Here is a 72,089-nt window from a genome sequence, read left to right as displayed (position 1 = left end):
TTATTCCAGTGTAGAGTGCGTTGCCGTAGTCGAGTCTGCTGGTGACCAGGGTGTGAGTTACGGTCTTTCGGTGTAAGAGGGGGATACATTTGAAGGTCTTACGAAGGAGGAGGGGGGTGTGTAAGCAGGAAGACGAGACGGAGTTGATCTTGCAGTCCATTTTGAGTTCCCAGTCCAGGATTATTCCCAGGTTGCGTGCGTGGTCCATGGGGGTTGGTGGGTTTCCGAGGGCAGGGGGCCACCAGGTATTGCTCCAGGCATCGGGGTATGGGCCCAGGATGAGTATTTCAGTTTTTTTGGTGTTTAGTTGTAGGCAGCAGTTTTTTATCCATTTGGCGACAGCTTCCATGCCTTCTCGAAAGTTGTGTCTGGTAGTGTTGGGCTCGTTGGATAGGGAGAGGATGAGTTGGGTGTTGTCTGCTTATGACATAATGTTGAGTTTGTAGATTCTGACGATTGGGGCGAGTGGAGCCATGTACATGTTGAAGAGCGTAGGGCTGAGGGAGGAGCCCCGGGGGACTCCGCATGTAGTAGGTGTAGGGTCCGAGAGGAAAGGGGGGAGTCTGACCCATTGCGTTCTGCCGGAGAGGAAGGAGCGGATCCAGTTGAGGGCCTTGTCCTGGATTCCTGCGTTGTAGAGTCTGCGTATTAGGGTGCGGTGAGAGACTGTGTCGAACACCGCTGAGAGGTCGAAGAGGATGAGGGCTACTGTTTCTCTTTTGTCCAGTAGGGTGTGGATGTCGTCTGTTGCGGCGAGGAGGACGGCTTCCGTACTGTGTTTTTTTCTGAAGCCGGATTGGGAGGAGTGGAGGATGTTGTGTTTTTCAATGAATGTGACGAGTTGGCTGTTAATGGCTTTCTTGATGACTTTTGCTGGGAACGGGAGCAGGGAGATGGGTCAGTGGTTTTTGAGGTCAGTGGGGTCCGCTGAGGGTTTCTTTAGGAGGGGGTTGACCTCTGCATGTTTCCAGTCATCAGGGAACGAGGCGGTTGCCAGGGAGCGGTAGATGGTGTGGCGGAGCATGGGTGCGATGGTATCGGAGGCTCTGTTGAAGATGTGGTGGGAAAAGGGGTCAGTGGGGGCCCCTGAGTGGATTGACTTCATTGTCTTCAGTGTGTCTTCAGTGGTAAGGGCTGTCCAGTTGTCAATCGCTGGCTTCCGGGTGTCTGGGTGGTTGGTGAGGGTTCAATGTTTTGGTTGTCTTCGTCAAAATTGTCGTAGATGCTCTTGATTTTGTGGAGGAAAAACGTGCTGAGTTTGCCGCAAAGGTCTTGTGTCAGTAGGCTTGCTGGAGGGTTGGGCGAACTCCTTGATGATGCTGAAGAGTTCCTTGCTGTTGTGCGCGTGGATGGAGATTCTGTCTTCAATAGTTTTTTTCCTAATTTCTCTGATGAGTTGATGGTGGGCTTTGGTGGCAGCTCTGAATTTGTTGTGGGCTTCTGTGGATTTGGTGTTCCTCCAGGCCTTTTCGAGGTGGCGGTAAGTATGCCTGGACTCTCGAAGTTCAGTGGTAAACCATCTGGCTTTCTTGGTGCTGGTATTGTTGATTTTCTTGAGGGGGCTATGGTGTTGGCGCTGTCTGAGATTAGCAATGCAACGAGGGGAGCAAACTTTCAGATCAATACCCTAAGGAAGCTGAAGCCCTTCCTACCTCCCAATGACTTCAAGATAGCGGTTCAGGCCCTAGTTTTACCTCGACTGGACTATGGAAGCGTCTCTTTATGCGGTCTCCCCAAGACCACTACAGCTCTTCTAAGAGCCTCTACCAACGCTGCAGCAAGACTAATCACTGGCTCAAAAAAAAGGGCCCACATCTCCCCTGATCTAAAATCTTTAAATTGGCTGCCATTTGAAGCCAGAATCCACCTGAAAATAGCTTGCATGACGCACAGGGCTCTACATCACAATGCACCCAGCTATCTCACACAAAAACTCACAATATCTGGAGGTTCAAGATCAACAAGAAGTGCTGACAACCTCCTTCTGAAACCACAAAAATTAAAAAAAAAAAAAAACTATAGTCACTCCTTCTCTGGAATGGCACCTAGGATCTGGAATGCCCTAGCACCAGAAATAAGACTGAACCCCTCCTCCTCTTCCTTCAAACTGGAAGTAAAAAGCATCCTTATGGCTAAATTCACATAAATATTGCCTCACATGACTGTGGATCTTACTTGTACAGCCTTGCTCCACGTACTGTTGGTGTTTTTGCCATCAATTTACTATCATCTTCCATCCATTCTTCTTTCCCACCCATTTAAGGCCTGAATCCTTCATGTACAGCTTCGCGCCACTTATTTTTGTCGTTTTTACCTTCAATGTATTTTCATCATCCATCAAACCCAATCGGTACAGTGTCGCACCTCACTTGACTTTCTCTTCTAAACATTGATTGTTCTCTGCTGCCACCCTCTTGGTCCTTATTATCCTAAAATTTTGATTTGTCAATTGCTTTTGATGCCATCCTTATGTTACAGCTTATTTTATTGTTTGTATGCCTATACACTGCTTTACTGTGAAGCGCTTGGTCCTTATTATCCTTAAATGTTTGATTTGTCAATTGCTTTTGATGCCATCCTTATGTTACAGCTCTATAAAACTTTCAAATAAATAAATAAATAAATAAAATCTATGCAGGGTTCGGGCTGCGGTGTTCGGGTTGTCGTTTTCCACAATGGTTGGGGTGGAATTGTTCAGTGAGGAGGTGAGCTGGTCGTCTGTGATTTTGGTCCAATTTCTTCGTGGGAGCCGGTGCTGGTGTCTGTGGATGGTGGGCGTTCTGAAGGTGAAATGGATGCAACGATGGTCGGTCCATGGGAGTTCGGTGGTGTGGCTAAAGGTGATGGAGTTTCCTGTAGTAAAGAGGGGGTCGAGGGTGTGTCCTGCTGAGTGCGTTGGCTCGGTCATGATCTGGTGAAGTCCAATGTTGTGGAGGTTGTCTAGGTGGGATGTGGTGTTGGGGTCCAGTTGGTTGTTAAGGTGGAAGATGAGGTCTACAAGCAGGGTGTAGTTGGTGGATGCGATTGCGATGGCCTCCGGGGAGATGATGTCTGTGATGGAGTTGGCGAAGGGTCCATGGGCTCCACGGGGTCAGTAGATGAGGGTTCCTCAGAGGGTGGCGGTGGGGCGGGCCAGTATCTTGAAGTGAAGGTGTTCAATCAGTTCTGTTGGCTCATCTGGGAGTGTGCTCAGACGGAGGCTGGCTTTGTGGATGATGGCGATTCCTCCTCCTGGGTGGGTGGGGCGGTCCTTCCTGGATATCTTGTATCCTTGGGGGATGGCGATGGCGATGTCTGGTCCCGAGGTGGTGTTGGTCCAGGTTTCGGTGAAGAATGCCATGGTGGACCTGTTGAGGAGGTCCCAGATTTTGGTGGTGTGTTTGTGGAGGGATTGGACATTGAGGAGGATGCATTGCAGGGCCTTCGGTTCGGTTGTGTACTTGTGGGCAGGTTGTGCTGGATCCGTGTTCTTGGCGGTGCTGCACGTGTGCCGGCAGCGGTGACAGTTGAAGGGGCCGTGGGTGTCAGATGGTGATGCTAGCTTGCAGTTGTTGCTGTGGCCTGGGTTGAGTGCGTGGAATGCTACTGGGTTGTAGCATTGGCGGGGCGGAGGTCCAGGGTTTCTGGCGCTGGTCGCGGTCGGCTCGCAGATGGGTGCAGACGGGCTTGCCTTTGGCGTGCCAGCGGCGCGCCCGCTGCGCTCGTCCTCCATTAAGTTGGGGTCGGGGAGGGCTGTACAGCTGGGAGGAAGGAGTAGGGAGGGGAGCTGAATTGGACTGGTCACGCTGGAAGGAGGGGACACGGGGGCAGAGCGACAGGGAAATAAGGGATAAAGGAGATAAAGGAAAGGGGGAAAATGAGCAGAAATAAGGCACAAAGGAGCAGAGATGCAGAAATGTGCAGAAAGATGAAAAATAGAAGAGGGCAGAAAAACGAGTGAAAACGAGTGAAAGAGCAGATCAAGAGGAAGGAGACAGAGGTCCACTGGACCACCAGGGATGAGGCGCAGGGAAACCTGTTGGTGGAGGAGGGCCTCGATCCCCAACACTCGACAATGCAGGGGCAGGGGCATGCTTCACTTAATGGTGGAGCTGTGAGGGTGGGAGAGCAATTTCACTGACAATGAGTCAGTGGTCTTGCTCGTCTGTCCCCGAGGCAGCTGCATTAAGTAGGGTTCAGGGAGGGCTGGACAGCTGGGAGGCGGGAGCGGGGAGGGGAGCTAGAGTGGGCCGGTCACGCTGGGGGAGAGGGTGCCACGGGGGCAGCAGCAGCAGGGAAATAAGGGATAAAGGAGATAAAGGAAAGGGGGAAAATAAGCAACAATAAGGCACAAAAGTGCAGAGATGCAGAAAAGTGCAGAAAGGTTAAAAATAGAAGAGGGCAGAAAATGAGTGAAAGAGCAGTGCGAGAGGAAGGAGATAGAGGTCCACTGGACCACCAGGGATGAGGCACAAGGAAACTTGCGGGTGGAGGAGGGCCTCGATCACCAACACTCAAGAGTGCAGGGGCAGGTCTCACTTAATAGTGGAGCTGCGAGGGTGGGAGAGCAATTTCACTGACAATGAGTCAGTGCTCTGAGAACTCTCTCAGATGACTGGTGTGCTTAGTAGTAAATAGTGAGGGACCACCATTTCCTATCAGACCTCTCTCTGAGATGACAGGTGTGCATATTAGTGAGTGGAGAAGGACAGTCCTCTCCTTCCAGGCATCACTCTCAGATGACAAGTGTTTATAGTATGGTAAGGTGAATAATAGGCCTCCTCTGTCAGACTTCTCTCTGAGATGATGGATGTGTGTAGTAGGGTGTGGCGAGGAACAGGTCTCTCCTTTCATACCCATCTCTCAGATGATGAAGTATGCATGGTAGGGTGTGTGGAGAGAGCCTAGCCTTTCTGCTGAGACCACCCTCTGAATGACAGGTGTGGAGAATGACAAGCCTGCTCTTTCATACCTCTCTCTCAGATGATGGGGGTGTGTAGTAGTGAGTGGAGAGGGAATTTCCTCCCTGCTAACTCTCCTCTCTTTGATAAGAGGTGTGCAGAGTAGGGTGTGGCAAGAGACTGTACTCTACTCACAACACTTACCAAACTGCTGGGTGTAAATAGTACACTCTGATAAACACCATCTCCAGTAATACTCCTTCCTACAGTAGCAAGAGTGCTTGATACAGTTTATTCAAACATCCCCTACTCCTTTCCACTTTTCACAATCCTACGAGCTCTTGCAAGATCATACATTTTAAAAAACAATTACCTTCTAATCATCACAGTACTTATCTCTTACACACTTCTTCTCAAAAGCAAGGACCACAATATGCATGCAATGCATTCCTACTAATAGAGTGTACTGAGAACTCCTTTTTACTATACGATCCAGTGAGAATTCTGGGAGATCGTAAAAATGTGTTAAAAACAATATACATTTATTATCTTCACAGTAGTCATGCCTTGCATAGGTCCCCTTATATAGCTTTTTTACTTCATTTCCACAACAACTCCAACTTTTCACAGTAAACAGTAATGGTGAACATTTCATTTCTAACATTCTAACAGCCTGCCAATCAGAACACTCCCTCTCACGCGAGTGTGAGAACGCTCACAGGAAAAACATTCCTCTTGACCAATCACTAGGCTCCATTTTTAATTTTGCGCTCCTATGGGACATCCGCAATACTCTTGCAAGCCCAAATGCCAAAATATACAATTATTTTTGACCCTTAATATCTCAAATACTACAGAACGGCTTAACACCTAATCACAAAAATCTAGCTTCTTGGCGAATTCAATGTAATTCCGTTCAACAGTTTTTGCTGTGGCCTTGTCTTAGGAAGCCTATGGAAAATGCATGAGGATTTTATCTTTGGGACCTTCCTTTTTTCTCTACCCCCGCTTGATGGATCACCCTGAAACTTTCTAGAAGGAGCTGATGAAATTTTGTTTTGGAAAGTTTTGCAAAGATTTGTCAAACGGGTCAAAAGTGTTTAGCAAACTAAAAAACGCTCTGTCTATTTAAAAGTATACATCAATATAACTACCTGGTGGCGACCGTGTAATAGCACACCCCCTTGAAAAACAGGATAATAGATTAGATGAAATATGTTGGAAATAGTATCACTCAGTAGTAGTACAGAAAAAATAGTAATTTAACTTATGCACTAGCTTAGACTACATCTTTAAGTTGCAGACACTTTTACGAAACACACTCACTGGATGATGTCAACAGTGATGTCACTGAGCATGTCATGAGTGATGTAAAATGGAAGATCATAAGTAGTGTATTGCAGAGCGTAAGTTATAGCTAGCTTAGGTAACTATAACTGCTGAATTTCTATGGTTTTATGTTTGTAAAATCTGAACCCAACTATAACGTCCATGTAACCTTAGGTTTTTTCAGTGAATTTCTAAAGTTTTTTAAACTCTATTTCTTAACTATAACATCCCAGTAACCTTGTTTTTTTTTAGGTGAATTTCCTGTAAACTTCGTTTATTTCAGTGAATGTACATATATTTATCCGATGTGACGTTGGTTATTTTGCACTCGTTCTGATTGTTCGTAACATTGAGTGTATTTTAATGAACTTTACAATTGGGAAATGCTGCTATTTATTATGAAAAGTTTTACATTTGTTATACTTTTATGGCTGCATTTTTATCTAATGAAATTTTTTACACACTCTGGCAGGAATTTTAGAGCATTAGTAACATGGTATAAATATGTATTTATTTACCTATGATGCTGCTTAAATATCTGATATTTATCGCTTTGCTCAATCTTGCACATAACTTGTTTACAATTTATGTAGGGCTATACAGTTGTATGATCCTTGAGGTTAGTGTCTTTGAGGTATCTTTTCCATGTCTATGCAGTACCAGTGGTCATTACATCACGACTTTCACTTTAAAAACTGTAACCGCTCCCCTTAGAGCACCATGTGATCAAGGCCCCACGTGGGCTGAAACGCGATATGGCGATGGGGGTGCTGGGCACACAATAAACAGAACTACACCACTACTTTGGGTTTGCTTCGTCTTTCCAACTGAGTTTATTTTCAACATTGGTGACGATTGAAATCGCATTTATATATATATATATATATATATATATATATATATATATATATATATATATATATATATATATACAGACACACATATATATAAAAATATAAATATATGTGGCTGTGCCATGGGCATGTCCTTCTCCCCCAACTATGCCAATCTGACTATGGCATAGTTATAGCACAGCCTTGGATAAGATAATACTCTAGACCAGATACATAGCTGACTTGTTCCTAATCTGGAATTGGAACAAGGAGGAGTTCATGAAATATTTCGAATCACTCAATCAAAACGAAATCGGACTCTTTTCACATGCAATATCAGCCGCCACAAAATTGACTTTCTTGACATCTCAGTCTACATAGATCAAGGGCAAATACAAACAATATTGTATAGGAAGAAAACCGCAACGAACAGCATTCTTCATGCTGAAAGCTTCCATCCGCAGCCACTAATAAGGAGCATCCCCTATGGGGAATTTATGAGGATGAAAAGAAATTGCTCAAAAGATTACGATGCAGCAAAAGAAATAAGGAATAGTGCCAATAGACTAAGGAAAAGAGGATACCGAGAACGAGACCTAAACAAAAGCATGAAGAAAATCGAGAAGATGACACGGACTGAAATTTTTATCAAAAAACCAAAACAACTAAAAGACAAAAACAGTGAGTCAAAACAATCAGCTCCAAGACTATTACTATTATTCAGCAAAGAGGCTTACAAAATACGTCAGAGTGTGCAAAAATATTGGCCCTTGTTGCAACAAGAACAAGATCTGATCAAATGTATTGGCACTAAACCACAAATCACCTTCAGGAAGGCACCATCCATTAAAGACATAATAGTCCAAAGCCACTTTCACTCGAAAGGGAGAGCACAGAATTGGCTGGAAAACAACAGAACGGGTTTAACCCCTTCCATGCTGCCATCGGCCATTGGCCGACGGCAGCCCTACCTCCCCAGTGCTGCCGTCGGCCAATGGCCGATGCGGCCCCGCCAGTTTTGCGGAAGTGCTGCACTTCCGTAAAATCGCGGGCACGGTAAACGGGTTAAAAACTGTAACATCCGTAAAGCCTGCAAGATTGGTGTAAATAAGAAAAAATAAGAGATCCAGAGGGGAGATTGATCTAAATCAATCCAAAAATCACATGCTCGATGAAATATGTGATCTATGCCACACAATGCATTTGTGGCATGTTGTACATAGGCAGTACTATCTGCATATTGAAGAAGCGGATCTTGGAACATATTAGGGCTGTGAAAAACAAAGATCTAACATATGCAATTGCCAAACACCTACTAGCTCGTTAAGGTGGGGATTGGCAGAATATGAGCTACTTTGCCATAGACACAATTGAACACCATGAATGGATGGGAGACCGCAAGAAGAAATTGAGACAGTTGGAGTCCAAGTATATAATTAGACTGTGGACCAAAAATCTAAGAGGCATGAATTTTGATGAGGAACTTTATGTTCACTTAGAATAAACCAACATGGAATAAGATGAACTGGTTCTATGGTAGTGACAATCTCGGAACTATGATGAAATCATGAATTACCAAATGTTATCTTGAGCAAACATAATTGCATAACAATGGGAACAGTTTTGTTTAGTTTATGGGTACTAAACCTTTTATTGCTGAATTCATTTTTGTTATAAATCCCAATGCGCTGAGGATACTTACAATCATGTATTATACAAAGATATTGTGACATACATATACATATAATGGGCACCTCACATTCAGAATCGCCGTAAAATAACCAAACGAACTAATGCAATATTCTTGAAAGTTACTTAACTTTTATAATGAATTCCATGATGATTTTTTTTAAACCCAATTGGAAAAATACTGTGCATTTGGGGTTTAATGCTGGCAAAATTCAACCATTAACTGTGAAATTTAAATATAATTATATAGAATTGTATCTGTCACAAGGTGATCTGTTTTTAACATTGAAAACTACATGTCCCAGAATTCATGGGAGTGGCGTAATGACAGGAAATGCAATAAAACAGATGCAAAAAGTAGTGCCACCTACCGTGAGAAAGGCTGCCAGGCCTAAACACGTTGGTGTGACAGACTGGGCTCTGTGCAATAAAATCTAAAAAGACAAGTGCCAGAGTGCGGCGTCATTTGTTGTAAAAAAATATATACATATATCTATATCCATATCCATATCTATATATCTATATATCTATATCTATATCTATATCTATATCTATATCTATATCTATATATATATATATATATATATATATATATATATATATATATATACACACACATTAACCGCAAATCGACTCAAGAACCACAATCCTGGGTCAGAAATCACAGTGCCGACACCCTGAATAGTTAAAGATATATGTTTATTCACTCACGGCAGTAACAATGTCCCAACGCGTTTCAGAGTTACAAACACTCCTGGATCACGTGTTAGGCTTGAGTCTGCAAACCACCTCCTCTTAAAGAGACAGTAAGTGTATTATTCAACCAACATAGAAGAGATACTATGTTTCCTATTTACATTATTAAAGGAGTGTTATAGAGTGAGATTCAGAAACAATTTCATTCTTTAGATATTATAACAAATGTTAAGGTTTGAGCACAAATACATTCAATTAAAATATTAACACTATTCACGCGGTATTTCGCGGGTCCATGGACTCCTTTTGTCTTGCTATATAAACAATGAAATAAAATAAAACATTGCAGTGTACTTATTTTCAAGCCTCAGTGGGCATTTTTTAAGAGATAACGAGTTACTTATTTTAACACATTTGTATTAATGCACACTAAATATTGCATTTTCGCTGTGAACTTGAGTACGGTGAATAATAACACTTGTTAACCTACCATATGGAACATTCCAGTAACATTTTTCAAGTCCCGGTGGGCGTTTTTTATAGCGTGACCAGTTACTTAATGGCCACAAAATTATATTAAGGAGAACCAAAACATTTTACAATCTCATTGTGACCCTACATATCATCACTAGTGACTCAATTATGCCCAAGTGGGCTAAAAAATATAGGCTGCGATAACAATTCATGCCTATTGAACTAAACCAATCACAGTCTCTTATTACATGACAGGACATGACGGATAAAACTTATAAATAACATTCCATTGGTGCATTTTTATACTCTTGGTGTTGTTTACATATCATTATCAAAACTTCAAATGTAGTCACAAAGAAAATATCCATAATAAAAAAATTATCTAATTTCACAGTCATTAATTTATGTAGATGTGCTTCAGCCATACAATATCAGATCGCCTGTCCACTCATCTACTTATTCTCCTTCTAAAGAAAGAACAAAGTATACTCATTAAAACCAACTTGACAATGCACACATTAAAAAGGCACTAGCCTATGCAGAAGAAAAGATACTTGATATTAGAAACATGTTTAGCCTAAGTGTACTGCTATTTCTTCATCAAGGTTAAAACCATTAGTAAACACCGTATCGTATTTTATTATCATTTTGGATTTGAGTCTCCTTAACTCAGTGGTACGATCACCCTCTCTTTCTTTGATCGGTATAGTATCAAGAACCCCAAATTTCATTTGATTGCAGTTTTCAGAATGATGTCTTTTAAAATGATGATCGTTGTTTCGGATGGCTCGCATATCTTCCAAAACCCACTTCCTGGCCCTATGAATTGTGCTGCCTATATAGACTACTTTACAGGAACAGATAAGCGCATATATAACATACTCTGAATCACATGTAAGATGTTGATTGATGTTAAATGGTTTCTGATTAGAGGACAATTGAACCTTTTTGCAGCTGTTGCTGAATTTACAGGATTTACACCGATTACATGTGTAAAAGCCTTTGTTGGTGCTTCTGGTTGTTTCAAGTTTGACTAGAGATTGATACAGTGAATCTTGTAGAGATTTAGTCTTCCTGAATGTGTGGGTGTTCACCGATAAACAGTGCCAAATCTGGATCTGTGTGTAACACATTCCAGTAGTTTTTTAGGTTTTTCTTCAGATTCCAAAACTGATTATTATATGTACTTATGAATCTGATGCTTTCCTCTGGTTTATTTTTGAGCTTTGGGCAGAATAAGTTATTTCTCTCCACATTCTCTACTTTATGCACAGCTTTATCTATGGTTTTGTAACTGTATCCTCTTTCTTTAAATCTTTGTTTCATGATGACTACCTTGCTGCTAAATCCCTCTTTACTACTACAGTTGCGCATGGCTCTCATTAATTCGCCATATGGAATACTTTCAATTAGAGCCCCAGGGTGACAGCTGTTGGCTCTTAATTGGCTGTTCCCTGGTGTAGATTTCCTGTATAACCTACTCTGAAACGCGTTGAGACATTGTTACTGCCGTGTGTGAATAAACATATGTCTTTTACTATTCAGAGTGTCGGCCCTGTGATTTCTGGTCCAGGATTGTGATTCTTGAGTCAATTTGCGGTTAATGTGTGGATATTTGGGTTCGCTACCCTGTCGGACACTCCTCACGCTAAGTGGCTGCTGCAGAAGCGGGCGTGGTTGTTGGATATATATATATATATATATGCTTGGAGCTGTTTTGCATAAAGACTCTGCCAGAACTGCCGCAAGAGTGCAAGGAGGCACGGAGGTCTCCGTCGATGAAATTCGGAGATTATCCAAATCTCTGGTACAGGTAATGGGTCAATCCCTGTGGGTAGCTATTTGCTGAAACTCGTAATGGCGGCGGCAGGCTTGCTGGCAAGAATAAATCACCTCAATTAAGCACTCATCACATCATTGGGTCTGTTCTTTCGTCATTTCTTGACTCTGGGACTGAGGCGGCTGCTTCAGCTTGTGGTGACGAATTTGCGTATATATATATATATATATATATATATATATATATATATATATATATACACATATATATCTATATATCTATATATATATATATATATATATAGATATATATATATATATATACTTGGAGCTGTTTTGCATAAAGACTCTGCCAGAACTGCCGCAAGAGTGCAAGGAGGCACGGAGGTCTCCGTCGAGGAAATTCGGAGATTATCCAAATCTCTGGTACAGGTAATGGGTCAATCCCTGTGGGTAGATATTTGCTGATGAGAAGCTGCCTTGTGGTTTGGGCGAGGGGCAAAGGAGACTGATAATATGAACTAATGTGTGGAGCTGTAGATTGAAAGAGGAGATAGCCCATTCACGGCAGAGGCACATTAAAAAACTTTGATAATACATGCAAAATGACACCCGGAATAGCACAGTGAATCACTAATCCTCCTCTCCTCTCTCTAGGTGTTCTCAGTGGCAAGGTAGGTGTTTATGAGAATATTAAAAGGAAGTGGGAGGTATGACAATAGCGTTGTATTTACAAGGTGGCCCTGGATTTGAGGACCGATAGGAAAATTCTTGCTAATTGCGGTTTATGTCGGATCCTAACATCTGTTCTGAAGTAGACTTAAACATGTTTAATATGCGTGGTGGATTGATATGTTAAGTGCACAGTCTTATATTAACAAGGTTTTCACTTGCAAACATAAATTTCAGCTGTATTTCTCATGATATTGGGGGCATATTTACAAGAACAGCGTTAAAATTACCTCCACTTTAGTTTTAGGAAAGTTTTGTTAAATGTGTTGTGGTTTCCTGGAAGCGTAATCGAAGTGGGATGGACTGACATATTCCATTGCTGCACGAGGCTGTAAACCATGATTTTGGAGCTATGGGCGTGATTCCGTCGTGAGTTATATGAGAAATCAACTGATTCGGGTGCCCGTGTTGTAGTGCTGATGTCAACCGGGTCTTAAACGCAAATGTGTCATTTTATCTGTAAAGTACCACAGCATGGTCAACATGGAAGGTATGGGGTTTCACTGACCCTAGATTCATCCATAGTTGCACACATAAAAGATGGTAGACATGACGTATTTCTGAAAATATGAATGTTTGTTTTACATTCAGTGGAGTGTTGTAGTTGTAGTAATACAGGGTTATGAAAGCTTTAGGATGCAGTTTTTGGCACATGAAGGGCAGCTAATATATATATATATATACACGAATGTGGTCATCAGGTACACTTTCGAACTTGGTGCTGGATATCAGTGTTAAAGCCTCAGAGTTGCGTCCACATCTTGTTATTGAAGAGAAATGACGTAATCTACGCCTGCCTGAAAATGTACTGTAAATACGGTGCTCATGAAAATTGCTGATATAGTTTTGGGTCGACTACGCGCTATATAAATATGCACACACTCCCTTTTTTCTCAGAAAACACTATTTTCTATTCAAATCTTTTTTAAACAGTTGCCACAAATTCTTATTAATATAAGAGGGCATGATTTACTTTCAGATAAAGTAGAATAGAAGTGCTACTACAAACACTCTTCACTACTTCATCTTTCTTTTTTGTTTTTTGTACATTTCTTTTCAATTACTCTTTATGAAAACATTGTGACTGTTAAAAAGGATTATTTTATTATTTGTTAATTGACATTAATATTTTTTTCATGTTTACTGCTTGCAACGATAAACCACCAGTTCTTCATGAGTGAAAATACGTCACAGTACTACACAATATACATACCGATGTACCATTTTCACTCTAGAAGAAAAAGAGAATTACTTGATCATTTTTTTTTATTCGTACATATTTCAAACCTTCTTTTTTCTGCGTATTCCTAGTATTTTCAATTCGCGACGATAATACTTCAACTATTCTTACGTCATTTCATTTCTAAAGTACAATTATACTTTTACACACTACATTTAGTAATCATAATAAAATACTTGCATTAGAAAATATATAAAGCATAAACGTATACTATTAATTTACCTCTCTTTAAAATTCTTTCTTCCTTCTGTCGGTCTTTCCATCCGCCACTTTACCGCCTGGTCGCCTTGCGGCCGGGGTGGAGAAGGAATAATATGGTGGCAGTGTCTATCAGACACTGCCAGCCATATTATGATAGGCATTTTTCAATGTCTTTCTGTGCCACCACGGAAAGGCATGCAGACTTCACTCTGGGGGCCCCCTGTGGGCCCCCAGAGTGAAGGAGAGTAGGGGGGTGCACACAGGGGGTACCTGTGGTACCCCCCTGCATTTGCATAATCAAAGCGGCAGGCACCGCGCGGTGCCTGTCGCTTTGATTATACAAATGCAAAAGTGCTTTTTAAGCATTGTGGCGGGCGGTGCTGAGAACACCGCCCACCACAATGCTTAACATGCAGGATGTGCCCGCCGCTGTGGTGGGCACATCCTAATACCCCCCCAGACCCCTGCCCTTATGTCGGGCGGTCCCACATACCGACAGGATGGCGGGCGGACAAAGTCCGCCCGTCATCCTAATGACCCCCATAATGTTTTATATATTACAATATATACATTAACTTTATGTTCCCTCTGAGGAAATGGATGATAAACTGAAGATGAATCAGACGATCGTAAACTTTATCATGCTCGTAGTTTGGTCATCCGTAATTAAATCACAGAAACTAAAGTAATCATACTGTGGGTGTGGTTTATATACGTTTTGGTTATTGAAGTCACTGTGGAACCAATTTAGTGTTCCTCCCATTTTTTGTCACGTTTTTCAGTTGCCATGTGCTCACATTTCCACTGTTTAACTTGCGCACGTGTTTTTGTAAAAGTGAAACTTGTTAAACAGTTTTAGTTTCGTTTTATATCCACATACGTATTCGCTCTTTATTTTTCTTTTATATCTTTCTCTCTTTTGTTATACGAGTATTAAAATAAATACTTAACACAAAATGCGCCACAGGGTGTGTTTGCACAGTGGTGAAGGGAGGGGATGTTGTAGGAAAGTGGCTCTATATATACTGGACCGAAGTAAAATCAGCCGATCTTCGAATTCCGATTTACTCACCTGTTATCAAGAGAGATCAGTGATGTCATCAGTGATGTCACTGACCATGTCATGAATGATGTAATATGTGACCTCATCAGCAGTGGATTTTGGGGTCGGAGTTATAGTTAGCAGAACTAACTATAACGGAGGAATTTCAATGGTTTTGTACGAGTGAAATGTCCAGCTAACTATAACACCCCTAAAACCTATGTTTTTTTCAGTGAATATAGATATATATATATCTATATCTATCTATCTATCTATCTATCTATCTATCTATCTATCTATCTATCTATCTATAAATATATGTATATATATATATATATATATACATATACATATGTATCCCTGCTCCGTTTACACCTTTTACGGCGGATCACTCCAAGGGCGGGTGCTGAATGCCTGGTCGTCCCCCAGCTTTTTTTATTCCAGCTCCAAACTCCATCTTAATGTCATGCATTTCAAGAAGACCATTGTCATTAAAGATGGACTGAAATTACAATGCAGAATGTCGGCGCCATGTGGTAAATTTAAATTACCTATACTTAATTTATGCGGTAAAGTTCAATAAGAAGAACTCAGTCAAAAAGAAGAGGCAGAGTCCGTGGCATCTGAGTTTTGTATGGGTTTTATTCCTTAAAAAGGAATTGGTTCGAACCAGGTATCATGCTCCATCACCACGAGGGCTCAGGAAGGAAATTGCAATGGACATGTACAATGTTTTATTAACAGGATATCATATATATAGTCAATGCATACAGTAGTATTGAATGCAGAAGGCGTAACAGCTGAGAGAAACGAGATAAGAACACAAGTACGTAACAGAAGGCGTGCACGAGGGCGTACACGGAGGTGTGTGCTAGAAACGTCACTTGAAACGTATCACAAGTAGGTGGATCCCTAGAAGAATCCTGCAGAGTCAGCAGAAACATGTGGCAGAGATGCGCGCGCAGCAGCATGACGTGTGATTGACGTGTAACTGGAGGGTGAAGGGGACTTGACATTTAGCCCTACATGTGGAGACAGAAGTCTGGGGTGTCAGAACAACCTAATCCCAAATCATATCTAATATCTTGTGTTTGAGGAACTGTATTATCTAGAGGGAAAAGGTCTCTCGGGCAGAGGCTATTCTATACTGACTGCTAATGCGTGCATATGCGACTACGTGTCTACGTGTAAAGCAAGGGGCCATGGGCCTACCATGGTAACGGAAGCTATGAATTACTTGCATGGAGACAGAAAGGCCGGGCCCTTTGCTCTGCAGCTGGGAAGGATGTTTACCTAAACTACTAGACAGGAATGTATTTTCGAGGAGCGGAGCAGATAACTTGAAGGCTGAATACAGTCTTGGCAGGCAAGCAGGCCGAGCCAGGCACCGCTAGCCGCGCAGGGAGTGAGTAAAAGGTCATGGATACAGATGCAGGTCCAAGCTGCAGCTTCCAGAGGCGGAAGGCAGGAAAAAGGCTAGAATGGCAGAAAACAAGGCCTAACTCGCCAGAGCTAGAAAAACGTGAAAGTGCACCATGTAAAGACGTTAGCAAGGCACACTTAGGAACTGAATATCCGACCCATTCATGGTGGATCTGAAAGAGGACATGTTAACGTTGGACGCAAATGTATTTGCGTCTTCATAGCTGGTTGTGGAGGGAACTTACATGTACTAGAAGTACGTACATGGAGCCGTTGGGGTCTACGATAGGGGACACAATTGACCATAAAAATTCATATTGCCTCATTCCCTCCTTGTCCCCTACGGACCCTTCATGATATATCAATCCTCATTAATCTATCAATCTGTTCATGTAACATCATTTGCTCTTCTTTCTTCTTATGACGTTTTGAATGTGAACTTGAATGGGGAATACATGACGTGGCGCACAAGCCGCAAATCGCTGGCCCACATTGCAGACATAGGCAACAACTGAATACTATAAGAAGGGCTATACCTAGGAAGGATAGGACTTTCCATCCCCAGGCTGACAACGTGGTCCAGAACCAACCGGACCAAGTCCAGGTGCCTGGATTCTGGTGTATCAGACTTGCAATCTTGTGAAGACGGGTAATGGCTCTATATACTGATGGCACTTTTTCTGGAATGAAAACACAGCAGCTCGATCCGATGACTCTACAAGCTCCGCCCCTATCGGCCAGGATGACGTCAAGGACAAGACGATTTTGAAGAACGACAAGTCTCATAGCAGACTGTTCCTCTGTTAAGTTGCCTAGGGCGGAAGTAGTTTCATTCACTACAGCTTCAAGGGTTCTAGTTAATTTGCGTATCAGTTTACTATTAAAGACAGCACCTAAGTAGGGAAAGAAACCTTTATTGAAATCTGTGTATTGCTCCCATGCCGTTTCAGTGTAGTCGACAATCGGGAGGTCTCTCTGTGGTCTATTGTGTACTAGATGGGTGTCCCTATGATAATCAGGAGGGGCTAGAAAAACAGGTGGTAGAAGGAATGCAATGTAACAGGTGCCATCCCAATCTAGAGGTAAGCGTATATATGCGGTATGACCACAAATGAAATAGGAATGACGGGAAGCTTTGAATGTAGATTTGCCCATATCACTGAATTCGATCACAGTAGTACATTTACTATGACCCAGGTGTACTGAACCATTCTTTCTGATACATAATTCACCTTTGACTGGTAGTACGGACATAGCGGGCAAGACTGGTTCTTTTTCGGATTCAACACTCAGAATCATGAGGTTAAGTGTAAAATTACCTAATCCATATACTTCATTTTCTAGATCAGTTCCTGTCCTTTTGGGAAGACCCTCCTTGTCAGGGAAACATACTTTATGCAAAACAGTGTTCAGATTTCCCCATACCCAGTTGCCCTGGTAAACTACAGAATCTGAATTTAAGGAATTAATCAAACTAAACCATGCACCACAGGATCCATTGTGTGTGAACGGGTACGGAAAAAGGGGCAGAACTCCCTTGTATTTCTGATAGGGAGGGAGTCGGCCACATATCCAACAATTTGTAGCATTGCTGGTCTGATGGGAATGGTGTAACATACTAATGAATGTATTGTTGCGCAGCGCAAGTCTGTAAGATAACTCATGCGGAGGTAATTCACTGAAAGAGTGCTCGGCAGTGACATTGAAGGAAGAATGTGCACGCTTGAAAATAGGATAATATATATGTAACAGTACACTTGCAGCAATAATCATAAGACTCAGAAAAAACATAATCAGTAAAGTCACAATACAGTGACTGCGCAAGGATTTACAATATGCACGTTTCTTGAGCTGTTTCTGTCTATCTCTCTCTCTGTTGGGGTCTAGGGGATACATGTCAGAAACTCGTCTAACCGATTCACCTAGGGGAGGACTTAAACAATTAAACTGTCTGACTTGCTAGACCTCAATTTCAGTTTATAATTTTTAGAAGAAGTTTTCTCTACCAGGGGGAGTTTTGAGTCAGTCTGTGGAGGAGGGCCGGGCTGGGAGTCTGAAACTGGCGGCAGTTCATGAAACTTTTTAATATGACTCGAGTGGAGCCAGCCCTTGCGGCCCTCCACTTTAACAGCTGTCCTTGTGGTCAAAAGTACTAGCTTCGGTGCTTGCCAGCGGGGCTCCAGCGGACTTCTCCTGTCGAAATTTCTTACGAAGACGATATCCCCCGGAACAACTTCATGCGGTTTCACCTCGGTGTTGTCGGGAAAGGCTGCAGCGACCTGTGAACGACATGATTGTAGTGCAGACATCAAGGAGGCAAGGTAATCTGTCAGCATATTACAATCAACATCGGTAATTTTGCGAGGCAGAGGCGTCCCCCACATATTCGGTGGCCTACCAAAGACCACCTCGTACGGGGATAGCCCTGTTCTGGAGTGTGCGACCATTCTCATATAGAAAAGGGCAACTGGCAAAGCTACTATCCAGTCGACACCTTTCTCTCTACAGATTTTAGCAAGACGAATTTTCAGGGTCTGATTATGACGTTCCACGAGACCTGCTGCCTCGGGATGTCGGACACAGTGGAACTTCCACTGATAGCCTAGCAGGAGTGATACCTGCTTCATAAGCTCGGACGAGAATGACTGACCGTTATCGGAGTATACGATGCGGGGCAAACCATATCTGGGGAAGAATTCACGAACCAGCTGCTTGGCAGTGGTTGGAGCAGTGTAATCTGGGACTGGATATGCTTCTGTCCAACGGGATAGTGCACATACAACTACGAGGACATATTTGAATCCTCGACAACGTTCCATCTGGATATAATCCATCTGGAGGACTTCAAAAGGGTGATCGGGAGGATGAAATCCACCTTGCTCTACGGGAATGCTTTTACCTGGATTGAACTGACAACAAATCATGCAAGTACGCACTTTCTGTTTGGCTGCTGCTCGTAAATGTTTATTGAACCAGGGGTGTTGAATACTGTCTAACATGGCTTTTTCTCCTAAATGTGCTGGACTGTGTACTGTGTTAATGATAACTCGAACCATAGAGTCGGGGAGAAACCATGTAGATTTTCCCTTCGTCATCCATCCCTGTTCTGTCTGGACCCCTCCTAGTTCAGTCCATTTCTTTATTTCGTCTGGTGTAGCATGTGTCTGTATGTCAATTACATCTAGGGCGGGATCCTTAACTATCATGCAATGTGTCGGTGTCGCGACTATTGTCTTTGTCAGGTCAGTGGTGTGAATCTGATTCTGAGCTGTATGCTTGGCTGTTCGGTCTGCCAGGTCGTTACCCTGGGAAATGGTATCTGTAACTTTCGTGTGTGCCTTGCACTTCATGATGGATATGGCTGTAGGCAGATGTATTGCATCTAATAGAGCTTGAATGAGAGGACCGTGCTGAATTTTGGCCCCGTGAGAAGTCAAAAAACCTCTCTCTCGCCAGAGGACACCGAAGTCGTGTACGACTCCGAATGCATAACGGGAATCTGTGTATATGTTAACTCTCTTGTTCTTGGCTTGAATACAGGCTTGTGTCAGAGCGATGAGCTCTGCTGCTTGGGCTGACAGGGTGTCAATACAATTCGTTTCGATGACTTCAGTTTCTGTTGTGACTGCGTAGGCGGCCACTAATTCTCCTGTACTTGTTCTCATGCATGAACCATCCACATAAAGTGTCAGGTCTGGATCTGGTAATGCGGTGTCTGTCAAGTCTTGTCTGGGTTTCGTCGTGATGGTAATGACTTCAATGCAATCATGTGCCAATGGGTCTGTTTCAGTTAATGGCAAAAGTGTAGCAGGGTTCAATGTATTACAACGTCTAATTTCTATGTGTGGCTGAAACAATGTCAATTCATAACCTGTCAGTCGTGCTATAGTCAAATGCTGAGTCTGTGTTCGGTTTAAAAGAACTTCCACGGAGTGTGGAACTTGTACTGTCAAATGATGTCCTAACACTATTGAATCACTTTGTCTGATTGCTAGAGCTGTTGCTGCAACTGATTTCAAGCACGCAGGCAAGGCCTGGGCTACTGGATCCAATGTACTAGAAAAGTAAGCACACGGTTTGTGTGAACCTGCTTGATCCTGCGTGAGTACCGACAATGCAGTACCTTCACGTTCTGTGACAAAAAGTGTAAAAGGCTTGCTGTAACATGGTGTCGCTAAAACTGGTGCTTGACATAAGGCTTTCTTTAAGTCGTCAAAAGCTTGTGTATGTTCCTGAGTCCAAGGGAGGACAGTCGATGTCGCTGCCTCCTGAGTTGTCAACTGTATGAGTGGCTTTGCTAGAAATGCATACTGAGGGATCCATTGTCTGCAGTAAGAAATGAGGCCTATAAAAGCCCGCACCTCCTTTTGTGTCCTGGGTGGTAACATGTTTGCAATTAACTGGATGCGGTCAGGTGTTATCTGTCTCCCCCATTTGGACAGCAAGTGCCCAAGGTACACCACTTGCTGAACACAGAATTGCAGCTTCGAAGGGGACACCTTGTGCCACTTGTCAGCCAGGAAATGCAAAACCGTCAGTGATGCTAGTTCGCATTCAGGTTCACTTCGGGCGGTTATCAGTAAATCATCGACATACTGAAGTAGGGCAGTGTTGTCAGGCCTGTGAATACAGTCGAGTTGTCTTTTCAGTGCTTGGCTATAGATGCTGGGGCTTTCTGTGAATCCTGAGGTGCGCGTGCAAATTTGAAGCTTCGTCCATTTAAACAGAATCCGAAAAGATATTGACTGTCTGGATCAATTGGAACACTAAAGAAGGCGTTCTTCAGATCAATTACAGTAAAGAACGTTGCCTCAGAATCAATAGCTGTCAATAGAGATGAGATATCTGGGACCACAGGGTACTGTGGTACAATGCATTTATTCAATTCGCGCAAATCGATAACTAGTCGATAAACTGGTGGTGCATTTGGATCAGTGCGTTTAAGAATTGGAATGATAGGAGAATTACATAAATTCGAGTCGGTTTCTACAACCACTCCTTGTGCAATGAACTCGTCAATGATTTTCAGTAAAGCCACTACAGCATCTGGGGGTAACTTGTATTGTCGAATTCGTGGTAAAACAACTCCTGGTTTAAGTGTGACACGATATGGTGTAATGTGCATACAACCTACATCAGTGGGGCCTTGTGCCCATAAATGTGCAGGTACATTCTGTAATCTGGGATCAATATCTCTCAACACATAGTGACCTTTAAAGTCACGTAAAAACAATCTTACTCCTTCCGGAGAACAGCAAATAACAGCTCCTAGAGCTTTCAGAGTCTTGATACCTAACAAGTTTTCTGGACATGACTTTGTGAGTAATAAATCTGTAGTACGTGTCAATGGACCAACTGCAAGGGGAAGTGGTTGCGATACTTCATTAATAATAGGCTTGCCTGAAAAACCAAGGGAAACATTCTGTGAGCCTGAGAGGGGTGCCCCTGGAACCTCGTCGTGACTTATCGTTGTTCTGCTTGCCCCTGTATCAATTAAAAACTTTCTGTCTTTCCCTAATACTTGACTATGTACATAAGGACCCTCTTGATCTACAGGAACCTCAATAAGAGGCAAGCCAACTTCCCTCTCTAGGCTGTTTCATGTGTATCGCTGATAATCACGATAATCAGTTTGGGCATACTGGTACATCTGCTGAGTTGCATGTGGTGTTGCGGCAATCGGTTGTGGCTGTGGTACCGCTACTGTCTGTACTGTCTGTTGTGAGGCTTGCATAGGCTGGATATTCTGTGGTACTTGTTGTTGGACCTGGTCCTGTCTAGGAGGACGCGGTCTCTCTTTCGTTTTTCCAGTAAGTATATTGTGTTTCAAAACTGCACAATCGTTTATATAGTGACCTGGCTGTTTACAATAGTTGCATGTCCCTTTAACAGGAGCTGCTGAATTATTGGACTGTGTCGTGCCCTTTTTCTGACCGTCAGCTGGAACTGACTGAGCAACTAACATTTTCATTTTCGTGTCTTTCATACGTCTCTGTTCGTGATCATGTTCTTCCCTGATTCTGTTCTGGTGGTACTGTAACATCTGTAACATTTGTGAAGGCGTATTTGCTTGCCAAGTGCTCTCGACTTTCTGTACACGATTCTTAACTTGGGGCAGGGAATTCTCGACTAACTTGGTTACAAAAAGATGTGGATATGACTCGCTACTTGCTTTCAGGCCACTATTAATACCAAAACATTTCTCAAATCGGGAATAAAAATCACTAGTGTCTTCATCAGGTTTCTGTTTACAGGCTGAGATTGCATCCCAGTCCTCCTTTTTAGTAGCTAATAAACGTGGCAATACTTGTACTAACAATCCTGGTAATGCTTTAGTTTTGTCCCCAAGCCCTAGGCCTGGGGTTCGAGTATTTTCTTTATTTTCTAATGCAGCCCAATCAATCTTTTGCTCTCCCACCTCCCAATCTTTTTCTTTGAGTTTCTCGTAAATACCGACAGGCAATAATACTTTCAATATTTTCATAATGTCGGGATAGGTATAATCACCCATGAGTAACATGTCTTTGATTTCACGGTGGAAACCTGCAGGGTCTTTATCGTGGCTGGGCACTAATTTCTTCATCTCTAATAGTTCCATCTTAGTTATGGGCGTGTACACAAACACGCGTCTAAAGGTATTATCATCATTCTGGACTGGATGCACTTCTCGCAAGGGATTCTGTCTGTCTATGTAATACATTTTTCTTTCTACGGGTGGAGCTGGAACAAACTGTGTATTCAGAAAGGCATTATACCTGTGTCGATGTTCTAGAATTACTTTAATTAAGTCGGTACCTAGACCTCTCCATCTATTCGAGAGTAGTTCTATTAAAATATCAGGTAAGGGACCTGGATCAGAATGTTGGCCTTTGAACAATGTAATGAGATGCTGAATCATATATACTCCAGCTAATTTCTGTTCGTCAGGGGAAAGATTTAAAAAGGTCTGTGCTAAGCCGTCATCACTATATTTATCAGAATTGTCAGCCCATTGTACTGCTGACCTGGCCAATTCTTGTTCATCCATGGAATCGAGTACATGGTACCCCATTCGTTCTTGAAGTATTTTATCGGTAGCCTGAAATAGATGTTCAAGGGTCTTTGGATTTGACATGGCAGCTTGAAAAAGTCTCTTACTTTCTGGACGTACCGGACGTATTGAATTATTAAAAGGTCTTCCCTTACCTACATATGCTATTGTTTCTCTAACTGGTAATTGCAATACTCCTGTTGTCGTTTCTTGTTGTTCCTCATCCTCCGAGGATTCATTTTTATCTGTATCTATTTCTCTTTCAGGCTGTCTTCTTTCGTGTATTTTTAATACTGCTTTTCGGATCCTTCGGTACATGTTGTCTATACAACTCTGTTTATCATGTTTTCCGTCTGCTATATTCTGACCCCATTTATTAAGCGCTTTCATTTCTTCCTGGTCTACCCCAGGCCTATCTTGGTCTCTTATCAGGCAGTTTATGAAGAACCGTAATATCATACCTTGAGTGTCAACTTTCTGGTATGCCATGGCCTCGCAAATACTTTCAGGACCTTCCCCCGTTTGGACAAAATGATATATTCTGTCTAGATGATCAATCATTCCTGGTAGTAACATTAAATAGTTTGCAACTCGTCGTAGACGTACTGATGCTAGCATCATTCTGTCGTCTTTACCGGGTACTGGATCATATCTACAGTCTGTAAGAGGCTCTTTAAGTATGTCGTAACTAGCTGTTTGAGGTGTTCGTTGTTGTGCTAAATCCCTATAAGTCAATCGATGTGTTTGTGGTGGCGTTTGAAACCCTCCTGTCGCACCTCCCGAGGTGCCAGGTCCAAAAGGATTTAGTGAGTGAATGCCAGAAATAATAGGTGTAGGAAGGGTTGGGGGAATAGGCGCAGGATGTGGAACGGGAGGAGGAGTTTGTTGTTGCGGAAGTGGGTGATTATCTCGGGGTGGGGTGCCGTCAGCGGGTGGTGCCAGGACACGTGGATTTGTATATGCGGGAGCTATGTCGTCTAAATAGGAAGAAAGGAAAATGTCTGCTGAGGTTTTGTGGCGTACTTTAGTCGGGAGCAATGGAGGGGGCAGATCCTTCGGTATTTCCGGAGTGGCCTTAGGTAAACCCTCGGCCAGCAGAGGATACATACCATTCATAAGAGTGTTTCGTTGTCGGTCTACTTGTTCTGTTTTTACTCGTATCCCCTCCTCAATTAATACGTTTTCTCGGGCTTTGTCTGAAACCTCTCTATGTTTATCTGCTTTTCAGAGTGCTTTCTCTGTGCGCCTGTGCGATTCTTTACGCCATAGTTCAATGGCGTCCTTCTGTGACTGTCTGGCTTTCTTTTTCCATAACGCTTCTTCTACTCTCATGATGCAATCGGCATCCCATGTCCCTGTAGCGGGCCATCTTTGATTCTCTGCTAAATCTTTGGTATAGTCTACCCACAAGTCGAGATATAATATAGCATCTAGGCCATGCTTGTGGTACATAAAGTGCCCTGGAGTGTCCCTAGGTGGAACAGGCACTGCCTCTTCTAGAATCCCTTTTCTAGTTCCTATCTGTCTTAGTTTGGAAAACAGCGGCATGTTTCAGCCGTACCACTTGGGACTTGATACTTACTTGGACTTGGACACAACTAATACAGTAAACACAATAATGTAGATCGAACAATCACTCATACCACGACATTAAAACACATTTAAACATTTTGAAAAACGAACAATAATAACTAGAATAAAACTAACTACCTGCATACTCGATATACTGCTAAACAGTACAGATACACCGCTAAACAGTGCAGACCGGGTCTGTGTACCCAAACCCGTCTCGACCGGACACAAATTAATGCACCCGTCTAGATGCGTCCCCAGCAACGGTACTCACCGGGAAGCACGGAACAGAAGGCCTCGGAAACTCGACACTGGACTGGACCGGACTGGACTCGACTCGACTCGTGACGTAGGCACTTCGGAACTTCGGAACTGGTGGGCCTCTGAATACCTCGGACTTTGCTCTCTCAGCTAGGCTCTGGTCGGGATCCTCCGCACTCCTCACCGCCTCGTCTGGGTGTCGATCGCAGCCTCAGTCACCTCCGTTGGCCTGAGGGAGATACAGGAAATCCTGCGGGTACGCGTAGTTGTCCGTCAGCGCTGTGGCAGGGGACCGGGCCTGCAACGCACCGCCGGCGCGTAAGGTGGGGGAGGGGTCCCTATTCGGGCGCCAATTATGTGGTAAATTTAAATTACCTATACTTAATTTATGCGGTAAAGTTCAATAAGAAGAACTCAGTCAAAAAGAAGAGGCAGAGTCCGTGGCATCTGAGTTTTGTATGGGTTTTATTCCTTAAAAAGGAATTGGTTCGAACCAGGTATCATGCTCCATCACCACGAGGGTTCAGGAAGGAAATTGCAATGGACATGTACAATGTTTTATTAACAGGATATCATATATGTAGTCAATGCATACAGTAGTATTGAATGCAGAAGGCGTAACAGCTGAGAGAAACGAGATAAGAACACAAGTACGTAACAGAAGGCGTGCACGAGGGCGTACACGGATGTGTGTTAGAAACGTCACTTGAAACGTATCACAAGTAGGTGGATCCCTAGAAGAATCCTGCAGAGTCAGCAGAAACATGTGGCAGAGATGCGCGCGCAGCAGCATGACGTGTGATTGACGTGTAACTGGAGGGTGAAGGGGACTTGACATTTAGCCCTACATGTGGAGACAGAAGTCTGGGGTGTCAGAACAACCTAATCCCAAATCATATCTAATATCTTGTGTTTGAGGAACTGTATTATCTAGAGGGAAAAGGTCTCTCGGGCAGAGGCTATTCTATACTGACTGCTAATGCGTGCATATGCGACTACGTGTCTACGTGTAAAGCAAGGGGCCATGGGCCTACCATGGTAACGGAAGCTATGAATTACTTGCATGGAGACAGAAAGGCCGGGCCCTTTGCTCTGCAGCTGGGAAGGATGTTTACCTAAACTACTAGACAGGAATGTATTTTCGAGGAGCGGAGCAGATAACTTGAAGGCTGAATACAGTCTTGGCAGGCAAGCAGGCCGAGCCAGGCACCGCTAGCCGCGCAGGGAGTGAGTAAAAGGTCATGGATACAGATGCAGGTCCAAGCTGCAGCTTCCAGAGGCGGAAGGCAGGAAAAAGGCTAGAATGGCAGAAAACAAGGCCTAACTCGCCAGAGCTAGAAAAACGTGAAAGTGCACCATGTAAAGACGTTGGCAAGGCACACTTAGGAACTGAATATCCGACCCATTCATGGTGGATCTGAAAGAGGACATGTTAACGTTGGACGCAAATGTATTTGCGTCTTCATAGCTGGTTGTTGAGGGAACTTACATGTACTAGAAGCACGTACATGGAGCCGTTGGGGTCTACGATAGGGGACACAATTGACCATAAAAATTCATATTACCTCAGCCATCTTAAAATTGCACTTTCTAATCTTCTACCTGATTTCTGCAGTGTATCGGCATTCAGCAATATTTACTCAGTATAATTCCACAGATCATTAGTTCTTGTTTTCATTAGACATATTGTGCTAATAACAAGGCAATAATTTAAAAATGCTATTTTTAAAATTACATTATAAAATGACATTTTGCAAAAACATGCAGGACGCAGTCATCTTTGCGATGAGAATCACGCCGTGTATCAGCACCCGCAGGTTTTTTGGACCACCCCAATAGTCCCAAAAGACCCATAATCTGAAACCCATTGGGGTTATGAAATTTTATCTGGGTCAGAAGATTGCGCCGATCTCACACTACAAATCCCATGATGCAACTAGGGATTAAGCTCATTTGAGGAGCCCATCGGAGGGCAGCCAATCACAAAGTGTGATGGTGGAGGCTCTGAGACATTTTAGCCTATGAGGTAGGAGATTATACTCTGAAACGCGTCAGGCGGATTCAAATTCAGAGTGTAGCGTACCTGTTTGTGGCAAATAAAGACTTACAATGGTAAGCTGGTGTTCGAGTGCACCCTCATTTTGCTAAGCAAACCAGGGCCAGACTGGGAACAGAAACCAGCCCTGGCAAACTGCTCAGATGGCCCCTTGGGGTGAGGGGGAGTACAGCAGAGCAGTTTGCAATTGCCGGTTACGGCAGATTTTGTCACAGGGGGCTGATTTTGCCGACACATGGTTACAAAAACTGCCTCCCAGGGGCCCAAAACCGGCCCCCACCCTAGCAGCCTACCAAGGAAACGTCTGTTGTCCGCTGTGGCCAGTCCGGTGCTGGACCAAACGTTCCTTGATGTTATTCACGGCGGCTCTGGCCGTGGAGAATTGCACCACCCGACAGATGTAAGCGGGGCCATGGGGGTTGGAATTTGCAGAACCTCGTTATGGTGCAGCAGTCCTTTGGGATGTAAACGGACCCATACTCTGAAGCCTATTGGGGTTATGAAATTTTATCTGGGTCAGAAGACTGCGCCGATCTCACACTAGAAATCCCATGATGCAACTAGGGATTAAGCTCATTTGAGGAGCCCATTGGAGGGCAGCTGATCACAATCTGAGGAGGCGGAAGAGGCAGAGGAAAAACAGCCGGTAGGAAGGGCAAGCTGCCAGCACAGGGCCTCTAAAGAAGACAAAGTGACTGATGACAACCCAGATGCCAATTTAGTGAATTTAGCTGCCCTCAAATTAAATGAAGCAGAAGTCAAAATCCTTTCACGTGGTTTGTCTTATTATGTTCCGCAGAACATGAACTGTGTACAAACAAGGACAGATTGTTTTAAATTCACTCGCAAGCTTAGGTTGGCTAAATATTTTGCAACCAGTAGGAGGGCAGTGCCAATGCAACAGGAGGCATTTGCGAGTGGAGGCAATTTGTTGGTCTCTGACCCAGATTTACGGCGAGATTTGGATAGCCTCACAAGAGGCGAGGATAATTAATTATCTGATGATGCATTGTTGAGAGAGCAGGAATTGAATGTATATGTCAAACCAGAAACACCATTTAGACGGAGGTCTGTCTTTTAACCCATGGTCCCGAAAGACTCAATAGACGTATTTTCTGATTTTGTAGTGCAGGATCCCAAGAAGTTGTACTCTTACTTTGAGGGGGATACAGCTTTAGATTCATCTAAGATAAGCTATATGAGTCTAGTGGCCAAGTTACACTCACGTCCTGATATAGTAGTGAGACAAGCGGACAAAGGTGGAAACGTGGTGCTTTCGCCAAGTATTGAGAGGAATCAATGAGCTAACTTAACGAACATCGGCACTATGTGAGGGTTGATAGAGCCACACTACCGGATATGACCACGGGTTTTCATTCGGATCTAAAACATTGGGGGGCATCACTGCTCATCTCACAGTTCGAGTTTAAGTTCCTCAAAGTAGATGCACCTAACACACCCATTTTATATTTGATGCCGAAGGTACATAAGAGCATCAATGTGCCTCCCAGCCGTTCCATCATATCTGCCATAGGTAGTTTGTTTGAAAATAGCTCCAAATATTTAGACTAGTTTTTCCAGGTCCCAGTAAAAAACGTAAGCTCCTATACTAGTAACACAGGGGATTACCTGAAGAAAATTTATGATATAGGATGGGAGCAGAATTATTTGATGATCATACGGATGGCATTAGGGCAGTCAAACATTTCCTTCGCTCACGGCCACTGTCACTATACAAGCACAGGAAATGCTGCTGAGTTTGTTGGGCTGGTGCCTGGGCAACAACATTTTCCTTTTTGGATCAAATTCGTACCAACAAATGAGGGGCACTGCCATGAGCACCTGTTTTGCCCCAAACTATGTGAATCTGCATATGGGCAGGTGGGCGGAGAGGGCGCTAGCAAAAGATTTTGCCACAGAAATGTCTGAAGATGTGTTATTGTAGTCAGGCTGTATTAACAATCTTTTTGTCTTATGGCGTGGCAACAAATCATCAGCTGAGGATTTTGTAGAGAGGCTGAACAAAAATATGCTCAACTTACATTTCACCTCACACATCAATGATAAGGAGGTAGAGTTCCTAGACTTAACCATCTATGTGGCAGGTGGAGCACTACAGACTAAGACCTTTAGAAAGAGCACTGCTGGCAATACTTTGCTGCATGATCGAAGTTTCCATCCTGCCAAATTGAAAAATAGCATACCATATGCAGAGAATCTCTGGATGAGAAGGAACTGTAGTAATGTTGAGCAGCTCCAGAAAGCCCAAGAGGAACTAGCCGAGAGATTCGAAAGGTGAGGTTACAACAAAGCCACTCTAGAAACCACCAGAGTTAAGGCAAACTTGAAGCCTAGGGAGAAACTTATCTTCAATGATGAGAAAGGGAAAAACATGCAGAGAGACACGGAGCAGGCTATATGCTTCATCACTTGATTTAGTGTGCAGCACCAGAAAATATGTGCTAATTTTCAGAAGCATTGACCTTTAATATGCAGTTACCCCATTCTGGGTCCCAGGATACACAATAGACCATTATTGACATTCCGCAAAGCAAGATCAATGAGGCAGAACCTTGTCAATAATTATCCTGGGATCAAACAACAGGAAACGTGGCTGAGTGGGAGTAAGGGCTTTAGACAATGCCATAAGTGCAAATCATGCAATTATGGTGTCAATATCACAGAGGTGCCTCTGCCATACTCTGACAACAAATAGCAAATTTTGAAGCCACTCACATGTAGAAGTGATTTTGTTATATATGCACTTAGATGCAGCTGCCAAAAGCTTTACATAGGGAGCACTATTCTACACGTGCATCAGAGCATCCTGGGGGATCAAGCACAAGGACCAAACATATCCAGGGGCCAGACACTTTGAACAGGCAGTGATGTGAATAGTCTGGAGTAGTTTGTGCTAGATCAAGTGTCTGTCAGATTAAGAGGTGGCAACAGAGAGAGGTCTTTGAGGCAGTTAGAATAAAGATATATCTTGATATTTAACTCAAAAATCCCTAATGGATTTAATACCGAAGAGGATTTGCTTGACCACCTGTAGAGTGTACTTAGTTTATCTGGTTTTTGAGGGGGTGTGCTCATGTCCTGAACAGGTTGTCCACGATTCCTTATATGGATCCAGTCAAGAATTGCTGAACTGTATATTTTTGTGTGTTTATATACCAGGAGCTCCTTTGTTTTCACTGTTTGTACACCACTTTTTCATGAACCAGAGCTATGAAATCCAGCACGATGTATATAGCACTTAAGATTTATGATTAATTCAATTTGTAGGGCATTGTGGGAAGGTGGCTGTGCATGGGGAACTTGCCCTACAGTGCCCGTTGGTCTTTTGAGTAAATATGAGGGGGTATCACAGAGCAATATAGATGTGACCCCTCCATGTCAGACTGTGTCCACCATCCAAAAAGTTGATGGGTTGTGTTTCAAATTTCTCTACTGAGTACTGTTTAAAAGAGCACATGTCACTTTAAGAATACAATGTATCACTGTCACTTTAAAATTTTGTTTGGAGTCTCCAGGAACAAGTAGAAAGGACAAGAGTAATGACAACGACATTAGGTTTGACAACGGAAGCCGTTTCTGCTGAAACGCGTTACATGAAATATATATATATATGTATCACAGGTCATGTGATCAAGGCCTCGTCAGGCCGAAACGCGTCATGACGGAGTGGTTTTGGGTTGAATAAAATTACACGCACCATCATCTGGGTTTGCCTCGTCTTTCTTCACGGCTGGAATTGCTGTTCAGATGACTACGTACTGCATATATATGTATCACAGACAACAACCTGGAAAGCTCGAACACTAATGCGTGTGTAAATTGTGAGAAGTGTTGGACTGGGAATCTGGTATAAAGTGAGTTAACATGATAACACAAGGACCCTGTGAGGCAAAATCAGAGACAAGGCAAAAATAAGTTTTTTTAATCTTCATTTATGTGTAAGGAGAAGGTCGTATTTTGCTGATTCTGTCATTTATCAGCCCTGTTGTCTCCTCTAAAAATGTAAACTTAAAATTGATTATTTGATTTCACAGGAGTACGTCAGGGGCCTTGCAATGAAGGGAAGCACCGCATTGGGGGAACGCACTTTCCACATCCACGGCAAACACTCTTCATTTAGTTATCGGAGTCAGGCCGACTCCCAGGCTGGTCATACATTATGACCTTACTTAAAAGATATATACTTCAGTGTCAGTCAGGGAATTGCACACTCCATTGAATTTGAGGCTGACCATGCCCACACAGGAGGCCCCCTTAGAGGGGGCTTCCTTTGGGGTCCCGAGGTCTGGCGTGCTGGTTGCGTCTCTTTCCGTACACCAAGTGAGCGGGGGCAAGGTGTTTATACTCTCCCCCACCCATCCGGCATTCCGTGGCACCAAGTTCCACACGCTGTTGGATCGTTGTTGTCGGGTCGTCGTTGTTGTTCTTTGGGATAAGTCTGCCACACAGCCCCACCCTGCTCCCACTGACAGAACTAAGTAACCCCACATGTGGAGTCTAAGGGGCTGGTCCAAATATGGCTCGTTTTGTTTTTGCTGCCCCAGCCCGACTACGGCACCTGCCCGAGGGCCTGGGTGCACTGTTCGCTGGTGGGGGATGGGTCGACAGCCTGCGCGCTGCCTTCGGTGTAGTGCTGCTGTGGTGTGGGGAGATGCGGTCGGGGCACCCAGGCAGCGCGGGAAGCCCACGGGGGGGCATCAGCTAGACTTGCGCAGTGCCCATAACCCCCACCTATTACGCTTTCATGCTGCCAGGGAGGTCAGGGTGTGGCTAAAGCAGGCACAGTGACCGTGAGTGGCGCGGGGAGGGGCCCATGCGAGCATATGGGCCCTCCCCAGCATGACATGCATTCAGTCCGGTTGCTCCCCCACGCTCCAGCTATCCTGCACGCTGGTATCGTTGGTCTCCTGCTTTTCAGTTTCCTAGCGCTGCTTTGACTCATTTGCTTACTTAACTGATAGCGCTGCAAGGTCGCTTTATAGCGCTGCATTGACTCATTTGCTTATTTAACTGATAGCGCTGCAAGGTCGCTTTATAGCGCTGCATTGTCGTATTTATTTATATAATTGCGCTGCACTGTCGCTTTATTTATTAAAATAGCAGCGTGACTTCACTGTGGCAGTAACTCTGATTTTGGCGACTTTATACCTGGTTTGTGCGTGTAAGGCTCTCTCCCTACAACACGCTGTGCATTTGCTGCCCCTGGCTGTGCTTGCCTTTGACCCTCCATTTTGTGTTGTTGTTTTCCCCTGGTCCGCCCCTCCTCCCGCCACCGCCTCCCATCTGCTGCCCCTCCCACGCTCCGCCCCCTCCACCATCCATTTATGACCAATGTCCTAACGCGCAGCGTCCACGCGCAGCGATCGCGCCCCAGTCGCGCCGAAGGTGCGCCAAAGGTAAGCCCGTCTACGCCCGTCCGCGCCTGGACCGCGCCCAGCGCCAGACCCCTTGGTCCTCGCATTGTCCACCCCTCCCGCATTACTTACGATGCCACCACCCTCCTAGCCCTTAACCCCGGCCGTTCCCCAAACTGCGCCCTAGCCGCCCCTGGACACACCCATGGACCCTTTTCCTGCAACTCCTGCAAGTTCGACGGCTCCAAGAACAACTCCTCATCTACGAACACATTTATTTTATTTTATTTTATTTTATAGCATTTGTAAGGCGCGCAGCTACCCACAAAGGGTTTCCCGGCGCCAGACCCGCAAGACACACAATACCACTGGAGAGAGAACAGTCAAAGCAATTATTTGTTAAACAACCAAGTTTTTATGCTCTTTCTAAAATTCACATAGCTTTCCTCCTTGCGTATGTGAATAGGCAGTGAGTTCCACAGCGTTGGTCCCAGGTAGGAGAAAGATCTCCCGCCTATTCTGGCTCGTTTGAACCTAGGTACCACAAAGTTCGCAGCTGTGCCTGAGCGCAGACTGCGATTTGGGAGGTAGGGTTTAGCAAGGGCCTGTAGATATTTGGGGGCAGTGCCAGCTTTGATTTTAAATAGGTAGCTTAGGGCCTTGAAACGAATACGGTTTTCGACCCTAAGCCAATGCAGATCCCTGAGATGTTTAGTGATCCTAGCAGATCTAGGGATTTTGCAGAGCAGTCTTGCCGCAGCGTTCTGCACTAGTTGCAGACGCTTTATCACTGCCTTGTTTGAGCCCAGGTATAAGATGTTACCGTAATCAAGCCGAGATGTCACTAAGGCGTTGACCATGGTCTTCTGGGTGGTGGGTGGCAACATCCAGATGATTTTGCGTAACCATTTAAGAATGGCAAAACATATACCTGCCACTTTGTTTGCTTGCTGGGTCATGGATAGACTGTCATCAATGATGACCCCAAGGTTTCTAACCTGAGAGGCTGGAGGTGGAAGTTTACCCAATGACGGTGGCCAATGGGAATCATTCCAGAGATCTTTACTATTCCCTAACAGGAGGACCTCTGTTTTATCTCCATTTAGTTTGAGTTGGTTGTTTGACATCCAACTAAATATTTCTTGGAGGCCTACTTTTAATGCAGATGGGGTAGACACGTCAGATTTGGAAAGTGAGAACAGGACTTGCGAGTCATCTGCATATGTCATTAAACTTAGACCAAAGTTTTCTGCAAGATTGGCCAGTGGTCGTAGGTACAAATTAAAAAACAAAGGGCTCAAAATTGATCCCTGTGGCACACCGTGAGGAGAGTGGAATACCTCAGAGCATGCCTCCGAAGAGGAGATCTGGAAAGTGCGGAGGGATAAGTAGGATCTAATCCATTCCAAAGCTTTGCCTTCGACACCATTCTCCCCCAGCCTGTCTAGCAGTATGGAGTGAGAAATGGTGTTGAAAGCCGCACTGAGATCTAACAAGACCAGTGCTACTGTTTGGCCGTCATCCATAAGCTCCCTGATCTTTTCTGTGACCCCAAGCAGGGCCGTCTCAGTAGAGAAACCACTCCTAAACCCAGATTGGGACGAATGCAGGAGATCATTGTTTTCTACATAGGTTGAAAGTGCCTTATGGATATGCCTCTCTAAGATTTTGGAAAAGGCAGGTAGTAATGAGATTGGGCGATAATTAGCCAATATCATATGGTCTGCGCCTGGTTTTTTAAGTAGGGGGCTGACCATAGCATGTTTCCATAGAGCAGGAACTATGGCTTGCTCTATGGAGGCATTCAGTGTCTCTGCTATGGGAGTTAAAGCAGCATCCTCTAGTTTATTTATGATACTGATAGGAATAGGGTCGCGTGGGGAACCCGATTTGATCGATTTTAGTAGTCCCTTCAGTGTGTCCAATTTAATGGGAGGCCAGGCTTCAAGATGACAGTTTCCTCTAGGGACTAGGGAGGTGCTTCCTTGCTTGTCTGTGGTCATGTTGGTATTTTTAATATTAGAGACGATGTTCTCAATCTTATTAGTGAAGAAAGAGGCCAAGTCCTGGCATTGCTGGGTATTAAGAGGGGTAGGTTCTGCTCTAGCATTCTCCCCAGCTAACTCTTTTACCGTGTTAAAGAGAGTCTGGGATTTGTTTATGGCCATGTTAATAGTGTTGGTGACATAGCATGCTTTGGCTTTCATGCATGCTGAATGGTAACAATTTCTGGCCTTTCGGTAAACACACAACAGATATCCGACCCCAACCACCTACAATGCATCCTGCTCAACACCCGCTCGGTCCACAGGCACGCTATTGACCTCTGGAATCTACTAGACACCATCTCTCCGGACGTCGCCTTCCTAACAGAAACATGGATGAACGCCTCTTCCGCCCCAGACATCACCATTGCCATCCCGGAAGACTATAAGATCATCCGTAAGGACCGCACCAACCAAACAGGAGGAGGCATCGCTATCGTCCATAAGAAATCCATTCGCATCTCAACCAGCTCAGACGTCAATCTCGCCAACTCCGAACACCTGCACTTCCAGATCCACATCGACCCCAAGACCACACTCAGAGGCACCCTCCTTTACAGGCCACCAGGACCCCGCGCACAATTCAGTGAAGACATCACAGACTTCATCACTCCACACGCGCTCCCCTCCTAGGAGTACATCCTTCTGGGAGACCTCAACTTTCACCTTGAGAAGAACAACGACCGCAACACCACCACCCTTTTGGACAACCTCGCTAACCTCGGACTTAAACAACTTGTCACTACCCCCACCCACATCGCAGGTCACACACTCGACCCTATCTTCACCTCCAGCAAACATGTCTCCTTCAGCCACACCACAGCTCTCCTTTGGACTGACCACAGATGCGTTCACTTCACCTACGACAAGCCCACATCCAACAACCACCCCCAACCCACTCTGCAAAGAAACTGGAACAAAATCACCATCAACCAGATCTCCTCATCGCTTCTTCAAAACCCCCCAGCCCACTCCTCAAACCCAGACCAAGCAGCCACCAACCTCACCCAATGGCTATCCAACAGCGCTGACACCCTAGCACCACTGAAAAAACGACAAATCAAACTAGGCAGCAAGAAGGCCACCTGGTTCAACGATGATCTTAAGAAATCCAAGAAATTCTGTCGCTCCCTTGAGAAAGCCTGGAAAAAAGACCCAACCACCAGCACCAAGGACGCCTTCAAAAATGCCACCCGCATACACCACCAACTGATCCGGAATGCCAAGAAAGCCGCTTTCAAGGACCGACTAGATAACAACGCCCACAACAGCAAGGAATTATTCAACATCGTCAAGGAATTTACCAACCCCTCAGCCAACTCCAACAACATCACCCCCTCTCAAGCCCTCTGCGACTCCCTAGCCTCATTCTTCCACAACAAAATTGCAGACATCCACAACAGCTTCGACAACCGACCCAAAGACCAACCCACCCAACCCCCCGCAGGACCCCCTCCCCCCCTGAACATCCTCAATGACTGGAAGCCAATCTCCACCGAGGACACCATCCGTCTGATGAACTCCATCCACTCAGGATCCCCCACAGACCCATGCCCTCACCACATCTTTAACAAAGCAGACTCCATCATAGCACCGCACCTCCGAGACGTCATCAACTGCTCCCTCAACTCCGCAACCTTCCCGGAAAGCTGGAAACATGCCAAACTCAGTGCCCTCCTGAAAAAACCCACAGCTGACCCCACCAAACTCAAAAACTACCGCCCTATCTCACTCCTTCCTTTCCCGGCCAAAGTCATCGAGAAAGCGGTCAACAACCAGCTCGCCGCATTCCTCGAAACCAACAAATCCCTCGACTCCTCACAATCCGGCTTCCGAGCCAAGCACAGCACTGAAACCGCCCTCATCGCAGCAACAGACGACATTCGAACCCTAATGGACAATGGAGACACTGTCGCCCTCATCCTCCTCGACCTCTCCGCTGCCTTCGACACGGTCTGCCATAGCACTCTTTTACAACGCCTCAGAAACGTCGGAATACAAGGAAAAGCACTGGAATGGATCACCTCGTTCCTCACCGGAAGAACCCAGAGAGTCCGCCTTCCACCATTCAAGTCAGAGGCCACTGAAGTCATCTGCGGCGTCCCACAAGGATCTTCACTCAGCCCCACCCTCTTCAACGTATACATGAGCCCCCTCGCGACCATCGCACGCCAACACAACCTCAACACCATCTCCTACGCCGACGACACTCAACTGATCCTATCACTCACCAGAGACCCTAACACTGCCAAAACCAACCTACATGAAGGAATGAAAGAAGTAGCAGAATGGATGAAGCACAGCCGTCTGAAACTAAACTCAGACAAAACAGAAGTCCTCATCCTAGGCACCTCCCCCTCCGCCTGGGATGACTCTTGGTGGCCAGAGGCCCTTGGAAAAGCACCCACCCCGACGGACCACGCACGGAACCTGGGCGTCATCCTGGATTCCTCACTCTCGATGAACAGACAAGTCAACGCCGTTTCGTCATCTTGCTTCAACATTCTTCGCATGCTCAAAAAAACATTTCGCTGGATCCCCACCGAAACTAGAAAAACAGTCACCCACGCTCTGGTCACGAGCCGACTGGACTACGGAAACACCCTCTATGCCGGTACCACCGCAAAACTCCAGAAAAAACTCCAACGCATCCAGAACGCCTCAGCCAGGCTCATATTAGACATCCCGCGCAAAAAACACATCTCTGGTCACCTGAAAAACCTCCACTGGCTCCCCGTAAATAAGAGGATTACTTTCCGGCTCCTTACCCACGCACACAAAGCACTCTACGAAATCGGACCAGAATGCCTCAACACACGACTGTCCTTCTACTCCCCCCCCGCCAGCTACGATCCTCCAACCAAGCCCTTGCCACTGTACCTCGCATCAACAAAACCACCATGGGAGGTAGATCCTTCTCCTTCCTGGCAGCTAAAACCTGGAACTCACTTCCCACTCACCTTTGCCTGACTCAGAACCACCTAGCATTCAGAAAGCAACTTAAAACGTGGTTATTTGACAAGTAATTCCCCATCCTTCTTCAAGCGCCTTGAGACCCTCTGGGTATGTAGCGCGCTATATACATTTTTTGACTTGACTTGACTTGACTACATCCGCCCCAGCCGGTAGCACGTTGGGGTAGCAGTGGTGTTGCGGCCTCCCAGCCACCTAACACTCAGGTGTGGGGAGGATGCCACGAGTGCACTTCTGCCGTACCCAGCACGATAGAGCTAGGCAGCCTCCACCCTAGCTTTAGCATGCTGGGAGCTGCAACTTGAAGTGTGGAGTGCTGCGATGGTGCGGGCTCCACAGCGTGTGTTTCAGGCGTACCATGAGTGGCGTTGGGGAGAGGCCCATGCGAGCACTCGGGCCTTTCCTCAGTGCGATGTTGAGCCCAGCCAAGCCGCCGCCCCATCTAGTAGCACGCTGGGGCCTAGTGAATTGTGGGAATGCGCAATGCCACGGGCAGTGAGCCTACAGGTGCGGGGGTGCCAAGAGTGCACTCGGCCCCCCCGACACGGCAGGAGCCAAGATACTTTCCGCCCCAGCTAGTAGCATGTTGGGGCGGCAACTTGAGTTGCTGGGAGAGCCTGGCAGTATGCTTTTGCAGCTAGTCTCACAAGGTATTAATGACAAAAACATAATTGCAGACATTTCCCTGACCCAAACTCCTGTACTAGAACAATGGACATCTAACATTTTACCGTCATTGGGAACAAAAGTTGGTCTGAGGTGCCAGTTCCATAAGGCTTGTATTTGGAAGGGCATTTATAAGCAGACCTGGACATTGTACCATTGATTACTGTGCCAACACAGAGTAATAGACGTTGCAAGTGTTACCACAGGAACGCTCTGGTGCAAGGATGCACAACTGCATGCAGGAGGGAGAGACGGGGATTAACAATTGTCTTTGTGTCCGCAGCTGAACCAGACAGATTCAGGACTAATTTACGATCGGAGTCAAGGCGAGCGTCACACGGCCAGGACCAGGTTGCCCAAGCAGGTACAGGGTGATAGAAACATCCACCTAGTGACGCTAGCGGCGGCTGAGTAAGGGGCACCGCTGGCTTTTGAGGAGATTTGAGGGCATGTTACTAATGGCGTAATCTTATTTTCAGGATCAGCACGGATGCAAGTGGAGCGAACCTCTTGACTAGGCCGAGAACCCAGCAAGGGAGGGACCGCAGGGAAGTCCCCAGGTAGGTGATACGTGGGGCACACAAGGTTGTGGGTTTAGTGAGGGAACGTACTACTTCCTGAACTTCCTTCGGGGGGTCAGACTAGGACGACGGGTTGGGCTTGGTGAGGAGGTGGGCTACCCTTCAGGGTTGACCCAGTGTGCCTGCAGTCCTCTACAGGGACTCCAGGGTTAACATTTTGTTTTCATCCACTTCTTCCTCCCCCCCTTTACCCTCCAGAATATGCTTGTCAGAGTGCCCGTCGATCTTTCACTAAGGCAAACGCCAACACGCAGGTTCGCGCCAGGACTGCTCACATGAATAAGTAAGTAGAGGGCAGGCGGGCCTTCAGAGAGGAGGCAGACACATGCATCACATCAAGACCAGTCTGTGCACTGGTCGGTAAATTGTGGGGGCTTTTCTCACAAACAGCTTTCTCTCCCTGTAGGTTCAGTTGCTCGTTGGCGGTCGTTGAAGGTTTAGGCATGGATAGCCAGGACCCCCTCTTTTCTCTCATATGTCAGCTGTGGAGGATTCGTTGCTGTGCACGTCTCAGGAGGCTCAACAGGTGGGATTTGTGCAGATGGCCAAGGCTAAAGGCTTGGAGTGGGCAAAGAGAATGATGAACTCGCCTGACCCGGAGGAGTCGGGGATGTTTGCCGGCAGACCCGTTCCGGAACAGCCGACAAATACAGAGGCAGGGCCTTCAAGGCCGAAAAGGGCCTGCAGGCCAACTAACAAAGACTTTCCTGCCAATCCACCGGCACCTAGGGCTAGAACGCCGTCTACCCTACAAGAAGCCATCTCCGAGACGTCACCCTCTTTATGTCCAGCGGCGGGGACATTGGCCATGACAGAAAGTAGTGCAGCACGGCAAATTCCGATTCTATGGACAAAAGATGGGTAAGCTCATGGACACTATGATGAGTTTCATGGCTGAATTTAAAACCAGTCTCGCCAGACAAGGGTCCCCTGTCCACTCAAAGTAGCCCAAGCAGTTGCGGGAAGAGCTGCAAGTGATTCAAATGTGTGGGGGACTCAGCCAAGGGAAATGCAGACCCAGGGCGCCGCCTCCACTGCAGTTGTGGCAGCAGTTCCTACAGAAGTGGTGGAACAACCTATTCCTGTTGCGTCCACAGGTTCAATAGCAGCACACAGCCCTTACCTGCACTACAACCTCTTTGCTGCCACCCCTTGAAGCCAGTGTGGGCACCTCAGCTCTGTCCCGTGAAGCAGGCCACATTAAACACACCCAAGGTTCTGCCCCATCTGCCACTAGCATGGAACCCCAGAAGGCATCGCCTACGGCAGTTGCCAACCCACCACTTATCTCAGTGGCCCCTTTACTGTTGGTCCGCTGCTCCCTAGGATGGCAGGTCCCATTGGCAGCTGAAGAGGGGATCAGGCAACAGGATTTTATTGATATTTTCACACTCTTAATGCATGTTCTGGATGGATTAGACACAAGAAAGATGGGCGGGAAAGAGGATTAGAAGAAGGTGAAGTACCAAGCCTAGCCAGAAAAAACAATAGAAAATTGGTTGGGAACCTTCTCCATGCTGGCGGCTGTAGTAATGGAGAAACACCCTGAGATGGGTCCTGGTTTATTCCAATATTCCTGGACCATTCACAACGAGGCCCTGAAGTGGGGAGGCAATGGATGGTACAATTATGATAGAGAGTTTAGGAAAAAGATGGCTATGTGCCCCGAGATGGGTTGGGACCAAAAGGAAGTCCAGCTCTGGAAGGAGCATATGCGTAAATACACCCCGCAGAGCAAGGAATACCAGACCAAATTCCAGGGTGGGCAGCCTGCCGGTAAAGGTCCATTCCACTTTTAGAAACGCAATTTTAAACAGCCATTTCAAGGCACGCAGAAGGGATTGAGTCAGAGGAGAGGTTTCAGGCGCCCCCCCCACTGGAACTGGTAGGCTGTTTAATGCGGGGTCCTGCTCCTGGGGCAAAGCATGTAAATTTGCACACATGTGCAATAAATGTGGGGCTCCGCACCTTGCAGCGGCTTGTTACAGCAAACACGAACAACAGCCACCTGTCAAGAACAAGCAGGACTGTTGAGTGGGGACAGGCTCCCCCTCACCCCCCTCTCCCCGGAATTACCGCGCTGTACACCTCTTGACCCCTCTGCGTCTTGCTCACAGGATGGCTCACGCCCACACAGCGTCAGAGCTCTAAGCCCCGCCAGCGCAGCCAAAGGCCCGCCACCTCTACTCCTGGACAACCTCCTCCCATTGCTTAGTCTATACTCCAAGATGGCCAGATGATGTCAGCGGGCTTCATTGAGGGCTTTAGGATGCCTTATGTAGGCCCTCCGGTAAGCCGAGATGTAGAAAATCTCAGATCAGCAAAAGAACATCCGGCAGTGGGGCGAGCCAAGTTAGAGAATGAACAGGCCTTAGGGAGAGTGGCAGGACCCTTTCCCCACCCCCAGCTTGATAACTTTGTTGTTTCCCCTCTGGGGTTGGTCCCTAAGAAGGAGCCAGGGAGTTTCAGGCTTATACACCATCTGTCATGCCCTGAAGGGAGCTCGTTGAATCATGGTCTGAAAGAGGGTACATGCTCTGTGTCTTATTGCTCTTTCGATGTAGCAGTGGATCTGGTCAGGAGTGTGGGTGAAGGGGCCTGGTTAGCAAAAGCAGATGTAAAATCAGCATTCCGTTTGCTGCCAGTCCACTCTGACAGCCAACACTTACTGGGTTTCAAGCTAGATGACAGGTTTTACTATGATAGATGCATGCCCATGAGTTGCGCAGTATATTGTGCGTATTTTGAAGCTTTCAGCTGCTTTTTGCAATGGGCATTACAGGGGACGCATGGTGTAAAGAGGGTGACTCTCTACCTTCATGATTTCCTGTTTATTGGGGAGGAACAAATGCAGGATTGCCGGGAGGCACTCCTGGATTTTGAAAGGCTAGCCAATCATCTAGGGGTCCCACTGGCACCGAGCAAAACTGAGGGCCCAGCGCAAGTCCTGACTTTCCTGGGTATTGAGCTAGACACGGTGGGCGGAGTGTCCAGAGTCCCAGCAGACAAGGTGCAGGCCTTGGTGCAGGACATCCAGGCTTCTTTGGCTAAGGATAAGGCAACACTAGGGTCAATCCAGAGCCTCCTGGGGAAATTGAACTTTGCAGCGAGTGTTATCCAAGCTGGGAGGGTTTTTGCTAGGATGTTGGCTAGGTCCACGGCCAAGGTCAGGAAGAAAGACCACCTGGTCAGGTTGAACAAGTGAATGAAGAAGGACCTCAGCATGTGGGCTGATTTCTTGGCCAACTTCAATGGCTCTGGTATCTGGAGAGCTCCTTGGGCGGAGCAGCTTTGAGCTTTGCCTGTACATGTATACCACAGGCAGGGAGGGCTTCGGAGTGATCATGGGGAACAAATGGTGTGCGGAGAAATGGCCGAATGTCTGGCATAAGAGGAAAATCACGTCCAATGTAACAGTCTTGGAGCTGTTCCTAATAGTTGTTGCCCTCCATCTCTGGCCAGAAGCACTGGCGGCCAGAAGAGTGATGTTCTGGTCGGACAATATCTCTTCTCTTGAACATCCCTAGAAGGCAATCGGTCAGATCAGGCTTGAAACAGCTGCATTGGCTCCCGGTGGAGCAACGCGTGGCCTTTAAAGCTGGGTGTATTCTCTTCAAGTCTTTACACGACATTGGCCCCACTTTCATCAGAGACCTTTTTAAAAAATACACCCCTTCCCGCAACCTCCGGTCTGCTCATAAAGCCCTTCTGACTGTTCCCTCATACAAGAAGAAGCGTCTCGGAGGCAGCTGCTTCGACCATCTTGCAGCTGCCTTCTGGAATTCTCTCCCTCTTCATCTGAAACTAAGTGACAACATCCTCAGCTTCAGACATTCTCTGAAGACCTGGCTCTTCTCCCAGGCATATCACTAAGCGGCCTTTTCTCCATCAACCGCCGGCTACGCCTGTTTCTTCCTATAGCGCCATGAAGCCTCTGGGCGTACGAGCGCTCAACAAATATCATATAACATTAACATTAACATTAACAATATGGCAGTGGTAGTTCAGGCCATAAATGCGCAAACAGCCAACTGTCCTCTGGTACTCTGCTAGCTGAAGCTCTCCCTCATTTTCAGTGGTGCTATTTCTGGGAGACGTGGTCGAAAGCAAGAGAGGAGATGACCCCTTTCCCGCTGCACCTCTGGCTCCTTCTTCAGTGGAACAGTGATTAAGGGAGCTAGGTGAGTTTACCATAGCGCCAGGGACAAAGAGGCACTACAAGGCTTGTGTAGCTTTTTTCTGCAAAGTGGTAGGGGCCTAGGGGGAAGGTACAACAACTCTGGAAAACAAGGTCCAAACCTTTGATGTGTGGGCCAAAGACCAGAGCAACAGTCATTCATGGGTCTCAAGCCACCTGGTAGCTGTGAGTCATTACGCCAAGCTTATGGGTCAACAGGAGCCTACTAAGGCTTTCTCCATCAGTGCTGCACTAAAGGGATGGGCTAGAGGGGAAACACCAATCCCAGACTCCAGGTCACCCATCAAATTCAGAACAGTACATGACATGACCGATGTAGTACACAAGGCCACCCCTTTGTCTTTCGAAGCCACCCTCTTCTAGGCGGCTATCAGCTTGGCTTTCTATGGGGCCATTAGAATAAGTGAATTAGTAGCCAGGTATAAGAAGGATGGGTCTGGGAATGCCATAGGCAGACAGGATACCCTACTTTTCAAGAGAATCCCTGAGAATTCAAGTGAAGAGATTCAAAACGGACCAGTTTGGATTGGGGAAGGTGAACTGGTTACATCCACTTGGGGATATATGGTACAGCCCTGTTGGCTTGGTTTCTAAGTACTTAGCCCTGTGCCCCGCCATGGGTGGCTACTTGTTTATACATGCTGACCGCACGTCCCTTACCAAGGCATGAAGTCATGCTTGGTGTTGTTTGGTAATGCTGGATCTGGTAAGCGCTTTTGCAGCCTTTCCTTTTGGATAGGACAGCATTCAGAAGGCATCAAGTGGGTGGGGAGGTGGGAGTCAGAGCGTTTCAAGAGCTACATCCACCCATGAATTCAGATAGGGGCCGGGTGCGCATTTGAGCATCAGGACCCTGCAGTTATGTTCTATATGATTGCAGTGTAGATGTAGAGCTGGTCGTTTTCAGTTATGCTTAGTATTTGTTTGATAATTGTGTGTTGTGTTTTCAATAAAAGGTGTTGCAACTCTGCATTTCTTCATTTTGCCAGGATCAAAGGTGTGGGTGATCGGTCATTCAGGCATCGCTAGGGTGGCGCAATGGTCATAAAAGCAGGAGTTGCAAGCATGGGTTTTCCCTCACTGAGATAGTCTGGGTGGGGTTCCCAGGCATGGAATGGCACAGCTTGCTGAAGTAGCTGCAGCACAGACTAGCAGGAGGCAGACGCCCTCCCAACATTTTGGTGATCCACCTGGGAGACAATGATCTGACTTTTATGGGTAGAAAGGCTCTGATACAGGCGATGAAAGCCACATTGAGATAAGTAATCTGAAAGGTCCATGTGAGTTATGGCGGTCTGAGGTCACTCCACAATTGGTCTGGCACGGGGCCAGGTCAGGAGAGACCATTGAAATTTCTCACTGCAGAGTTTACAGCTCCATGCGTAAATTCACAGATCACAGGGTTTTAGCTTTATCAGACATGGTCTCTTACATGCCAAGACCACGGGGGGTTTCGATGAGGATGAACTCCACTTGTCTAAAGTGGGCATGGATCTGTTCCTGTTGGACCTGGGTGATGCACTAGAGTCAGCAGAGTGTAAGTAAGTAAGTTACCTGACTTGGTGGGGGGTCCTGGGTATGACAGGTGCCCCACCCAGAGCTATTGCGGTGTTACTGGGTGATCCAGAGGCTGAATGGTACATAGGGGTATCATTTTCAGGAGCACATGAAGGGTGCAAATGACAAACAACCACAGGAGTCCTTATAGCAGGACCCTGGAGGAACGACGGCACCCCGCTAGTCCTTTAGGTGGTTGTAAACCTGAGCAAGCGGGGGCTTGCCTGGACACACTCCGCCCCTAAAAGGGCGCGAGTAAAAGGGTAAACTGGTGATCCGCGGTATATAAGGGGGATATTCTCCAATATGGTTAGCACTGATTGGTATGGCCACTGTGCAGTTGGCTCTTCAGGTGGGCAGGGCACTTTAGGGGAGTCACTGCTGCACACCCTTGGATCGCCCGTAAGTTGACCCACCATGTTGGCATATTTCTTGTATGAAATAAACCTGCAGCAATATTTTCTCCAACAATTACTGTGTCTTGTGTGTTTATTTATGAGATTGCTATGTTTTGCTGGTTGGGTGAGTTGGCGATATTGGCACAATGAGGCTGCCCGCACCCACGCATGGGGCCTCCATAGAGGGCAGTCACCATAGTGCCACATTGGCTCAGCCAACCTGGACTAATAGTCAGACCTCTGGAAACCCAAGGTCTGGCGCGTTCGCAATGTATTTATATCCCCCCCCCCATCCGGCTTTCCTTTGCGCAGAATACCACATGCTATCTCCCTCCCTACTGCATACCCAGCGTGTCGGCTAGGATGCGTAGCTATGGAGGAAAGCCGTTAACTTGTTATTTTGTGTTGCAGGTGGAGTTACAGGTCGATCCAGAGGCTGAATGGTACATAGGGATACCCTCTTCAGGAGCACATGAAAGGTGCAAATAACAAACAAACCCAGGAGTCCTTAAGGCAGGACCCAACGGGCGGTTGTAAGCCTGAGCAACCGGAGGCTTGCCTGGAACTGCTCCACCCCTAAAAGGGCCTGAGTAAAAGGGTGGACTGGTGGTCCACTGTATGTAAGTGGGAAATTCCCCAATATTGCTAGCACCGATTGGTCTGGCCGAGGTGAATTTGGCTCATCAGTCGGGCAGAGCAGTTTAGGGGAGTCACTGCTGCCCATCCTTGTATCGCCCGTAAGTTGGCCCACCATGTAGGCATATTTCGCGTAGAAAATAAACTTGCAGCAATATTTTCTCCAACAATTACTGTGTCTTGTTTGTTTATTTATTCATGAGATTGCTATGTTTTGCGGGTTGGGTGAGTTGCCGATATTGGCACTAGGTCTTTAACTGAGTGGATTACACTTCCTGTCCGGATGCTCCACCAGACTGCAGAAGATGGTGACCACAAGCCCTGAGGGAGGAAGCACAGCCCCTAATTTATACTGTGATTCAGAAACAGTAGTGGTAATATGGGAGGTCGGCCATTGCAGTTGGTTCCTTTGTACTTCAATTTTTCAAACCGTCGCCAAAAATCTCCATAAAGGATTGTGCCCTGCACTAAACAAATTAAACGGCGTGAAAAATGTTCAGCGCACACCATGTGATTTCTCCACAAGATCATATATTCTGCAACAGATGTTCTCTTTTCAAGCACATTTTTCAATTATGCTCAGGACATTTCCTACGTTTAGGGATTTAATGGGTGCAATAAATGTAAACTATTGGAAGGGTAAAACATTCATGGGACCACTAGTGGCGTGTCCTGGGTCCTACTCCAAGGGTGGAAATGGGCCCCTAGCTGCTGGTTGAATTGTAAAATACAGTAATGAGCTGGGCCTCTGGGCCCCAGCGCCACTGCACCTGCTGCACCAATGAAAGCAATGCCCCTGGGGAAGTGGAAAGGCAGCATGGAGGGCAGTGGGACCAGGCCGATAGCACGGTGTTGAATCATGGGCAAGAATTGGTGTAATCTGGTCTGTAATGTTTGTTCTTCCAACAGTCTGAAGGACAGCGGCCTGTGCATTGTGCCGGCCTTACCAAAGGGAAGTCCAAGGGAGAGCTGCTACTGAAAATAATCACAAGCCCGTTGGATATTTAGATATGTATTCACTAGCCACCTGTTAAACTGTTTGTTTTCTTAATCTGCTTCCATATGTATCTGCTTCCATATGTATATGCTGTTAACTCCTGGATACTGGAAATACTTTTGTCTTCCAATTTTTGAAACTTTGACAGTTATGTAGTGCCCTGACACCCTTCGTAGAGTCGAGAAAGCGCTAGACAACAAGTGAATAAATAAAACTGTGTTTCTCAGCTTCAGTCCTCAAGCAGGACCAGCCATGTGAAAGAGACTGTAATCCACACAGCAAGAACCTGTGCGGTGTCAAACAGTCACATGGTCTAGATTTCCTCGTTGCCATGGGATTTTCCTCAGTCTGTTCCAATAATTATCTTCACTGCTCGCATTGCTTATTTGATGCGGCAGGATTCTGACAGCTTTGCTAACTGTTTTTAGGTCTCGCAGAGAGACATATTGCGGTGAAACCAGAAAGTTAAACCATGGGGATTGTGAGTGCGAATTTCCAACAGTTCACGTGAAATCACGTGACCACAAACACGCGCATTTCCCCACATCAAAGCCTCAGCCTCCCTCCCATAGGCTTCCCCAGCGCGCATGCCATAATTGCACCAGACCCGACCTTACATTTTCCACTCTTCAAAGGCTCTGCTCCCCACCCCCCTCCCGCTCTGCTCCCCGCCCCCCCTGCACACTTCCCCTCCCACGGCCGCTCTTCCCATTCATGCGCTCGCACATCAAAGGCTGCTGCTCCCCCGTCAATGTGCTCCCGCCCCGAGCCCCCACAGCAATGCCAAGAGCTTGTTCTTCATTTCGCGGCCGATTTTTTTGCGGCCGCCAATGCTTGTTTTAGTCCCCCCCCATGCCACATCTGCGTAAGCATGGCTCCTGTTCTCTCTTCAATCAGTTTCCTGCCTTTGCATACGTCTCCCTTGTTTTCTTCTTCCATTAGTTTCCTGCTCGTTTCAGCGCCCCTGTCTCGACAGAAGGCAGGGAGGCATTCGGGCAGCTTTGTCAGCATACACCAACCAGGTTCGAGCACACTGCTCTCATCGAGCTGCCAGTATCTTCTCATACTCCGTCCACGCAGCTGCTAGTCTCCATTCCGAGTAAAAACTATAGTCGACTTGCAGGCGTAATCGCAATTCTAGTTTACCAATGAAAATGAGTGTTCCTGTTGTAAACACTTGTTTCAATTGTATCCAGCTCGTGTCTTCGGTGCCGTGTGTGTTCAGTTGCATTGCCCGTCTTTTTTTCTTCTTCCATTAGTTTCCTGCTCCTGTCAGCGCCCGTCACTGCTCACAATTTACTTAATCTCCCCATGCAGTGCCGCCCCCCACCCCATCCAGCCCATTGCTTCTTGTTCTATTTGTTAGTGATATGTTCTGGCTTTATCGTGAAGCGCTCTGATACCTAAGGGCCATTTCAATGCTACATAAAAGAACAAAAAGAAACATATAAATACGCCTCATTAGCCTTTCAACACACACAGAACACGGTTGCAGAATGCATTTGTCACACAAAAACTAAGCACATGTGTTGTAGGGACTAGCCACTATCATTTTCTTGGTGCCAGAGGCTTTCTCTTCTAGGAGGCTTGATTTTAACACTTCCAGAATGACTGAATTTCCCGTTCTCGAGGCTGCTCCTTCTCTTTCTAACCAACGGCTGATAAGGTAACTCAGCACCTCCTTCTTCAGCCACCAGTCTATCAGTCACTATGAGTAAACATTTCCATTAGCTCTCCCTGATTTCTGTTTTTCCTGTCATGTTTTTCGAGTTGGAAGTAAAACAGAGGCAATAGGATTTATAGATTTCCACAAGAAGACGGGAAGTAAGTCTTGCGCCTGGGAAGCTTGCAGTGTATTTTTCAAGTGCTCGCTTGAATAGCAAATGTTTCTTTTAGAACGTATATTTGTTTGCGTTGATGGAGACTCTTTTGCTTAAAGAAAGACATGTATGCCACCGGCTGATGTGAGGATCGAACGTATGCTGGAAGAGCAGTCCCTTAGGAGCGGACATGCCAGCTGCATTTCCAGCACCTAAGAATCTCTATGTTTCGACCTCTTTGGGAGATCTAAACAAGGCAGAAGTGAAGCTCGACAAAGCAAACACTAAAAGGTACGGCCTTTCCTTTTTTACTCTAACGTTTGTTTAGCCGTTGTCTAACTTTAAATCACCTATTTATTCTGTAATGGTTTGTGAATACGCGTGTAAGTGAATAGCAGATGGCTTGTTTCCTTTTGTAACGTATCGTTTGCTACCTCTGTTTTTTTTCCCACGGCCGCCTCAGTTTAATTTTCTTCCGTGCTATCTCACAAGCGTGGTCGCTCACTTTTATTTTCTTCCCGCAGGATTGGTCTGTGCATAGAAAAGTAGATCTGGTGCTGCTTTGAGCCAAGTGGCACAGGAGCTGGGGTGGGCAATCCCAGTTAAAGTCAGCATGCCAACCTAGTACCAACACAGCTAATGTCAAGGCACTCAAGAAGATAAGGGCCTGCTTCCCAGCGTCATGCAGTGTAAAGCAGCACAAGCAGCCCCAACAGCACCTACGTCCGGCCCCTCGGGCAGTTTGTACTAGACGGTAAAAGCGCAGCGTGTCCGAATGCTCCACACTTGGCTCCCACCACACACCCGCATCGCACCACCCCCGCAGCTTCATGGGGGCTGCCAGGGGTGTCACAACACCACAGGGCATCACAGTCCATGGCCCACTAGAGCACCACTCTGCAGTTTGCAGACAGGAATCAGCTCCACCTCCTCACCTCTCAGCACCGGATGTCAGCAGCTTAGTGCCAGCAGCCTTGCATCTAGGGCCGTAGCCTAACTCCCAGCCATTGTAGATGGGGCCCCCAGACCTGCCACAATGCTGTTCGCAGTGGTGCCTTCTCCTTCAGGCACAGCAGGTCAGTCAGGAAGCATGGGAAGATACTCTGCGGGCACACATCTGGGCTCATCATATGTAATGTGAAGAAGGGGACAACTTAATCACAAATGTCACTCTGGAAGCCTTGCTTCGTACGTGCCCCATTACCACCTCTGGGAACACTGCTTTGCACATACCAGCTCTCCCACCTCAGGAAAGAATCTCAGCGCACATTCAACTCATAAAGCACTGCCTGACACGTACCCCTACCACCACCTCTGACTCTACCAATCTACGGCCCTCACTCTACCACCCTCACTCTACCACTCTACTGCCCTCACTCTACCACTCTACCGCCCTCACTCTACCGCCCTCACTCTACCACTCTACTGCCCTCACTCAACCACCCTCACTCTACCACTCTACCGCCCTCACTCAACCGCCCTCACTCTACCACTCCACCGCCCTCAGTCAACCGCCCTCACTCTACCACTCTACCGTCCTCACTCTAACACTCTACTGCCCTCACTCTACCACTCTACTGCCCTCACTCTACCACTCTACCGCCCTCACTCAACCGCCCTCACTCTACCACTCTACCGCCCTCACTCTACTGCCCTCACTCTACCACTCTACCGCCCTCACTCTACCACTCTACCGCCCTCACTCTACCACTCTACCGCCCTCACTCTACCACTCTACTGCCCTCACTCTACCACAATACTGCCCTCACTCTACCAGTCTACCGCCCTCACTCTACCACTCTACCGCCCTCACTCTACCACTCTACCACCCTCACTATACCGCCCTCCCTCTACCACTCTACCGCCCTCACGCCCTCTGCTGCTCTCTTCCACCCTCCCTCCTTCTGTAACTCCCTGTTCTCTTCTCTTCTCCTGTGCTGATCTGCTGCTCTCTTCCACCCCTCCTCCTTCTTTAACTCCGTTTTCTTCTCCTGCGCTAATCTGCTGTTCTCTTCCACCGCCTCTTTCTGTAACTCCCTGATCTCGTCTCCTGTGCTGATCTGCTGCTCTCTTCCATCCGGCTCCTTCTTTAACTCCATGTTCTCTTCTGCTGTGCTGTTATGCTGCTCTCTTCCACCCACCTCTTTCTCAAACTCCCTGTTCACTTCTCTTCTCCAGAGCTGATTTGCTGCTCTCTTCAAACCGCCACCTTCTCTAACTCCTTGTTCTCTTCTTTTCTCCCTCTGCTGATCTGATCCTCTCTTCCACCTCGCCTCCTTCTCAAACTCCCTGTTCTCTTCTACTGTGCTAATCTGCTGCTCTCTTCCGCCCACCTCCTTCTTTAACTCCATGTTCTCTTCTGCTGTGCAGTTACGCTGCTCTCTTCCACCCACCTCCTTCTCCAACTCCCTGTTCTCTTCTCTTCTCCCGAGCTGATCTGCTGCTCTCTTCCACCCGCCTTCTTCTCTAGCTCCCTGTTCTCTTCTCCTGTTCTGATCTGCTGCTCTCTTCCACCCGTCTCTTTCTTTAACTCCCTGTTCTCTTTTGCTGTGCTGATCTGCTGCTCTCTTCCACGCCGCCTCCTTTTTTAAATCCCTGTTCTCTTCTCCTGTGCTAATCTGCTGCTCTCTTCTACCCGCCTCCTTCTTTAACTCCCCGGTCTCTTCGCCTGTGCTGATCTGCTGCTCTCATCCACCCCACCTCCTTCTTTAACTCCCTGTTTGCTTCTGTTCTCCTGTGCTGATCCGCTGTTCTCTTTCACCCCGCCTCCTTCTCTAACTCACTGTTCTCTTCTCCTGTGCTAATATGTTGTTCTCCCACTCGCGTCCTTCCTTAACTCCCTGTTCTCTTCTCCTGTGCTGATCTTCTGCGCTCTTCCACCCTACCACCTTCTTTAACTCCATGTTCTCTTCACCTGTGCTGATCTACTGCTCTCTTCCACCCCACCTCCTTCTTTAACTCTGTTTTTTTCTCCTGTGCTGATCTGCTGTTCCCTCACACCACCTCCTTATCTAACTCCCTGTTCTCTTCTCCCATGCTGATCTGCTACTCTCTTCCACCCACCTCTTTCTCAAACTCCCTGTTCACTTCTCTTCTCCAGAGCTGATTTGCTGCTCTCTTCAAACCGCCACCTTCTCTAACTCCTTGTTCTCTTCTTTTCTCCCTCTGCTGATCTGCTGCTCTCTTCCACCTCGCCTCCTTCTCAAACTCCCTGTTCTCTTCTACTGTGCTAATCTGCTGCTCTCTTCCGCCCACCTCCTTCTTTAACTCCATGTTCTCTTCTGCTGTGCAGTTACGCTGCTCTCTTCCACCCACCTCCTTCTCCAACTCCCTGTTCTCTTCTCTTCTCCCGAGCTGATCTGCTGCTCTCTTCCACCCGCCTTCTTCTCTAGCTCCCTGTTCTCTTCTCCTGTTCTGATCTGCTGCTCTCTTCCACCCGTCTCTTTCTTTAACTCCCTGTTCTCTTTTGCTGTGCTGATCTGCTGCTCTCTTCCACGCCGCCTCCTTTTTTAAATCCCTGTTCTCTTCTCCTGTGCTAATCTGCTGCTCTCTTCTACCCGCCTCCTTCTTTAACTCCCCGGTCTCTTCGCCTGTGCTGATCTGCTGCTCTCATCCACCCCACCTCCTTCTTTAACTCCCTGTTTGCTTCTGTTCTCCTGTGCTGATCCGCTGTTCTCTTTCACCCCGCCTCCTTCTCTAACTCACTGTTCTCTTCTCCTGTGCTAATATGTTGTTCTCCCACTCGCGTCCTTCCTTAACTCCCTGTTCTCTTCTCCTGTGCTGATCTTCTGCGCTCTTCCACCCTACCACCTTCTTTAACTCCATGTTCTCTTCACCTGTGCTGATCTACTGCTCTCTTCCACCCCACCTCCTTCTTTAACTCTGTTTTTTTCTCCTGTGCTGATCTGCTGTTCCCTCACACCACCTCCTTATCTAACTCCCTGTTCTCTTCTCCCATGCTGATCTGCTACTCTCTTCCACCCACCTCTTTCTCAAACTCCCTGTTCACTTCTCTTCTCCAGAGCTGATTTGCTGCTCTCTTCAAACCGCCACCTTCTCTAACTCCTTGTTCTCTTCTTTTCTCCCTCTGCTGATCTGCTGCTCTCTTCCACCTCGCCTCCTTCTCAAACTCCCTGTTCTCTTCTACTGTGCTAATCTGCTGCTCTCTTCCGCCCACCTCCTTCTTTAACTCCATGTTCTCTTCTGCTGTGCAGTTACGCTGCTCTCTTCCACCCACCTCCTTCTCCAACTCCCTGTTCTCTTCTCTTCTCCCGAGCTGATCTGCTGCTCTCTTCCACCCGCCTTCTTCTCTAGCTCCCTGTTCTCTTCTCCTGTTCTGATCTGCTGCTCTCTTCCACCCGTCTCTTTCTTTAACTCCCTGTTCTCTTTTGCTGTGCTGATCTGCTGCTCTCTTCCACGCCGCCTCCTTTTTTAAATCCCTGTTCTCTTCTCCTGTGCTAATCTGCTGCTCTCTTCTACCCGCCTCCTTCTTTAACTCCCCGGTCTCTTCGCCTGTGCTGATCTGCTGCTCTCATCCACCCCACCTCCTTCTTTAACTCCCTGTTTGCTTCTGTTCTCCTGTGCTGATCCGCTGTTCTCTTTCACCCCGCCTCCTTCTCTAACTCACTGTTCTCTTCTCCTGTGCTAATATGTTGTTCTCCCACTCGCGTCCTTCCTTAACTCCCTGTTCTCTTCTCCTGTGCTGATCTTCTGCGCTCTTCCACCCTACCACCTTCTTTAACTCCATGTTCTCTTCACCTGTGCTGATCTACTGCTCTCTTCCACCCCGCCTCCTTCTTTAACTCTGCTTTTTTCTCCTGTGCTGATCTGCTGTTCCCTTACACCACCTCCTTCTCTAACTCCCTGTTCTCTTCTCCCATGCTGATCTGCTATTCTCTTCCTCCCGCCTCATTCTCTAACTCCCTGTTCTCTTCTCCTGTGATGATCTTTCTGCTATCTTCCATCCGCCTCCTTCTCTAACTCCCTGTTCTCTTCTCCTGTGCTGATCTGCTGTTCTCTTTCACCCTGCATCCTTCTCTAACTCCCTGTTCTCTTCTCCTGTGATGATCTTTCTTCTATCTTCCATCCGCCTCCTTCTCTAACTCCCTGTTCTCTTCTCCTGTGCTCATCTGCTGTTCTCTTTCACCCTGCATCCTTCTCTAACTCCCTTTTCTCTTCTCTTCTCCTGTGCTCATCTGCTGCTCTCTTCCACCCCACCTCCTTCTTTAACTCGATGTTCTCTTCTCATGTGCTGATCTGCTGCTCTCTTCCACCCGCCTCCTTCTTTAAATCCCTGTTCTTTTCTCCTGTGCTAATCTGCTGTTCTCTTCTACCCGCCTCTTTCTCTAACTCCCTGTTCTCTTCTCCTGTGCCAATCTGCTGTTCTCTTCCACCCACTTCCTTCTTTAACTCCCTGTTCTCTTCTCATGTGCTGATCTGCTGCTCTCTTCCACCCCGCCTCCTTCTTTAACTCCCTGTTCTTTTCTCCCGTGCTGATCTGCTGCTCTCTTCCACCCTGCCTCCTTCTTTAACACCCTGTTCTTTTCTCCCATGCTGATCTGCTGTTCTCTTCCACCCGCTTCCTTCTTTAACTCCCTGTTCTCTTCTTCTTTGCTGATCTGCTGCTCTTTTCCCCCCCACCTGCTTCTTTAACTCCCTGTTCTCTTCTCTTCTCCTGTGCTGATCTGCTGCTCTCTTCCACCCGCCTCCTTCTTTAACTCCCTGTTCTGTTCTCCCAAGCTGATCTGTTGGTCTCTTCTACCCGCCCCTTATCCAACTCCCTGTTCTCTTCTCCTGTGCTGATCTGCTGCTCTCTTCCACCCGCCACCTTCTTTAACTCCCTGTTCTCTTCTGCTGTGCTGATCTGCTGCTCTCTTCTACATACATCCTTCTCTAGCTGTACACACACATACGTACAACCACGCACACACACATACAACCACACACACAACCACACACACCACACACACAAAATCTCACACACAACCACACACACACAATCACATCCAACCACCACACACCCAACCCCACACCCAACCCCACACACAACCATACACATCACCACACACACATCACCACACACAACCACACACATCACCACACACATCACCACACACACAACCACACACACACAACCACACATACAACCACACACACAACCACACACACAACCATACACAGAACTACACACACAACCACCCACACAAAACACAACCACACACACAACTAAAACCACACACACAGCCACACATACAACACCACACACACACACACAACCATATACACACACCACCACATCCAACCACACACACAACCACACCCAAAACCACACACACAACCACACACGCAACCACACACCCAACCACACACACACAACCACACACACACACAACCACACACACACACAACCACACACACACACAACCACACACATCTATCTATCCCCCTCACTCTATCGTTCGCCCTCACTCTATCCATTTTTCGCCCTCTCTCTAGCTATCTATCGCCCTCACTCTGTCTACCTATCGCACCACCACAGTATCACTCAGGGTCACCACAACATCACTAAGCGCTACCACAGCATCACTGAATGCCACATCACCACACACAACCACACACATCACCACACACATCACCACACACACAACCTCACACACACAACTACACACACAGCCACACATACAACCACACATACAACCACACACACAACCACACACACAACCACACACACACAACCACACACACAACCACACACATAACTACACACACAACCACCCACACACAACACAACCACACACACAACCAAAACCACACACACAGCCACACATACAACACCACACACACACACAACCATATACACACACAACCACATCCAACCACACACACAACCACACCCAACCACACCCAAAACCACACACACAACCACACACACAACCACACACCCAACCACACACACACACAACCACACACACACACAACCACACACACACACAACCACACATATCTATCTATCACTCTCACTCTATCGTTCGCCCTCACTCTATCCATTTTTCGCCCTCTCTCTAGCTATCTATCGCCCTCACTCTGTCTATCTATCGCACCACCACAGCATCACTCAGGGTCACCACAACATCACTAAGCGCTACCACAGCATCACTGAATGCCACATCACCACACACAACCACACACATCACCACACACATCACCACACACACAACCACACACACACAACCACACACACAACCACACATACAACCACACATACAACCACACACACAACCACACACACAACCACACACACAACTACACACACAACCACCCACACACAACACAACCACACACACAACCAAAACCACACACACAGCCACACATACAACACCACACACACACACACACAACCATATACACACACAACCACATCCAACCACACACACAACCACACCCAAAACCACACACACAACCACACACACAACCACACACCCAACCACACACACAACTACACACACACACAACCACACTCACACACAACCACACACACACAACCACACACATCTATCTATCACCCTCACTCTATCGTTCGCCAGCACTCTATCCATTTTTCACCCTCTCTCTAGCTATCTATCGCCCTCACTCTGTCTATCTATCGCACCACCACAGCATCACTCAGGGTCACCACAACATCACTAAGCGCTACCACAGCATCACTGAATGCCACAGCATCACTCATCGCCACCACAACATCAATCTGTGCAACCATTCAACAACAACTGGTTCAAATATGTTCTCTCAATGTTTCGAGCTTTATTACAAATGTCACAAAAAGATGTTAATTTTTCACTTCTGTTCTTGTATTTTCGTCACAAAAAAAACACTGAACATAATCTTCACAAAAGTTATTTACAAAAGTTTAAGCTATTGCCATTATAAATTACAATAACTTTTATTTAAAAATTAATTATTTAAAGAAATTAAAAGCCATTGTTATTCGTAATATCAATACATCTAAGTCACGTAAATACAAAACATGTTGCATGCTGCGCCTAGACACCTTAGGGTATTAGTTGTGCACTAAAAATCCCATAAATAAATAAATAAATTACAAATGGTATATGTGTCACATTTGCAAAAGGTAAGAGTATTGGCATTGTAATTGACAAAGCTATTAATTTCGCTATTTTCAAAACCAACACATAAATAAAAAATGTGTCATTTACAAGACCAATAGCTCAAACCTTCCTAATGCGAGAGCTATTGCATTGCAAATGTTTGTTCCCTGATGGTGTTAATTTTTAAACAAACCCCATTCAGTGCAAAACAATGAATCTTTCTCTGGGCCCAGCATGTACGAATTGGTGAAACATTATGTCAAAACGTTTTATAAAGAGCTCGATTGACCCGAAGGGGCGTCTTGGCGCTAGCTGAGTGATGAGACCTGGTGAGGAATGGAGAACTAACCCTGAGGAAAGAGCCAGGTTTTCAAGTCTTTCTGAATGAAAAGAGATTTGTGTGAGATTTGATATAGAGAGGAAGTTCATTCCGTGCCTTAGATGCCCCTAGAACAAAGCTTCTGCCTCCCCACTTCACATATCTGAATCTGGGGATAACAAAAAGTGTAGTGGTGGAGGAGCAAAGAGAATTACCTGGTGCACACTAGGAAAAGCTCTTACTCAGAAAATCTAGACCTCTCCCATGCAGGGCTTTGAAAACTGTGCAAAGGGCCTTGAACGTGACTCTTGGTCTCACAGGTCGGCAATAAGGTTGAGCGATAAGTTTAGAAGCAGAGTGATATTTGGGGACATTATGCAAAAGCCAAGCAGCAGTGTTTTGCAAGGTCTGGATTTTGTTTAGGACCTGTTGATGAGTATTAATATAAAGGCAATTGCAATAATCAATCAATCTTGGATAGCACCAATGAGGAATCCACAGTTTTACGAAGGTGCTCTGGTAGAAAGGGAAACATTTTCCTGATCAGTGTCAGGACAAGAAAAGCGTCAGAAAACACTGAATTAGATGGTTCACAGTAAGACAGTTTGTTGTTCACCATAACTCCCAAGTTCTTGACACAGTTTACTGGCATCGGAAGAGGGCCGAGTTTGGCTGGCCACCAATTAGAGATGCAAAAGGACATCTGGGAGCCGAACGTCAGTACCTCGGTTTTAGAGGAGTTCAACTTAAGACAGTTGCTCGCCATCCATTGCCCAACTGACTTCATACAGTCACAAAAGCACTGTGCCACAACTGCATCCTCTGCTGCTAAGAGCACCACTATTTGTTTATGATCCGTATGCGTTGTCAGTGCAAAACCGAAGGAGTGGATGAGTTCGGCCAAAAGAGTGACATAGACATTGAATTGGAGGGGACAGAGAGAAGATCCGTGGGGCACTCCACATGGGAGTGAAAAGAAAGGAGAGGAAAACCCACCCATTTTAACTGATTGTAGTCGTCCTGTTAGTAACGAGTTCAGAAGTTCCCAAGCCTGGTCGGTCACACCGATCCCCCTCAGACTCTCCATCAGCAATCCGTGATTTACTGTGTCAAAGGCTGCTGATAGGTCGAGCAGGATCAGTGTGGCACGACCTCCCTGGTCAAGGGAAACCCTGATCTCTTCAGTAGCTTTAATGAGGGCGCTCTCCCTATTGTGACCGGTGCGAAAACCAAATTGAGTGGAGTCTAGCAAGTTGTTTGTAATGATGTGTGCAGCTTGTTGCGAGTTTAGCACCTTTTCCAGAATTTTGGCAAGTAGTGGGAGGCAAGAGATAGGCCGATAATTATTCGGCTTGCCTGGATCTGAGATGGACTTTATTAATAAGGGGCAAATCAACTGCCTTCTCCATACTGATGGAAAGGGCCCTGGGGAACACACTAGTCGGAAGATGTCCGACAGTGTGTTGGAGATAGTGTTGGCTGCTAGACCAGGTACTGTGGGAAGGCAAGGATCATATAGTGGCCCAGATCTGGTGGCCTTGATAAGCTTGGTGGCTTTAGCAGGCAAAGGGGGAATAAAGCAGCTAAGAACCAGCCCTTGGCTGAGCGAGAAAGCATTCAGCGATGGGGCTGAAGGAAGAGAGGAGAAAGTGTTAAAGACTGCCTGAACTTTAAGCCGGAAAGCAGTGACTAAAGAATTGCAGAAGACCTGATTGCAAACTGTTGGCTGGGGGACAGGGGTGGAAGTGAGCTTTTTTACTGTGGAAAAAAGTTCCTTGGCAGAATTAGCAGAGAGCTCAATTTTGCTGGTAAATTAACTCAATTTTGCTTTGTGGATGGAGACCTTGTATCTGGATAAACAGGTCCTGTAGATGTCTCTTTCCCTTCTACCATAGTTTTTACACCAGAGTTTCACCTGCCTTCTACAGGACTGTTTCAAGGTCTTAACCTAATCAGAGAACTACGGAGCAGTGATCCCAGCCCTTTTATATTTTACAATTTTTTCAGGGGCTAAGGTTTTAGACGCTGTCTCTACCCAGTTTGTGTATGGGGCAACTGTACTGTCAACATCGTTTGGCAGTACTGGAGAGGTAATGTATAATATTTGAGAAAATTCATTGGATTGGACCTTATGCCAAGCAAAGTGGTGTGGGTGGGACCGCTCAAGGTAAGGAATTAGATTGAATATATGCAATATTAAAGAGAACGGCATTGTGATCCGATCAAATGAGGGGGAGTATAGAGATAGCGTTATCTCCACCCTAAGTACCGTAGGTCTTAAACAAATAGTGCAGGGTCCTACCCACACTGCCGGCCACACACTAGGTCTTTTATTTACAAACTCTTCCAACGTAATGGTTGATCCACCTCTGCCTGTTCTGTGGACAGATCACCATCTGTTGAAATTTAACATATCAACATATTCTTTACGGCAAACAGACTGCATTAGAACCAAGATGGAACAGACCCTGGAATAAAATAGATTTGGAATCTTTTTCATCACATTTTTTCATCCCACCTATATCCAATGCTAACCACCCCAACGAAGTAGCCAAATTATTAGACACTGCCATCGTCAGGCCCTGGATAAAATTGCGCCAATGAAAAAAGCTAAACGTTCTAATAAATCCTCACCATGGTTCACTCCAGATTTGAAAATCGATAAATTAGCGACTAGAAAAGCTGGACGTAAATGGAGACACTCAAAAAGCCTCACAGATCGTAATGATTGCAAAATGTTACATAGGCGTTATTTAGTTCATATCGCGTCTGCAAAAAAATTCTATTTGGGGGAAAGAATAAACAAAGCCTCCAATTCTCAGAAAAAATTATACCAGATTCTAAATGAATTTACGAAACCTACATCTATGCAACCCTAAACAGCAGGGTCACAATAATAGGTCGACTTGCTATCTACGTTTTTTGTAGATAAAATTGATGGTATCTACAGCCAGTTTCCCCTGAATACTGTTCAATTGCATCAGAAGAAAATTGTTCCTTGGTGGCCTCTGCCCTTAATGAATTCTCCGAGTTCTCTCTGGAGGAAGTGACCCTGGCACAAAAAAGAGTAAAATCAGGCTCTCTCTCCGATATATCCTCTCGGGTTCTATCAAAAATCAGTTCAGCTATTTCCCCAGCTTAACCAGGCTTTTTAACCTCTCACTTTTACATTCCTCGGTACCTTCTAGGTGGAAGGATACCATAGTCAGACCCACCTCAGATCCTGAACAGCCAAACAACTATCGACCAATTTCTCTTCTTCCCTTGTTTGGTAAAATCCAGGAGTCATTGATAAATCGTCAACTAAAAAAACATCTGGAAAAAAATAAAGTGCTAGACCCCTCTCAGTTGGGGATTCAAGCTTTTCACAGCACCGAACTGCCCTACTTGAAGTGGTGGATAGCATTACACTCTCTCTGGACAATCGAAGATCGCCATCTTGGTCCTTCTGGATCTGCCGGCCGCCTTCGACACCATCTCCCATTCCATTATTCTGGAGCGCCTAAGAGAGGTGGGTGTCGGAGGTTCGGCATTGGCCTGTTTCAGGTGTTATCTGAGTGAACGCACTTCCAGAGTTCAAATCGGTGCTTTTACTTCCAAGAGCCAATCGATCAACAGGGGCGTCCCTCTGGGATCTATTTTGAGCCCTACGCTCTCCAACTTGTATGTATCTCCCTTAGCCAAAATCATCAAGGATCACGGCTTCAACACACTGTCGTGTGCCAACGACACACAGCTGTTAATTACTCTGGGACTTGATGTTACCAACACAAAACATAGATTAAGGAAGTATATGCTGGATATAAACAAATGGATGTCAACTAACAACCTCCAGTTAAAAGCAAACAAATCGGAAGTTGTACTATTTGGAAATGCACAGACGCTGTGGACAAACGACTGGTAATCTCCTGCCTTGGGTACCTGTCCCCTCCCAAAAGTAACAGCCCATAACCTCGGCGTAGTAATCGACAAAAAACTCTTCATGTGCGAACACATCAACCAAGTAACGGGTACTTGCTACGGCTATTTCACGCCCTTCGCAAAATCTTTAAAGGGGTCCCTCTGCCTTCCCGTCTACCACTGATCCAAGGTTTAATTATTAGTCGCCTGGATTATGGGAATGCCCTATTGGCATCCATAAATGAAGAACTCTTAAATAAACTTCAGGTTCTACAAAAAACAGCAGCAAGACTGGTCTTGAACCTACCCGCTCGCTCCCCCTCCGCACCCAGCCTGAGGACCCTCCCTTGGTTGCCAATCAGGAAGCGGATACATTTTAAAATAGGCTGTCTTGTTCACAAAATGTTAAATAGACAGGGTCCCTTCTATTTGGTAAACAAACTGAAAGAGTATCAGCCAACACGTACTCTCCGCTACGCACATACACATTTACTAAAAGTCCCGAAGGTTCGTACAGTTAAACACGGAGGCAGGTCCTTCTCAAAAATAGCCCTAACTTTTTGGAATGCCCTGCCATTACACCTGCGAAATGAGTTAGATCATAAGAAGTTTCATAGATCGCTCAAGGCCTATTCTAAATCTCACGTTCTTTCAGACCTTCTCCTGTCCGTTTCCTGAGTCTCGGCAAAGCGCTATGAGACCTTTGGGTGATATATGCACTCTACAAGAATCAGTACATAAACATAGACACATGTTATTGGTAAGAATCCCATCCAAAATATGAGGCAATATGGGGTAGCTCTATTTGCAGTCAGTATCACTTTTAAACATACTTTGGGAAATAGTTCTGCCCCATAATGCACTCAAAAATCTAGCAGCCAAAATAACTCACAAAAAAAATAGCAAAACATCAAAAGAAACAGCACATGCATATGGACTGTTATTTTTAGTGATAAAGGATGATGAAACCCCTACAAGGTCCTGGACCTCTTGAATTTTCTGTTTATCTAGGAGTGTTTTAGGAATTGTCCAACAAGTTGGCCATTTTCCACAAGATTAAATTGTATCATGTTCGATCCAAGGTTTCATATCAATGAATGACACACCTAAGGGCTCATGATGGATATTCCAAAGTATACCCCATAAATCATCTTACCCTAACCACAGGTCACCTTTAGGAGAAATAAAGGGTGAAGAAGAAGACAGGGTAGGGGGTGGTTTGCCATGCGCCCCAGTGGCAGAAGCTATCATTACCCTTACTTTCATCCTGTAATTAAAAAAAATGTCCTATCATTACTAAAGAACCAACACCCATCAGGCAAGACATTGTTAATGAACTGCATGTACATCACATGCAAACTATAACATCCAATGAAAATACACCAAATTAAAGCATAACTAGCAGCCCGTCCCGATGTTGTCCGGGCCCCCGCCCGCACTGACGTTAAGGCTGCTTCAGTGCCCCCGCCCGCTCCGACGTTAAGGCTGCTTCAGTGCCCCCGCCCGCTCCGACGTTAAGGCTGCTGCAGGTCCCCCGCCTGCCCTGACGTTAAGGGTGCTTCAGGGCCCCTGCCCACCCTGACCCGCCCGCCCCGACGTTAAGGGTGCTTCAGGGTCCCTGCCCGCCCCGACGTTGTGATTGTGTCTCCCGTTGGAGTCTTTCTTACCTGCTCCTGAGTTCACCGCTCTTCCGCTCCTCGCCGGTCGTCACCGGTCGTCACCGCTGCTCCCCGCTTGTCCGCCACGCCTCACCGCTCCTCCCCGCCTGTCCGCCGCTCCTCCCCGCGCTCACGTCCCCCGCTCTTCCTCTTGCTCCTGTACGCCGCTCCTCCCGGCGCTCCTGATGTCAGCACGCATTTCGCAGCCGGCGCTTCTTCCATGGGACTACTTTTTTTTATATTAAATTTTTTAAATAACGTATATTTGTTTTTTTAATATAGCCTATGTCCGTCTGCTTGGCCTGACGTTTTCAAAGATGTATTGGGTGTTTGGATTGGTGGTGTAGTTTTCGAGTTTACCTGGCTCAAAGGACACACTTCTCTCTTTATAATAGTAGTATAGATAAGAGACAGTGGTGTAGAGTGGCAAAAGGTGGTCAAAGATGTATGTGTGTTAATAAATACAGACTACATCACAGAGAACCACAATGATTATTCTAGGTGTATTCTGAGTAACTCCTCTGTATTCAATCCCTGGCAATTTTTTTATCTCAAAGTCAATAATATATTTGGATTCACATCTCCTAAAGGTAAGGGTTCTATTTCCTCCTGTCACTTTCTGTGATATTTGCTCAACACAGAAAAAGAGAAAGTAAATTTCTGTCTTCAAAGTGTACTTCATGAAAGTTCCTGGCTACCAGGTAATGGGAGTATCATTGTTATCAATCACTCTCATGTTCTCAAGCACCCTTTTCTTAACCTGATAAATGGTGCTGCCCATGTACCTATTGTCGCAGCGGCACTCTGTAGGAAAGTGGGTTTCTGTTGCAGTAACTCCCAAACTTTTTACCTGACACTTGATGCACTTTTACTAGATATGCCCTGAGTCCCTGCCAATCATGTTCACAGGACCCGTGTTCTTTCCCACAAGTGGACCTCTGTATCCATTGGCACATGTCTGGCCACAGGTAAGCATTTTGTACAGGGTACCATGGGTACCAAGGGTAATGTGACCAGGGAAGGCCTCTAAGGGCTGCATCACCTATTGTACCACCCTTGGGGACACTGCACCTTAACACCCACACATTGCCATTGCATGCTGCGTGTTTTGGTGCAGAGAAAATTTAAAGGTTGACATGGCACACATCCATGTGTGCCTTGCCTGCAACCCACTACCTGTGGCCTAGGTAAGTCACCCCTCTAGCAGGGTGCTCTAGACCACAGGTGAGGGTACAGTGTTGAAGGAGCACTGTACCCCTATAATGAGTGTCTAAGTCCATTCTTAGACATTGTAAGTGCAGTAATGCCTTAAAGAGTATATGGTCTGGGAGTTAGTCATTACCAACTCCACATTTCCATAATGGCTTTAGTGAAACCTGGGAAGTTTGGTAGCAACCTTCTCAGCACATTAAACCCACACTGATGCCAGTGTGGGTTTTAATGTAAAATGTACTCAGAAGGCATCTTGGAGATGCCCCCTTTAAAACGACCAGCCCTGTTGAGGTTCCAGAATGGCTACCCACCATCTGCCACGACCAGACAGGTTACTGGACCCCTGTGTAGAGGGCCTTTGCTCTCTGGGCCCAGAAACCAAGCCAATCCTGGGCAGAGGTGTCATGCCTCCTCCTCCAGGATTGCTGGGTTCACAAAGGGGGAGCTTCAAAGACCTGCTGCCTTTGTTAGCTGGTACAGAAAACAAAATGGTCCTAGACATTTATGCTTAATGCTACAATAAATGACACAAATATATTCATTTTCCTTATGCGAACAAATACTGCAATATAGGAACAAATAAACAAAAACAATAGCCTAATGCTTTTTATATTTAAAGAGAAAATGAAAAAAGGAATTATTTGTAGGAAAACAGTACCCACTAATATGGTATTTATCAAAAATGCATTTAATAACCTTTCATAAAGTATTCACATTATCATAGGAACATGTATTAAGGGGGTTACTACCAAGTGGTGTGGAGAGAAGTGAATAGATTGGTGCTCATGTGAGAAGAGACCAAGAAGGTCCGATAAGAAATGAAAAAATAAGCAATAATTCATCCATAGATTGCCATTCTAAGGTCAAAGTCATTAGTACATAAAGAGAGCCTGCCCCTGGCTGTCATTCAGAACATAAACACTTAATAATAATTTTTTGTGGTACAACCAAAGTTCATCTATGACCACAGTAAGGGGGGGCAAGGTGGGATAGGGTGCAGGTCCCAAAGTGTGGGGTTTCGTCGACATTTCGACCCAGACGCTTAAAGGGTAAGTGAACTCCTCAGCTACGGGTCTTCATCAGGACAGGGAAGGGATCTGAGGAGTAACCAAAAGATCAGAATCTAACTTGAAAATTCATATTAGCAAGAAAAATTAGGAAGACAAATTGTAGTGGGTATGGGGTACTGACCTACATTGTAGAGCAATACATGTCCCCAGCAATATGGTGGGCACCTGTAAAAGAAAATTGAATAGGGCTAAGAATCCACATTCGTCAGACCAGGTATTGCAACAAAAAACTGGAAAGGCCTTCCAGACATTAGCACTCACCCGTTAGTGGTGTACCTAAATTTCTGTTCAAGAATTGATTCTGTTTCTGGCCGCAATGAAAATCGTCCAACAGAAGGGAAGAAAATCCCTCTATACATTAAAATCTGAGAAACGCACAATAAATATCACGACATTAGATCAAAATGATCTAGTCATAACACTGACCACAAATACAAAATAACATGTAGATAAAAACCGTCAACTCACCCACTACAATTGCGGCGGCGAGAGACTCATGACAAATCCAAATTTGTGTGACAGTCCAGTATTCACTAATTTAATCTGTAAGCCTGGTTTACACATTAGATTCGAGGTGTTGGGCTCCCCGACACCTTCCTGAGCACCTTGCGCCTTGCTGCACCTACACCGCTGGTGGAGTGGACTTGGTGCCAACCTTGGAGCCCCTTTGCCCTGACATTACCCTAGGAGCTTGGCTTCCTAAGACCGGGTGGCCTGCCCTGGTGGCGCTGGTGGTGCAACGCAAGTGCCACCTTGAACCTTGGTTCTAACCCCAGACACCTAGCCTTGTAAGTCGTTTACTTACCTGCAAACCAATAACATTATCTTCCCCCACAGGAATCCATGGTGTGGTATATCCTCTGTAAATGTTCTGTGGACCTGCTTTTTGTATGAAGCTAAAGTAACTGTACCTTGAAAAATAAATTGCCTTACTTACCTTTATATTGTAGGACCCACAGTATGCTATCCAGGCATAGCACACAGAGTAGTCAATGTAACTAAAAAGTAATCTAAAAGTAATCCAAACTAATTTCTGTGTAGTTTTGACAATTTCAATTATATTTGCATTCCTGTGTATAGCCTTGCATTCCAAAGCATATTTTACTTACCTGTTCCAAGTTCTGCTTCGTTCTAGAAATAAAACGTAAGTATACCTTTTTTATACTTACCATATTGGTCTGGATTAAGTCTCTGAGTGTGTGCCATCAGTTTTTGTCTGATTAAATATAATAAATGATTAAGACACCTCCCGAAAAGCCTAACTGCTCGACCACACTACCACAAATAGAGCTGTTAGTGATGATCTAATTTAGCCTTGGCTATTCGACTTGGGGATCCACTGGACTCTGTGCTCACTATACCTTATACAGAGAGAGCTTTCTAGGCACTCTAAGATGTATATTACATAATCAGGGCTACATGTAAGGAATTGATTGATGGCCTTGACAACCCTGCCAAACGGCACAGCATATTTTTTCTTGTTTTTGCTATTTTGACATGCTTTGCATCTACCACAGGGTAGAAACCTTTCAATTTGCTGAATCACCCTGCCTTGAATGTGAGACTATCCCTATGGCTTATCCCTGACAGTCTACCCAGTAATCGGTCACATTTCAACATATTTCTGGATGATTCTGCTTACCTTATTAGACTCACCACATTGTGTGGTTATCATACACATGGTGCTTTATCTTCCTTTCTATGGGCTCCATTAGGATGGCGGGCGGATTGCCCCCACCAGGCTGGCGGTAGCCACCGACAGCCTGGCGGGGGAAATCCGCCCGCCATCCTTCCCTGTATTCCCCCTGCCATATTAGAATGGTGGGGGGGACCACGACGGAGCAAAACACCGCCCGCCACTTTTCCGACCCAGTCGCATTGCGGCCGGGGTGGAAAATGATTAATATGGTGGCGGTGTCTATGAGACACCGCCAGCCATATTACAATGGCAAGTGTGCAATGCCTTTCTGTGGCGGCAATGCCGCCACAGAAAGGCAGGTGGTGTTCACTCTGGGGGCCCCCTGTGGGCCCCCGGAGTGAAGGCCAAAGGGGGGTGGCACACAGGGGGGTACCTGTGGTACCCCCCTGCATTTGCATAATCAAAGCGGCAGGCACGGCGCGGTGCCTGCCGCTTTGATTATGTAAATGCTGCTAAGCATTTTTAGTATTGTGGCGGGCGGAGCAGAGAGCTCCGCCCGCCACAATACTATAAATACAGGATGTGCCTGCCACTGTGGCGGGCACATCCTAATGGTGTGTGCGGGATCCCCGCCCTTAGGGCGGGCGGTCCAGATTTCCGACAGATGGCGGGCGGGCAAAGCCTGCCCGCCATCCTAATGGGGCCCTTAGTGTTAGGGTGTTGCTGAAACAGGATGGCATCCCTCATAGCTTTCTCTAAAACCCATTCGGGAATATCCTCTCTCAGGTAAACTGTGGAACATTATTTCATGTTCATTGAGGAATGCATTATTAGAGATGCAAATTCTGTTGGTTGTTAGGAGTTCCACCTAGTGAAAACACCATTTGAGCAAATCTGGGTGGCTCCTGAGGGTGTGGAGCACACTGTTGCCTGCAGTTGGCTTTCTGTAAAGGCTTGTCTGTAACTTGCCATCAAACACCTCAATCTGATATCTAAAAACTCATTTTTATTTACACTAATGTTACATCTCAGATCAAGGTTCATAGAGTTTCTCTTGACTTTCCTAACAAAATCTAAGGCCGTATCAGTAGACCTATGCTACACTAAAAACAGATTACCATTGTAGCATAGCCATAACAACGCTCTCGTCTTATCTTCTGCTGTGTCTGTTGTAGTGGACACTTCCTCTTCCCACCAGCCCACAAACAATTGGCAAAGCTGGGGGTAAAGCAAGTGCCCATCACAGACCCTTTCAGTTGTTTATATCAGACTCTATTCAACAAAAATATGTTGTTGGTTAAGTAGAATTGTAACAAATCTATTAGAATTTCAGTGTGTACTAGGAAATGTATTGGTTTCATCCACAAAAAATGCCTGCTTGTATCAATGCCATGAGAGTGTTCAATGCATGTGTATAGTGAGCACACATCAAGAATTAGTGTAGGTAATTATCCTCCCATTCTAGATTTTCAATGTTGTGTGTACCTGGGAAAAAAAGATTTTCTGCAATATACATTAGATGTCGCAAAGGCCAAGATTATTTCAGTTCTTCGATATGGGTCTTCAGAGTGAAATTGCAAACTAATCCAAAAATTTGACAAAATGTTTCTGAACTCCATCAGAAGGTTATTTGGTTTACGGCAATCCATGCCCTAGTGTCGCCTATGGCTAGACTTTGGTCTCACCTCTTTGGTGGCCATGGCAGATATTTATATCATCAATTATTTCTCAGATTGTAAGGCAGCAGGTGTTAATACCTTAAAGATAATTATTAAGAAGGCCCTGGAGACGTATATGCCTCAGGTAACATTGTCTGAAAAGTTAAATTATTCAGCAGCTGGAAAAATATAAACTTCCAGCAGTAGGGGGTCTATCAGGTATGCCTAGATTAGCAAGAAAGGAATTGATTAAAAAAGGGAATCAAAGAAAAAGCTTTGCTTGACGAAAATGAGTCTGCAGGAAGATACAAACATAATAGGGACATTAAAGAAACCTATTCATTTTCAAGGCAAGTTTACATTGATTTCAATATGCAAGCATGGGAGAAGAAATTTTGTATGCATTTATGTATCTTCCTTTCAAGGATTTTGATGGCTCTTAGCCCTCAAAAACGCAAATTTCCAACATCTACATGCTATGTACATTGGCTTCTGAGTCTATTGAACATTTTATATGCCTATGTCCATTGTTGTTAGAGGGTCAACAAAAATACCTCAAACCCGTTTTTAAGGCTGTGGGTATCAGAACGATTTCAGAGGCATTGTCACTTTGTTTTAATACACCGAATACTGTGGCACAACTGGCAACATTTTCAAGCCTGGCTTACAGGATGTAGGGGAAAGGTTGTCAGACAGCTGATGATGACAGGATTTAATGTATTCATTTGTTCTTTTTAACTAATGTACATATTTTTTTATGACAAATTATTAGCTAGAAAGCAACATTTCAAACCTGAGTAATATATTGTATATGGTTTTAATTACACTTAAACAATAAACTTATTTGAATCCCATTCAATCAAACAGACCTCTAATGCTTTGTGTCCCTGATGTAAGATGGATATATATATATATATATATTCCAAGGATATCCGAATGACGGCGCAGAGTTCTCAAAGAAACTGCAGAAACAGATACGGGCCCAAAATAGGTGCAACGATTATTTCTTTATTTCGTGCTGGGTTTCAAATCGCCATGACGCGTTTCGCGCTACACCGAGCGCTTGATCACATGACACAGTACACAAACAGGTATTGGTTTAAATAATCACGTTAGCAGGGTCACATGTTTACAGCCTAAATCACACATAGACATAAAAGAGTTTTGTAGTTCAACAAAACTACACATTGTTTATCTCCAATAAACGATACCATAATCCAATAAATTGTACTTTTAGGCTGTTTGTTTAATTATATAAAAACATGTGTAGATTTAAACACCAAATTCCTGTTAAAAAGTTAAAGTGCAAGTGCAGAGAAACAAACAAAAATTATTTTTGAAAAACCACAGGTTAATATTGTGTATTTGAAAGCAGCTATATAAACTTTTTCTTGTTACTGATGGAAAATACATTTTTTGTTATTTTTAATTCTTTTTCACTATTTCGATTTTTTAGAGTATATATTTTTTCTCTCTTCTAGATAAAACGACCGAGTGAACCTGTTAATTACCACTGGAGCCCCGGTGATAAATATGCCTATTACAAAACAGCAATTTAAAGTGGCACGTGCTTACACAAAGAAGGAAGGGGCAACAAGCATGTTGTTTTCATATGCCGGTACAAATACATAAGTCATATGTCGGTACAAATACATGAGTCACAACCAATGTCTCCCAGTTGATATCGTTTGGAGACAGATATAGATTGCAAATGCGGTGCCATAATTTCCCAGGGATGGGCATATTAGATATCACTTAAGTAGGCATACATGCTCCTTATAGTTGATTCAAGTGTGCAAAAAATAATTTAAGTTCATGTCATATGAATAAAAACCTTAAAAAAATGGTTAAATGACGACTAAAATTGTGATTCTGTCACCTATATAAAAAATCTAAAGGGCTATATGCATACAAAAGAATCAATCATAAAATTGAATCTATAAATATATAAATATATCAATAAATATCTAAAAAGCATAAAAAGTTATTAAATCATTATATATTTACACATCCCTAAGGCACAGCATTTGTTTAAGATTTAAAATTGTTATTTTTAGGGAAGGATTAAAGGCAAGTATAGAGGTCCTCCGTATTGTTTAACCCCGATGGCTGTTTAGTATTAAGTTCTAAAATGTAGCGGGTCTCAAGGCGGCGTAATTTTTCTTCTCTGTTGCCGCCTCTTTTGTTTGGAAGAACACAATCTATTACATAGTACTTCAATTCTGCACTTTTAGAATTGTGTTTAGCCTTGAAGTGTCTTGCCACTGGGTATGTATTGTCTTGATTGCTAATCGCTCTAATGTGCTGTAAAATTCTTTTATGTACGGGGAGTTTAGTACTCCCCACATAGAGCAGATTGCAAGGACATGACAAAACATAAACTGCATACTCAGTTTTGCATGTGAGTACTTTAGTAATTTTGTGTTCCTTTAGATCAAAAGCTGATAGGTAGCAGGTTTTATTTATTGCTTGTGAGTAGGTTTTGCAGGCCTTACAATTAAAGAACCCACCATGTGTTTGAAGCCAATTATTGGATTCAATGACTTCAGGGCTACTTTTTACAAGTGCGTCCTTCATTGATTGGCCCCTACTGTAGGTGATAGAGGGTTTTTTGGGGAGATCCTTCCCAATTATAGGATCGCAAAGGACCAAAGGCCAATTTTTATTAATGATGGATTGAATTTGTTTATGTTGAGCACTATATTGAATAATGATTCTGAAATCAGTCGGGTTGTCAGAGCAATCCGCAACTGTCGTTATTATTTTAGGGCCTTTCTGTAAAAGATCTGATCTGTCTTTGGACATTGATTTTGAAATGGCAGTGTTAACTATTTTTTCAGAATAGCCTCTTTCCAAAAATCTAATTTTACTCGCTTTTTGGGCTAGATTCAGATCATTTTCCCTACTATGAATTTGCCTAAGTCTCAACATCTCCCCATAAGGGATGCTGTTAATTAGATGTTTTACATGAGAACTTTTGGCGTGTAGGGTGGAGTTACCCGCCGTGGGTTTGCGGTGGAGTCTAGTCTCAATTTTGTCATTTTCAATGAATATCTCCGTGTCCAAGAATGTTATAGATGAATTGCTAATGGTGGCAGTAAAATGTAAATTAAGGTCATTGCTGTTAATATCCTGAATGAACCTTTCTGCTGATTCCATGTTGCCATCCCAAATCACAAATAAATCATCTATAAAACGGAACCAGGTGATTTAGCGCCGAGACGCCCACGGGTATTCGCCGCGCTCTACAAATGTCAATAAATAAATAAATAAATTACATGACACTCCATTGCTGTACGGTGTTCAACCATGAGGACCAGCTCCTCCCACCAACCCATGTCAAGACATGCGTAGCTGGGAGAGAAGCTGGCCCCCATGGCAACACCCTGTAACTGCCTGTACAACACGTTATTGAAAAGGAATATGTTGTTATTCAAACAAAAGTCCACCATTTCCAACAACATTTGTTTGTGCTTCAACATATTACCCAAAGATTTCTGAATATAAAAGTCAAGTGCATTCAATCCATCAGAGTGTACAATGCTGGTATATAGTGCACTTACATCTAAAGCAATCAGTAAATAGCGATTTTCCCATTTGATATCGTTGATTTTATACAGAAAGTCACTAGTGTCACTAACAAAAGATGGCACATTTTTGACTTCACCCTGTAGAAAAAAATCCACATATTGGGACATGTGTTCCAGGCAACCATTCCTGGCAGATATTATCGGACGTCCTGGTGGGTTGTTAGCATCCTTGTGTAACTTCGATAAGAAGTATATGGTCGGAGTCACTGGGTATTCATTCTTCAAAAATATGTATTCCTGTCCTGTAATCAATCCCTCTGATTTCCATTTGGACAGCTTTTTGTAACAGTTAGTGTACATTGTTTTTAGTTCAATTCCCGTGCATCTAGCATAGCAGCAAGTGTCACTCAGTTGGCCATGTGCCTCTTTATTGTACATGTCCCTATGCATGATAACAATATTTCCTCCTTTATCGGAGGCTCTAATGATTATCCTGTTGCTTGATTGCAATTTAGT

General features: G+C 45.5%; 1 pseudogene; it reads left to right on the top strand.

Moving 5' to 3' along the window:
* The first annotated feature begins 40,114 nt into the window (after positions 1-40,114).
* On the top strand, positions 40,115-40,910 carry LOC147662757 (uncharacterized; annotated as a pseudogene).
* Positions 40,911-72,089: the final 31,179 nt, after the last annotated feature.

This window comes from Lissotriton vulgaris, unplaced genomic scaffold (assembly GCF_964263255.1).
Source record: "Lissotriton vulgaris unplaced genomic scaffold, aLisVul1.2 SCAFFOLD_2783, whole genome shotgun sequence".
Taxonomy (NCBI): Eukaryota; Metazoa; Chordata; class Amphibia; order Caudata; family Salamandridae; genus Lissotriton; species Lissotriton vulgaris.
Note: the sequence above shows the minus strand (reverse complement) of the source record. Positions and strands in the feature narration are given on the sequence as shown.